Below are 72089 nucleotides of genomic sequence, written 5' to 3'. Positions count from 1 at the left end.
TTTGCTGTGGTTTCCATTTATTTTCTCTAGAATCTCATATTTATATATTTACTAGCTGGATACCTGTGCTTCATGACGAAACTATGTGATTGGGATATGCAGGAGAATTTCAGTTCAAAATCCATTGGCTCAGTGGTGGTAAGTGATTGAAACACATAAGGGAATATCGCTCCCACTGCCCTGAGTCCGGAAGCAGTTCCATAGGTGGAAGGCACAGACATTTTGCTGAGGTACCGGCGTTTAATACTGTAAGGAGCCCCAGATTGCTCCTGAGCGAAGGAGTGGAATGTCTGCCAGTTTGAACTGAGGTAATGGAATGTGAGGCAACCGGCAGTTGGAACAGAGTTCTTTTCAAGTGGGAAGAGGGAGTAGAACTCCTTAGCGTGGGTTAATTACTGTATAAAAAATACTAATGATCTGATGGTCATTTCAAAAAATTCTTTCTTAGCGAGCACCTAGAAGCTGAGGAGAGCATACATGCCAAATTTCAAGTTTGTAGGCTTTACGGTTCTGGAGATTTCATGATGAGTGAGTGGTACTTCCCACATCTATATCTATATCTATATCTATATCTATATCTATATCTATATCTATATCTATATCTATATCTATATCTATATCTATATCTATATCTATATCTATCTATCTATCTATCATCTATCATCTATCTATCTATCTATCTATCTATCTATCTATCTATCTATCTATCTATCTATCTATCTATCTAATTTATCTATCTATCTCTATCTATCTCTATCTATCTCTATCTATCTCTATCTATCTATCTATCTATCTATCTATCTATCTATCTATCTATCTATCTATCTATCTATCTATCTAGAGATAGAGATAGAGATAGAGATAGATATAGATATAGATATTGCATATAGAACCAATTCATTTTTTTCTAACTGTGATTTAATGATATCATTCACAGACACTCTCTCAATTAGGAGCAGAATAATTTTGAGAAGCGACTCAGTTTAGTGTAGCGATTAAGGCATTGGTTAGAAATGGAAAGACTGGAAGGGAGGAGAAAGAGAAGGAGAGATAGTAGGAAAGGAAGAGGAAGAGTGGAGGAGAGGTAAGGGAAGAAGAAAGAGGTAAGGAGAGGTGGGTGGAAGGAGAGAAAGAGAAGGAGAGGAGGGTGGAAGGGTGAGAAAGAGGAGAGAGGGTAGGAAGGGGAAGAGAGAGTAGGAGAGTAGGGAAGGAAGAAGGGGAAGGAGAGGAGGAAGGAAGGAAGTATAGAAGGAAGGGTGGGAGAAAATAAGAGAAAATAAGGTGGTGTTACAACAGGTGCTAGGGATGGTAAACAAAGCAATCCAAACTGTACCTTAGAATCTTTTAAATGGAATAACAATAGTATAAGAATGGCAAAGAAAAAGAATAACTATGTGAATGTATACCTATAATTGTATGTAAGAGAATAAATGACAGTAAGAATATAAAACACAATATAGGCAAACAATATTTGGTTATAAATAGCTAAATTAAATAAATATAGAACTGTACATAAAATGGATAACGAATAAGGAGACCATGAATGCAAGATAGAAATGTCTGGAAGGGAAAACACTAACTGCAAAGAAACGATACGGAACTGCTGTATGATATATGGAACTTCTTGTTCCTATGTTGTTTAAGTTATGTGTCTGTTTCTGTTGATGTGTTTATGTGTTTAAAATAAAAATTTATAAACAGAAAAAAGAAAGAAATGGAAAGACCGTGAACCTTAGTGTTACCTTGGATATGAAAATCTGGATGACCTTGAGCCAGTCACTTTCTCTCAGCTCAGGAAGGAGCAATACCAAACCACTTTTGAAAAATCTTGCCAAGAAAACTGCTTACTGCATGCATGGGAAGAAATACCAGGTCTTAAGGACTAGATTTAATAATTGAAAAAATAAACCGGAAAATATGATGGTTGTCCATATATTGTTAAGAAAACAACACAGACTTGTCTCCTAGGCACCAGGAATTTATCTGTTTACTTTTTAAACAGAAAGATGAGTTATCAATCTTTGACTTGTCTTTAACTACAACATTCTCATTCAGTTTGTGTATAGAAAATTAGATATAGAGCCTAATCACTACATCAAATTGAGTTTCTTCTCGAAAATTATGTATGCTCCTAATTAGAGAGGTCTGTGAATGATATCATTACATCACAGAAAAAAATGAATCAGTATCTATATAGGCAATGTAAATATGAGATTCAAAAGCTCTGTATTTAGAAAATGTATTGCTATTTAAATAGAAGTCTACATATTATAGTGCCTTCCTTATCTTATTTTTTTCTCCTCTTTAAATTTATATTGCATATTTGCTTTTAATTATCGTACAAAATCTCTTAGTAATCCACTTTATATTTTATATCTATAAATAAAAGACTTTCTGGGAAGTACCATAGATATATTACTGCCTTTTACTGGAAATCCAAAGCTGGTTATAGAATAAATCAGTTTCCGCCTACCTGGTTCACTCCAAAGTGCTGAACTGCAGTTCTCACCATCATCCCCTATGAAAGTGGTGGGTTTCAAATTTTTATAGAACCTCTTCTGTAGGTGTGGCTTGCTTTGTGGGAGTGGCTTGCCAGCCATGTGACTGGGTGGGCGTGGCCAACTTCTAAAATGTGGTGAACACTCACTTAACAATGCTCTGCTAGCAACCAAAATGTTGGCTCAGAAACTCTGGCACGCAAGTCTTAAAGCTGTCCAGTTACAAGACCCTTGCACCCCTAACCCTTTAGAAAAAAAAACCAGGGATGTTCAAACTTAACAGCTTTAAGACTTGTGGACTTCAACTCCCAGAATCCTCCTCTCGCTCTTCATCTTGATGATGTGCGGACGGGTGGGGGGAGGGAGCTGGAACCAGTTCTAAACGGCACTGTAGATTTGTGGAACCTCTTCTATAGAAGAGGTTAGAACTGGCAGGAACCCATCCCTGCCCTATGGCCATCCTACCCAGATCCACCCTACGCAGTGATATAGTTTTGTTACAGTTCATAAACATATCATACAGTTGGTGAACTTGCTGTGCATTGAAAAAAACGTGTCTCATGGATGCCATATGAAGAAGACATTTTGAGCTGATTTTTGTATGCTGTGAGAAAGGGCTGGAGTGGGAAGGTCCAACAAGGTTTTATTAATTCAGAAGCAGCAAATGTAGAGTTGATAAATTATTGATAGTCGAACCATGCATATTTTAGTAGTGATCAACCCCCTAAGTGTTCACTTGGGTATCACATACTTTTTGATGTGTAACTCCTTTTACTCTTGTGTTCAGCAAGGTCTTCTGCATATCAGCAGTCCAACTGCTACATGTCCACAGAGAACATTTCTCTGAGTTCAGCATTCCTTTTCCCTGTGAATGCTAAGGATGATTAAACACTGCATTTCCATAACGCTGCAGTATAAACAGCTATCTATAAGCAGATAATTAGATTAGTTGCCATGGGAGCAGAAAATACAATGTCAGAAATCTTTGATTTCTTTGAGTCTAGAAATGGGCTGCTGTCAAAGTACAGATTTCTTCTCCATTAGCTATATTTTTTTTCCTATTGCCTATCTTCTAGTTTTTCTTCAATTTTCATTCATATTTGGAAAACTCAAAAGCAGATAAAGCAAATCTAACACCTCCCCACCCCCCATATTGGGGAACTAGGCTGAAAACAACAAATTTTGCAATATTGTGGTCATCTTTCTAGATGGGAAATAAAATTGGAACAATGAATTATAGATTTTGAAGCCCCTCTCCGCGATACCGAATCTGGGCTCGCAGTCAATAAAGCTATCAAAATCAGCGGATAGGATGCTGATGGTTTCCACGGCAACAGTTTTTCTGCCTCATCACTCTAGCAACAGAGATCTGATCACTTTGGAAGTAAATTTGGGCATCTTCCGAGTTGATCACATAAAGCTGTCTCCCCAGGCTAAACCTGGTCCATTTTATCCTTTCTGTATCTTTTGGATTCTACTTCAGATGACGTTGGTAGGCTTTTGTTTTTTCAACCATATTACAAACTGCACATTTCGGCATATGGTGATTCGAATTTAGGTCAGTATTTCAATACTGCAGTAAGATAACAGTATTATGGGGATGGATTTTAAGAAGATTAAATTGCAAATGGATTTTCCTGTTCACTTCTAAAGTGATGACCATTTAATAAACCACATCCGTTCTTCTGGTTTTGCTTGTCTGACTTATTTTGAATATATTGGGTGCTTTCTTTGTTTTTTGCACTCATGCTGAGCTAGATTTTTCCTGGCCCTGCTTGTGAATCTTAATTTGTGGTTGAGACTAGCCAGTTTACAGATTTTGCATAGAATCTTCTACAGAGATAGCTGACTTAACAAAGATAATGTAGTTAGGCTTCTCCCTCTTGGAAGTTTACTTGAAGTGTATTATTTATAATTTTCCCCACCTTTATTCTTTATAAGTGACTCAATGCAGTGAACATACTATTCTGTCCTCTTCTTATGGAATGAGTTTGCAACATACATTGGTGTTGTGGCCCAGCAGGAGCTGTTGGAGCTGCCACCCGACTCCGACAGCGAGGGGCCCTATGAGTCGGCTCTAGAGGATGTGGAGGACCCTGGACAGGGTTCTGACTCCGAGCAGGGTGCAGAGAGGCTGGTTGGCCACCAGGAGGCGTCTGAGCCTTGGACCAGTGGGGAGGAAACAAGGGAGAGTGAGCTGGACGCCAGCAGTGAGTTGTTCCTGGATGCCCGGCACCGAAGAGCTAATAGGCGTCAGGAACAGTGCGCAGTTACAGGAGGTAATTGCACTCAGCTGGCGGTCATTAGGCTCCTCTCCAGACTATAAAAGGACTGCTTGTGCAATGCCCCTCTTGCAGAACTCAGGAACGAATGTTGGAGAACATTACCATGAGCTTGGCAGGCTGGATTGCTGCCAAGCCTTATCTGTGCTGGATTGCTGCCCAAGCTTGTCTGTGCCGGTTTGCTGCCAAGGACCTGTCTGTCTGTTAATTAAATGCCGTAACTTATCTTTGGCTCGGAGTGTGCTTTGGTGTGGAACGAGGGGGGGTCAGAACACATTGGTATCCTAATTAAAGAAATAAACTACATAATCATGGTTTGATGTAACATACATTTTAGCTAAACTTTTTTCCACAGCAAAATAAATGTTTAATATTTATATATAAAACTCAAGTTGGTTTTCTGTCGGAAATAGTTTCTTATGACACTGTATCTTCTTTGTATAAGTGGGCAGACCCATCCATTTGTCTATTAAGGGAAGACAATACAGAGCATTTAGCTTTTAAAGACTAGATTAAAGCCATTACCGGTATTTACGGTGCTCGAAGAGGATGGCCAGGATTGGCCACAGAGGAGGGGTCAAAATATCAGCAGGATAGCTGTGATTGAAGCTCCATCCTCTTTTTATATTTGACACATGAAAAAAATGGTGGGGTTTTAATCACGGTCGTTGCCACCATCTTGATTTCTCCCTGACACACACACACACACAGACACACTCACGTACATTGTCAATAATGGCCACTCCAGAAATTTGCTGTTTCTTGTTTTCTAAATTGCTCTGTGATGGGAGCAGTAACATCGTACGTATTTGATCTATTAACAGCACAAATTTGTACCTGTTTTTTTTTAAAAAGGAAACCTTTCATTTTCTGTCTCTTGTAAGAAAGGAAAGAAAGGAAGGAAAAAAGAAAGAGAGGACGGGAGGGGAGGGCAGAGGACAGGGAAAGGGAGAGGAGTCCCTGCAGATTTTACTCTATAGTTGTTGCTCATGGCCTTGAAAGGGGACGCGATGGCTCAGTGGCTAAGAGGCTGAGCTTGTTGATCAGAAAGGTCAGCAGTTCAGCGGTTCGAATTCCCAGCGCCATGTAACGGAGTGAGCTCCATTACTTGTCCAGTTTTTGCTAACCTGGCAGTTCAAAAGCACATTAAAAATGCAAGTAGAAAAAAAATAGGACCACTTTTGGTGGGAAAGTAACAGCATTCCGTGCGCCTTTGGCATTTAGTCATGCTGGCCACATGACCCCAGAGACGTCTTCGGACAGCACTGGCTCTCGGCTTTGAAATGGAGATGAGCACCGCTCATGAGAGTCGGGAACGACTAGCATGCATTTGCGAGGAGGACCTTTACCTGTACCAGGGCCTTGAATTATCCTGCCCGTCTTGTAAAAATAGGCCATATATATTTAGGAATATGGGGAAGGAAAGGAACTTCTGGGACACACACATAAGACCTCTCTCCTTCAATGCGGAATTAATATTCATTTTTAATGATATTAGCACAATAACTCACACGGTAGCATTGAATTTTGTACTTATTTAACAAAATACATTTATAGCAATTTACAAAGTTTTTTTTTTAAAACAGTGCATAACATTTTATTAGAACACAATACTTTATATAGAATTCTCGTTTAAAAATATTCTGTATTTTACCCAATTGTTTTTTCTTAGTAAAGCACAGCCTAACAAAGAAATTGGTGCCCCTTTCAGCAAGTAAGAAAAAAAGTCGAAGATGCCTCCTGTCAATTTGATTTGTTTCGAAATTAAGGTATCAAGTGGAATGTAAACAAGGATTTGTTTTACAAAAGGCTTCATAGATGATATACAAACAGAAGTTAGAATCTCAATGTATATTATTGTTGTGTTATTACACTTTTTGTTCTTGAATGTAATTACTGAGAAGCCGTTATTAAAAGAGTCGCCTTTGGCACTTCTGTGTAAAAAAGTATCTCCAGTATTGAAGTAAAGAATGTAATTTCAATGATTTTTGCAAGTGCTTTTAAAATTGTTGGCTGGTAAGTAGGAAAAGTTTAGATAGGAAAGTATCGCTGCCATTGAAAGAGTGCAGCGAAGTTTAGAGTCCAAGTAACAACTCACAATTATTTATATGTGGTTGGCTAACTAAAGCAAAGCAAGAAGGATAATTAAAAGTAAAGCAATCACCCCCTCCAAAAACATAAACATGCAACAGAAAAAAAAAAGAGATGTTATCTAGAATGGCTATTTGGAGTGCTGTATTATTGCAGTTGTTCAGATCACAATCAGGCATGAAATCTTATCTTCGCTACCGGTTCGGTAGGGAACCTTCTGCGCATGCGCAGAGCGTATGTGATGACATCAGGGTGGGCGGGCGGAGCCTCGCGCCGTCACCACTACCAGTTCGCCCGAACCGGTAGAATACCACCTCTGATTGCAATCCTATATTTATTCATTGAAGCACAAGTCCTGATGAGCTCAGTAAAACTGACAGTGGTATGCATGATGAGGACTTTATTAACACTTGTATATCATGTTTCTAGTCCAGCAATGAGTCGCCTTCTATGTACTGTTAAGTCTTTTTGAAGACTTTCCAGTTTAATAAACCAAAACCTAATCCCCTCTGCCTCCGAGTCAACAGTTCATCAGAATTGATTGGAGTAAAACACTTAGTCAAGAATCTGAGTAGCTTTTCCTCTGGAGAAAAAGTTCAATACTTTATATTTAACATTAAATGCTGTAAAATAGACAAGGTCAATCCTACAATCCAGCTATGATAAAAAAATGTAGCCTCGGAGCTCCAGCAAGCAGCTCCGGGGTTTCTTCAAACTACCCACCAAATTACACTTTTTAATATGAGAGGAGAAGAAATTCTACAACAGGTGGGAATAACCGTATAGGGTATATTAAGTTTGAATTGTTACCACGCATTGAAATCAAATTTAGTGCATTTGGTCCTACCTAGTTTGTGAGTGCAGCTCGTGGCATGACACTCTAGTTCAGTCTTTCTCAACCTTGGCAACTTGAAGATGTCTGGAATTCAACTCCCAGAATTCCCCAGCCAGTGAATGCTGGCTGAGGAATTCTGGGAGTTGAATTCCAGACATCTTCAAGTTGCCAAGGTTGAGAAACACTGCTCTAGTTAAAGGCTAGATGTGAGCCTCCTCTGAAAAAAACCAGCGATGGCAACCTTTTTGGCTCGTGCGCCATAAGCGGGGGGAGCACAGGGGGTTCATGCGCGAGCGTGCTGCACCCATAACGCAATGCACGACACACACACCCAGAGCACATGCACGCATGACAGGCGCTCCCCCCCCATTTTTGCATGCTTTTTTCGCCCTGCCCAGGCTCCAGAGGCTTTATAGGAACCTTGGGAGGATGAAACAGCCTCCCCCCTGGAGACTTCAGGAGCTTCCCTGAAACCTCCGGAGCACAAAAAACTGCCCCTGCAGGCAAACCGGAAATTCAGGAATGGGCTTCCGGTTTGCCCGTAGGTCCGGAGGGGGGGAAAGCTGTTTTTGTCCTCCCAAGGCTCCTATAAAGCCTCTGGAGCCTGGTCAGGGCGAAAAATGGCTTTAAAAAGGCTGAACTCAGCTGACAGGGCAATGCCTCGTGTGCCCTGACAAATGGCTCCGTGTGCCACCTGTTGCATCTGTTCCACAAGCTCGCTATCCCAGTGCTAGGGGGGGCCCTTATCAAATGTTCAACATAAACCAAGGAGATGTTGGTAGAAGAGTGTTGACATAAAAATATACATTGGCTGGATGCCTGCACACAGCAATCAGGATCTCGTGGTTTATTCCTGAGCTGGATTGGGATTAGGGTTCCGTGATGACCACTTTGGGGACCGGGAGAAATGGAATGTTTTCGAGATGCGTATCTCAAGACACGATTATCATCTGTTCTAAACGGTGTCATCGATAATGCCTACCTTTCCATCTAATCCAACGAGAGACGTTAACTTCTCAATGCTACGGTGGGCTTTGCGAGAAATAACTACTTGTAGCGTAACTCACAATAGATTTCAGAATGATTGTCTAAAAAGAACACTCTTGGTGTAGAAGATCCCATCTTTTGCAGGACTGCAGGCTAGGTTTCAGCATAGTCGCGCTAGATGAAAGAATCTTAGGTAAGTGAGCTGCTAAGGACCTTTGCCTTGAGAGAGTAACTGCTAAATGGTGGGAAACAGTTTGCACTGCTATTGGCTCTGTGAGCTTACAGAGATGTGGGAGGGGGATGCAAGATGATTTGCTGCCTTATGCTCCCAGTAGAAAAGGGATGTGCATTCAATGAATAGAGTATAATAAATAATCTGCCACCCTCTGCCATCATTTTTAAAAAGTAGCGGGAAAGTACAATGTTTGCGTTTTGCTTTTGAAGTGCTTTTAAACACCGTTTTAATAGAGAAAATAGCTCAACTGCATGATTCTGACCAAAATGTCCTTGCATTTATGTAGTGGTTTGTTGTTAACAAGAAAAATCAACAGATTTCGAAGTGGATAGATTGGATTCCGATTCCTTCCAGTAGGATAGAATGAGGCTAGATTGTCACTCAAAGCTCTTTGGAGGAGAATGGGAAACATAAATGAGAAACTATAGTTGATGTTGGCCCATTTAAGTTTCTAGAATGTAAGGATTTGGACTGGACTTTTCGAACGCTAGATGCCAGATACCTCTCAATTTTCTTTCCTGGCTGAGTGTTCTGATACAGAACTCCTGGATTAATGCACAGATAAGCCATTGCATATTAGTGGGTTTGCATTTCCTGAATATGCTGGAAGTTTATTAGCTTAAAAACAGGTTTAAGATGACTATTTTATGGGGAAATAACAATGTCTTTTCTAAGAACCTATTTAATTTGAAATGTCCACGTAGGATGAAAGAATTTATAGAGATGTGGCTTGTGAGGTCAAAAACGAACATAGGATGGACACATGGGAACCTACTCTGTGGGTGTTGGCCTCCTTTGTGGGAGTGGCTTGCCAGCCATGTGACCTGGTGGGAGTGGCTTGCCGGCAGTGTGTTCTTTCTTTATTTCTTTTCTTCTTTCTTTCTTTCTTTCTTTTCTTTTTCTTTCTTCTTTCCTTTCTTTCTCTCTCTCTCTTTCTTTCCTTTTGTCTCTCTGTACCTTTTTTCTTCATCCTCTCTTCACTCTTTTATTTCTTTTTCTTTTTTTGTTTATTTAGTTCTTCCTTTCTTCTTTACTCTTCTATGTCTGTGTGTGTGTGTCTGTGTGTGGCAGTGGTGGGTTTCAAATTTTTTGCAACCTCTTCTGTAGGTGTGGCCTGCTTTCGGGTCCACTGGTGGAACCTCTGCTAACCGGTTCAGTAGATTTGACGAACCGGTTCTACCGAATAGGTGCGAAACTGGTAGGACCCACTCTGGTTGGGTGGGACTTCAGCAGCATCTGCAGCTTCAAGATGTGTTCATCATAGGGAAAAAGAATTATATTCCCAATTGAAAAATTACGCTAGCCCGAATATGAGTAGTGGTAGCACAATGCAGTATCTTTATATTTGTTTGATGATTACTACTGGGCATGGCATTTTTAAAAAAACACTGATTGATGAACATGCTACAAGTAGTTGAAGGGTCATTTTCTATTCTATTCTGACTAAGACAAGGGTGTCAACCTGGTGGCTCGCAGACCAGAGGCCATCACGCACTGGCCACGCCTACCCCAGCTCCACAAACGCAAAACCCGTCATGATACATCACATGATGCAATCGAGTTTGACACCTGTGGACCAAGAGAACCATTTCTCTGTGTGAGTGCGAGGAATCGATTTTATCTGTGGTTGTCCCCAAATGACAAGACCAACCCACCTATTGGATAGGAGAGCTATCCAATATTGACTACCAGGTAGTCAGCTCCAAGTTAACTCAGCCGTTGCTTCCACTGACATCAGAACTATTAAATTCTTTTTTAGTATATTAGAACTCAGAGGGAGGCAGAGGTTCAACATTGATGCAGATGAAAGGGGGATAGTTGATCTAAGGTAATCTGGCTTTAAGCACTTTAGATAGCAAACTGTCATACGGGAGAGGATTCAGCAACTTAATTTCAGTCTCATTTCCACTGACTATTTTACCAGGCCATGGGAGATTAAGGTAAGCCTATTATGATTGCTTTGATCTTCCAATCATGCTCCTCATTAAATTCAGGTCACTTCTGGAAGCAGAAGTACAACCCAGTTTTTGGGGGAAAAGAATAACAGGGGTCCTTTGTCTTGTCTGTGATGTTACTATGTTTAAGGCCACGCCTGCTAAATTGATTAGGCAATCTGACTTGTAAGATTGTATTTGCACTGTTACAACACAGTGGCAGTGATCAGAGTGAAGTGCTAGCTAACCACCGATGAACTGAAAAAAGAAAACGTAAGCCATGAAGCAAACTGAGAACACTGTTCAAAATGAAGAATTCGAAGTAGTGCCGTAAGAGATACCTATCTTCCAAAAAAAAAAAAAAATCACAATATTTAAATAATCCCCAAGCTATCTGGTTAAAAAGCAGCATCTATTCTCTATAGCACCTGCAACGGAATAAAGTTTGGAGAAAAGCAAAACTAAACTAACTCAAGAGGAAAAAGAATTATTCAATTTTCATGGAATATCACCTATTGTTTCTGTTTTTTTGTTGTCGTTGGTTTTTTTTTTGGCTCAAGAAAAATCTTTCAAAGAACTACACAAAACTTTGCAATCATTTGAGATGAAAACTGCACTATAGCAAAGCTGTATTGATTCTTGATACTTTTCTATTCTAAATGAATGCAGTTAGCTGGTGTTTTCAGCTAGATACTCGGAAAGAACTCGCACATCAAAATGTATTGTGTTTTAGAGAGCTGCACAGGAGTTAGAAGTTTTCTAAAAATGTAAAGTTAGAATCAGCACCGTTTGGTATTAAATTTTGGGTGCAAAACCCGCAAAGATTTAGTAAAAACTCTGGTGCAGCTTTTGCTATTTATTTTTTTAAAAAATTGCTTCCCTTTGACCATGAAATAGATAAGTTGAAAAGTTGGCACATCTTCAGGAAATAAGCTGGTCTGGATTTAAGACCGCTCTTTTGGCTGACACAGATCCTACTGGAAAAACATTTGATTTCTGAAAACAAAAGCTTGCTCCCCTTCACTAGGTTCTTCATTGTGCTTTTTTTTCCCCCCGCGACATGAAATTCACAAATTCATGCACAATCACTACACATCAGCAACATCCATAAACAGTCAGGCTGATGGGTCAATAGTTTGGCACATCAAGAATATTTCGGCATCAGCTCTAAAATGAAGAGAGTGCAACGCTTGCACCCAACAGTATTGATTTTAGTGGTATCTGTTGTTTTTGGCCGAAGCACCAGCCCTCATTCTTTGTAAGCTCTTGTTGGAGATGTTCCTTTGTAGAAGATATTCCTGGTATTCTCCGGGCTGCTGCCTCTTTCGGGTATTAAAATGATGTTACCTTTTCTCCGGAAGTGTCGAGTCACGGCTAGAGGAAATGGACAGGGTCTCTGAGCCGATCTCGCTGCCTTCTACAGGGGTCACTCTGATTGTGGTGATCCCGTGATGGTGATGGTCGCTGCCCTCAATGTTGCTTCTTTCCGGTATCCCCAGTACTGTAACTGCTCTTTCAAAGATTCGCAGCTCTCGGAGGTCTCTGTTGAGGTCGTTGAGCTCATACGTTTGGCGTAGGCTTCCTTTTTCTGGGGCTTTCCATTTCCAGGAGCCGCTGCCTTCTCCTTCGGACGGCATTTGGATGATGGGGCGGCTATTCTCAGGATGGGCCTCTACCCTTACAATGCTGCTCGGTTCGTGATCTGTCAAGGTTTTGTAGCGGATCGATCCGTACAGGTGACTGTACCGCCATCAGAGCCCTTTGGGCTGCCCTGAAGGACTCCTTGTTGCTTTGACATGGCTATGGACCTGCATGATCCTTGGCTGGCTATTGCTTCTGCACCCAACGCTCTTCTCGGCAGCTTTTAACCACTTTGCTCGAGCAGAATTCGTTTTGGGAGACATATTCACATTTTCCTGGGTCTCTTCAGGATGTGCACGAGCTGGGAAGATCCTGGACGTGACTGAATGGAAACTCTGGGTCCCCCAGAGAGGCCAACACTGTTGCATCCTGGCATGCTACCAGCTGGATTTCAGGTACTGATTGCTTGGACCATGGTGATCTCCATTAACGCACCACTCTAGATGGCTCAGAGCTTGACCTCATTTCAATGGCCCTCGCGGCGACTGTCCAGAACGGTTTCAATCACCTGCAGGGACAGCTTCCGACTTTCGTTCTTGTTCTTCCATTGAGAGAGGATTTGTTTCGAGCGGGCGGAATCCATGGAGGCATGTAGGACACATTCCGTCGAGCTGATTCGTCAACCGCGGGTGTGTTGACTCTTGGCAAGGTGTTGCTGAATGTGACCATGTTTTCCTTTCCCATCGGACTTCGCGGCATTATAATCTCTACGTCGGCATTCGCTCTCTTAAGGTTCGTCAAGGAGCCAGTGTCTCTGTGGTTCCTGCTCAACATGTTCTCCACGTGATGAGTGGCGATCACATCATTTCAACTACGTTTTTCCCTGGTAAAATTCGATTGGGGTCTTGGCTAGGTCAGGCAAAGGTTTCAATGGCTCTCTATGTACGTTATGATTGAACGTGTGTCTTCCGCTTGGCAGAAAGTTCCCCACAGCATACAGGACCCTGGTATTTGAAGGGGGGGAAACAGAACCCTTTTATGAAAAGTAAATCTTTATAAACACTTCAGCAAAGGATAGTAAATTTCTCAAGTGTTGTAGGTATGGAATGAACTCTAAAAGTGCTAATATATCAGCTAATCCAGTGATGGCTAAACTTTTGTTGTCACGTGCTGAAAGCGCGCGGACCCATAATGCAATACATACATGACACCTCCACCTACACATTGCCCTGCACACGCACATGCGGCCGCCCGCAACCTGTTTTGGGCCTAGTAGGCTTCCTGCAGCCTCCTGGAGCAAAAATGGGCTGCGAGGGGTGCACTGCACCCCCCCGCCCTTCCCCCAACCCCCATGCATGTGTGTGTGTTTGATCCCCCTCATGCATGTGTGTGCATTTCACTGGGCTCTGCCCCCCATGTATGCGCAGCAGAGACCAAAAATCAGCGGCCAGCGGGAGGGGCAAACTCATGCTTGGTGGAGCTGAGCTGGGTGATGGCTTGCGTGCCTGTCATAGGTTTGCCACATCTAATTTGCTAATATATTTTTTCATAGTGGGAACACACATATTCCTAGCAATTATCTGGATCTGCCCATGTCTTAGGCACCCTGTTTCTGTCTTAAAATCCCTAAAGAACAGCTTCATCAGCAGCTGGAATAAGCGAAAGAACATAAAAAGACATCCATGCATATCTCCACTCCTTTATCACATTCTTTACTTAAGAAAAAGCTGTAATATCTCGGACCAATTTGAGAAGTGTTTAAACGGATAGGCCTTTTTGAGTTCTGCCAGCTTTTATGCAAGGGTTAATGCAGAGGAAGAAAACCAGAATCAAATTAGTCCAGCAATTTAGCAGGAGCACAGGGAATAAGCTGCCGTCAATAAGAGTAATCAGTGAGCATTTCATTGTTTCAAGGATATCTACATGGGCTCAATGGGAATCCTTGAAATCAAAAAAGTTTGACACTTTGCAGTGAGCCAACTTTCCATGCACTAATTGTTTAATCTAATAATTTCTGGGGAGAAAAAAACAGGAGGAAATAGCACTTGCCAGTTACTCTTGCTGTAAAATTATCTACTGATACAAAAAATAAATAAAAAGACCAATGGGAACTAGGTTATAGTAAGCACCATGATATCCCATCCATGCTTCCCAGAGCTCTACATGGGGCAGCTTGTCATGAAGAGGCACATGTAGTTTTGCTCCAGACTCACCATTTCATATTACAGAGGGAGATTGATTTGCTCAAGGTTGCCCATGTAGGCTTAGAGAGCCCTAAATACATTATGTTATCTTATGATAGATTATCGGTGCCTTTTCCATTTTTCAAGGACATCTGTTCATTTTTAGAAGCACATTGTAGAGAGCCAATTTGAATAATGTACACGAGACATCTAAAACCACATAAAACCTCTTAATTTATAAGACATGTAGGCAATTCTGAACCCTGGCATTCTACTCACCAAGTAGATGGCAATTCCACCGCCAATTAAAAACCACAATAAACATCCACTGGGTGGTTTTTGTACTGGGTGATGCGTGTCAGGCCACATATAATTCCGCAGATGATAAAAGCAAAGACTAGAAGTGGTTCAGAAGTTTAGAGGAGTCGGTTAGCGTAGAATTGAAGTACATCTTTAAAAGACAATACATTTTTTTAGAAATTTAGTGACATTTTCCCATGGAATGGTACTCTTTCTTTTTTTTTTTGAAGGAAGGTAACAAGGAAACCAACAAAAATCTGTTGGGTTGTTTTGAAAGAAGTAAAAAAAAAAAAAGTTGATATGTTGTGAGATAAGAGTCAAGGATTTTCTCCTTGCTATTTGGAATTGGGAGAAAAATGCAACGTGCCAACCATGACTTGGAGTGATTATAACAGGATGGGAATTGTAAGAATTGTCTTATTGCTGGTTTACAAATTTAATTAAACGAAGAGCAATAGCATTCCGCTTCATAGTGCTTTTACAGCCCCCTCTAAGCGGTTTACAGAGTCAGTATATTGCCCCCAACAATCTGGGTCCTCATTTTACCCATCTCGGAAGGATGGAAGGTTGAATCAACCTTGAGCTTGGTGAGATTCGATATGCCAAATTGTAGGCAGCCGGTGATTAGCGAAAGTAGCCTGCAGTACTGTACTCTAACCACTGCGCCACCACAGCTCATTTTCTTGAGTGAATGGGTTGGGAGAGGGTCAGTGGCTAACTTCCATCTAACTCTGCGGGACCAAATGAGGACAAGTCAATCTTCAAAATGACTTCTGACTCCTAGGAATTGGAGAGGTGAAAGAACCTCTTTGCCACAGAACTCCAAACTCCATCTGAGTAATTTCTGAAGGTGTGAACTGTCAGTATGAACCAGTGGTGGGATTCAGCCAGTTCGCACTTATTCGGGAGAACAGGTTGGTAACTTTCTAAGTAGTTCAGAGAACCAATTTTTGGAAAAAATCTTCTTTTGTTTTTTTCCACTTTACAGGGCTAATCCTGTATGGAAGGCAAGAAGGAAACATTCTAGTTTCTAGCCTAATCTTTATTGCCCTGATTACAGAAACTGCCTCTCCGGTTAACCCTTATTACATTGTAACAGCTAAGGCGAAGCGCCCATCGACCTGAGTGACCTTGAGTTGGCCAAGCACACCCAGCCACATGACCACTGAGCCCCACCTACCCAGATGGTCATTAGGACAGAAAACCGGTTGTTAAATTATTGAATCCCACCACTGGTATGAACCAGACAGGAAATTTATTTGGAGGTGTTATGGAAATTGCACAGGAAGAGTCAAGTACTAATGGAACCAGTTCAGAGCTGTTTATCCCACAAAGCCTTTGGAGAAAAGAAGGGCCATCCCCCACCCCATATTATAATAGGATAACTTCAATGATAATCTTGCCTCCCCCCACCACCCAACCTCCATCCCTCTGTGAATGCCATTAGAAATAATCAGATCCGCCTTTTCATTCACATCACTGCTTCCTACTAATGATGTTGGAGATGTCTGAGTATAGTCTAGAGGAGATGACACCTTAGCTTAATAGCAGCGAAGAGCCATAGTTGGGTGTCCTCCAAACATTTCAGAAATTAAATCCTCCTTGCTTTGTGAGAAAAGCTCTTGGCAGAGGAAAAACATGTGCAGTCCTATGCCATGCCCACTTATCAGGAAATGAGAATAGAGTGTGTCTCAAAAGGAATAGGAGCCATCTGCTTTCATGATGAATTTGCAGTGAGTTGGTTTGAAAAATTAGAAGACTGATATAAATATTGAAATACTGACTCATTTCTGATAATACTTGTTCTTTGATGACTACGGAGATTCTCAGTCCTCCAGGTCATGGTTGTCTCAAAGATGCTTTTTCAAAAGACATGGACTTTGGACTTTTGGACTTTGTTTTTCCTTGAAGTCATTTCACTTCTCATCCAAAGAAGCTTCTTTGGTTCTGTCAGAATGATGGAGAACGGAAGGATTTATATTCCTTGCAGTCATCTGGTGGTAGGATTCTCTTTGAATGTCCTTGAGGTCACCTGGAGATTCATCTGTACCCTCGAGGTCACCTGACTAGTGCAAATGGGTGTGGAATCTTCTTCTAACTGTTGAAAGGACTGTGTTGTAAAGGAGATAGGTGGCAATCGTATTCCCTCCCCCCCCAGTTGAGAGAACACGCCTCCCTCTGTTCGCTCCTCTCCCAACAGAGGGGAAGGGATACAACACCACCAGAGGTGTATTCTACTGGTTTGGAGCGGTTCGCCCGAACCAGTAGCAGTAATTTCAGGTGGCCTCGCCCACCTGCCCTGGCTCTATGGTATCCCATTTAGACCCTTTTTTCGCCCAAAGTGCATGCGCGGAAGGCTGTGCACATGTGCACGCTCACATTTGCGAACCGATAGGGAACGTAGTGCAGTGGTGGGATTAATTTTTTTTTACTACTGGTTCTGTGGGTGTACCTTGGTGGGCATGGCAGGGGAAGAATACTGTAAAATCTCTATTCCCTCCCCACTCCAGGGGAAGGTTACTGCCAAATCCCCATTTCCTCCCGATCCACTGACACTCGGGAGGCAGAGAATAGATGGGGGCATGGCCAACCAGAGGTGGTATTTACCGGTTCTCTGAACTACTCAAAATTTCCGCTACCGGTTCTCCAGTACTGGTCAGAACCTGCTGAATACCACTTCTGGTTAAGTGTATACCACCCCTGGACACCACGTATCTCCCATTTACAACACAGTCCTTTCAGCAGTTCCAAGAATGTTCCACATCCATTTGCACTATTCAGGTGATCCCCGAGGGCACAGATAAACCTCCAAGTGGCTGCTACTACTCTCAAAGAGAGTGTTGACAACCAGATGGCTTGCAAGGATTATAAAATCTTCCATTCTCCACCATTCTGTTAGAACCGAGGAAGCTTGTTCTTTGATGGCATACAATATATTTTCAATCATGAAAGTGTTCCTTTCATTTAATGCAGCTAAATCAACATCATTTAATGGTGATGTTGAAAGAACAAGAAAATGTTGTTCTTACCTAGATGTAAGTCCACTGAGCAAGTTGGATGTTACTTGGGAGTATACCAAGGGGTGGGTTTCAAAAGTTTTTGGAACCTACTCTGTGGGTGTGGCCTCCTTTGTGGGAGTGGCTTGCCAGCCATGTGACCTGGTGGGAGTGGCTTGCCGGCCATGTGTTTTCTTTATTTCTCTCTCTCTTTCCTTCCTTTTGTCTCTCTGTCCCTTTTTTCTTTTTTTCTTTCATCTCTCTCTCACTCTTTTCTTCTTTTTCTTTTTCTTTTTTTTATTCTTCCTTCCTTTCTTTCTCTTTCTCTCTCTCTCTGTGTCAGTCAGTCTGTCTCTCTCTGTCTCTCTCTCTCTCTCTCTGTTTGTGGCAGTGGTGGGTTTCAAACATTTTTGGAACCTCTTCTGTAGGTGTGGCCTGCTTTCTGGGTCCACTGGTGGAACCTCTTCTAACTGGTTTGGTAGATTTGACGAACCAGTTCTACCGAATAGGTACGAACTGGTAGGAACCCACCTCTGGAGTATACATATATGACATTTATATTATTATGACTTGGCCACAGTTCACGATGCTGCTTTTAAAAGTATTTCCTCATTCCAAAGGACAGAATATTTAATAAAAATGGTGTTTCTACCAATTCTCCTTGATCTCTATTTTTTATATTTCACTTCTTTGAAAAAATGAAGTTGGGGTGATTCTTCTTTATCATCAGGTTGTTCTATACAAGGGAAGCAATGACATTCTGATTCCCCCCCCCCCTTGCACACATTAATACGAAAAGCCTTAATTACTCACCGAAACATACACAGCTGCAAAGGCTGCCAGGGTGGCGTGTTGTGAAGGAAATGACTTTCTGCAAAAGGAAAGGACATTCAAATTAAATTCCTCACTAAAAGACATTCCTCCAAGCCGGATTTAAAAATAACTTAAAAAGCACCGGGTGGTCCAATTTGGTTACCGTGTTTAACCTACAGCTTGTATATTCTGAGAAATTATTATTACATTGTCAGTTTGAAAAAAAATGACCTTTTGGTATTTTGTAAAGCACGGCTGCTATAGCCCACATTAACAAACAGTAATAGACATTTTGACTGCATTGATTAAAATCCTGAATGAAGAAAATTTCCAATTATGGCAGAATGAATATTGCATACAGATTTGGGAATAGCTCATTTCTTGCCATTAATTTTCCCAGTGACTGGGATAAGCATTGCACCCATCAATTAAAACTCTTTAACCCACTGCCCCCAAATTGGCAGCAGAATTCTCCTCCTCTAGGATTTCTATCAGTGCTTACTTGATGATTTCCTAATAATCACCACCTAGTTTTTTAAAGATGTAAAGAAATGGGTATCTCGGAAAAGTATTCTGAATCTTGATCCATGGTGTTGATCCATGGTGAGGCTGGCAGTTAAGATGTTCAGCAACACAAAAGAAATCTAGAAAACCTTAATGCAGTGTTTCTTAAAGCGTGGTCCGAGGGCCCTGGAGTCCCTTACCAGAGTCTTTCATGGGTCCACGAAATCAAAATTATTTGCCAGACATTGGAAATATTTGCAAAGATTAAAACAATGTCACTGTTCTTACTGTTTTTAGTTCTTAAAAAATACAGGTTTATTTAATATGTTAATGTTTATGTTAACATCTAACATACATTTAATATGATCAATATTATTTATTTCATAGGTTTAATGTTATTACTTTGACATGATTCGACAAATAAATATTCTACTAATACATCAGCTCTAGGAAGAGTGCAGAGACTCTAGAAAGAGTGCAGAGAAGAGCAACAAAGATGATTAGGGGACTCGAGGATAAAACATATAAAGAACGGTTGCTGGAACTGGGTATGTCTAGTCTTATGAAAAGAAGGACTATGGGTGACATGATAGCAGTGTTCCAATAACTCAGGGTTTGCCACAATGAATAGGGAGTCAAGGTATTCTCCAAAGCACCTGAGAGTAGTACAAGAAGCAATGGGTGGAAACTAATCAAGGAGAGAAGCAACTTAGAACTAAGCAGAAATTTCTTGACAGAACAGTTCATCAGTGGAACAACTTCCCTCTAGAATTTGTAAATGCTCCAACACTGGAAGTTTTTAAGAAGATGTTGGATAGCCATTTGTCTGAAGTGGTGTAGGATTTCCTGCCTAAGCAGGGGGTTGGACTAGAAGGTCCAAGGTCCCTTCCAACTCTCTTATTCTAGTCTATTAATGTTAATTTTTAGTAACATTTAATAATAGATTTTTTTGGGGTCCACTATTATTTTAAAAAGTGGAAAGGGATCCTGTAAGCAGAAGCTCAAGAGACACTAAGGGTTGACTGAAAGGTACAAGCACTCAGGTGGTAGTTAGTAGGTGGGGAAAAGGTGTTTAACTAATTATTTCATTAAAAAAAATCTTGTGGAGTAATATTTCAAGATTTCTCTCTCTAAAAAGAATTGAAAAACTTAATCTTTGTAGTGAATATATGACCAAAAGGCAACATTTAGGAAATGCTTCTTCTTAAATTCAACATCTAGCTAACCATGGCTGATCTGCGATGCTGAACCTGGTTAGGACTTGGATAAGGATAAGGACCACTTGGGCTAACCTGAGGAATCCTGGTGGTGCAGTGGTTAGAATGCAGGCTAACTCTGTATTCCACTGCCAAGAGTTCAATCCTGACCAGCTCAAGTTTGACTCAGCCTTCCATCCTTCTGAGGTCGGTAAAATTAAGAACCAGATTGTTGGTGGTGTTATCTTGATTCTGTAAACTGCTTAGAGAGGGCTGTAAAGCACTGTGAAGCAGTATATAGGTTTAGGTGCTATTGCTAAGTGCTATTGCTAAACTGTAAGGTTGCCAAAAACATTTTGGAAAAAGGCTTTGTCAAACCATTTCTTTACTTTTGTCAAGACAATGATATGCCCATGAAGTAACTTAAAATCAAAGTCCACTTGAGGAGACTTAGATGCACTCAAGCAAAATCTATGATGTATCAAAGCTTATGCATGAAGACATTTGTACATAAAAATTCTCACTAGAGAAAACCCAATAACCTATTTTGAGATAGGTATTTTTTTAAAAAAGATTGAGGCATTCTCAAAAATAATTACTGCAAATCTGGGAAATTGAAATAAGATTTTTTAGGTTTTTTTTTCCTTTTTAAAGAACTGAGGTTAGACTGTCTTCTTTCAAAATTAGACTTTATACATTAATTTTCTCTGAAAAAAGAAAGCCATGGGCCTCATTTCAGCCTGCTGTCTGCAAATGCTATTACAGTATCTAAATATCTGTTTATAAATCAATTTTACGCATGATGATTACTCTTGGAATCAGTGTAGATAGTAAAATGGATGCTCAGAGAAGTATTATATCTCCCTTGCAAATTCTAAACATGTGTTTTTCTTAAAACATTACATTACACATTTGGGGAGAGAACACAGGAGCAAGAAAATATTGTTCAATTACTCTCTAGGCCTATTATTAGGGAAATCCTTCTCATTATTGCAACATTATTGGACAAAATTACCTTTTTTTTAAAAATACATGCCCTGCTAACTCACTGTCATTTTCAAGCAACTGAAATGTCCATTCGTTTAGTAATTATCCTTACTTATAAAGATAGTCCTTGACTTATAACCATTTGTTTAGTGACAAGGGCACTAAAAAAATCATCCTCATGGTCAAGTGATTTACATTTGGATGTTTGACAACTGGTACATAGTTATGGCAGTTTCAGTGTCCCAGGTCATGCGATCACCTTTTGTGACCTTCTGACAAGCAAAGTCAATGGAGAAGCCAGATTAATTTAACAACCGTGTTACTAATTTAACATCTGCAGTGATTCACTCTGGCAAGAAAAGTTGGTAAAATGGGGCAAAACACAGGTAACAAGTTTCTCACTTAGCAACATAAATTCTGGGGTCAATTGTGGTCGTAATAGCAATAACAATAGCAATAGCAGTTAGACTTATATACCGCTTCATAGGGCTTTCAGCCCTCTCTTAAGCAGTTTACAGAGTCAGCATATCGCTCCCAACAATCCGGGTCCTCATTTTACCCACCTCGGAAGGATGGAAGGCTGAGTCAACCCTGAGCCGGTGAGATTTGAACAGCCGAACTGCTGAACTGCAGTCAGCTGAAGTAGCCTGCAGTGCTGCATTTAACCACTGCGCCACCTCGGCTCTTAAGTGGAGGCCTACCTGTAGTTAAGCAATTTTTTGCTGTGAAAACCAAAAGCCTGAAGGAGAGCCATTGAGAATTACATAAATGTCTCTCTGTAGAATTCTGTCCTCCTTAATTTGTTTCTAAATATGCTATTTCTTGGATATGCTAATATATGGCAGAACATAGCCAAGGGTCCATATTAACACAGTAGAAGTAGAGGAAAAAAGGCCAGCTGCCTTTGGTTTATTCCAGTGTCACCTTCCTGTTGATCAGTCCAACAAAGGTAATTTGAGTCCAATAAAGGTAATTTACCTTCATCCCAGATAATTTTGATACTGATTGTAGCTGTTCTGACCCCCCTCGTCCCACACCAACACACTCCGAGTCAAAGATACTTTACGGAATTTATTCACAGACAGACAGGTCCTTGGCAGCAAACCGGCAGAGATAAGCCTTGGCAGCAATCCAACACAGATAAGCCGTGGCAGCAATCCAGCCTGCAAGGCTCACAATACTGTTCTCCAACATTCGTTAATGCATTGACTTCTACAAAAGATGTGTGTGCACAAGCAGTCCTTTTATAGTCTGGAGAGGAGCCTAATGACCACCAGCTGAGTGCAATTACCTCCTGTAACTGCGCAACTGTTCCTTACGCCTATTAGCTCTCCGGTGCCGGGCATCCAGAAACAATTCACTGCTGACCTCAGGATCACACTCTCTTGTCTCCTCCCCACTGGTCCAAGGCTCAGGCGCCTCCGGCCAACCAGTCTCTCTGTGCCCTGCTCGGAGTCGGAACCCTGTCCAGGGTCCTCCACATCCTCCAGAGCCGACTCATAGGGCCCCCTCGCTGTCGGAGTCTGGTGGCAGCTCCAACGGCTCCTGCTAGGCCACAACATGTAGCTATCAGGCATCACATCGTGCTACCTGGAGCTGGAGGGGGAATGATGGAATGGACACTTGGTCATTTCGCTTCCTGCTTTTGGCTAATAATTAAATTGGCAGCTACCATAATGCATTAGGGTTGCAGCTAAGGTAAGAGAAAGACAACTATTCATCACCTCTGCTGCAACACCAATGTCCTTGGGTTCTTCCCAACTTTTTCATCCTGAAAAAGCCATTCCAAAATTGACCGAACTATATTTTCCCCACATGATTTCAATCAAAACCTGTAACCTATAAAAAATAAAGACTCCAGCTTGATTCTTTTCTCTTCATCTCTTGCAGCCTCCTTTACTCTGTGTGTTACATTTTATTTTTGTATACAGAAAATTGGGAGGACAGGCCTTGCCGGCGATGGGTGGAAGCAACTTTAGAAGTCATTTTGATCAGAAGAACACTCTATGTAAATTACAAAGCAAAGGCTTGCCTTGTGGAAAAGCAAAATACGCAGACAAATGCTACAATCAGATGTGTATGCATGATGAACAAGTTATAACAAATACTGAATAACAAACTACTAAATATGTTTCTAACCTGCCGTCATTGATGACAATGGGATCAGATCCTGAGCAAATATCCTCCACAATATAAGAATTTTCTGAGCACGATACGTTGAGGGAAGTATAATTAGGTTTGCATACAGTCAGGAAATACGGTGTTTGATATCCAGTTGACAGCTGTATGATATCAGTGACGAGTGCGGTAGCACAAAGGCCAAAGATATGGACACCTAGAAACGGAACAAAAAAATGATTACACTTTGGTCAATGGAAAGCCAAATGGATCGCTAAACACCCAGTTGTAGGAAGACATGTAAATGACCCCACAGAAAAGGTGCTTTGGACTTCCACTTCAGCAATAGACAACCCTGAATAGGATTCACATCTCACATGGCCTCTTCTGGGGCTCTCTGTAGAAATGGGGCATAGTATCCTCCCTCAGTGTGACTGCGGGGTCCTAGGTCAAACTATAGATCACGCTGTGTGACCGGTTGTAAGCTGAGGGCATATAGTGGTCCTATATCAGATTTTTAAAATATAAACAATGCTGCGCTTTAATGGTTAGATGGTCTAGATCAGGAGTAGTCAACCTTTTTATATCTACTGCTCACTTTTGTATCTCTGTTAGTAGTAAAATTTTCTAACCGCCCACCGGTTCCACAGTAATGGTGATTTATAAAGTAGGGAAGTAACTTTACTTTATAAAATTTATAAAGCAGAGTTACAGCAAACCCCTACCGCCCACCATGAAAGCTGGAACGCCCACTATTGGGCGGTAGGAACCAGGTTGACTACCACTGGTGTAGATATTGATATCTGAACACAGATATTCTTGACATTTATATATTATTAGCTGATAGCCTGGTGTTGCCCAGGTATTTATTTATAGGGAGAAAATGTCCAGACCAAACGTAATTTCTCATGTTGTATTTTTCCCCTTACCAGAGGAAGTCCCCTTGTGGAGTACTGTGAAGTTGTTACCATGGTAACTCCATTGCGCTGTACAGTAGAAGCCACTTTACGGCACTGTAGCAGAAGCCATTTAAAGGCACGACAGACTGTATCTTAACAGAACCAATACCCCAAGGAGTGTTAGAGGTGTCTTACCCCCACAATATTTTCCTCCAGAGAGTAAGTCATCTGTGTACCAAGTTTGGTTAAAATTGCTCAAGGCATTCCAGAGTTATGCTGGAACACATACACGCACACTCACACACACACTGAGAGGTTTTAAGGATGTCTTACCCACACAATATTTGTTTCCAGAGAGTAAGTTATCTGTGTACCAAGTTTGGTGGAAATTGCTCGAGATGTTCCAGAGTTATGCTGGAACATATACACACAAACACACACACATCTGCTTTTATATATATAGATTGGGTTCTACTAATCTAGTTGAAATGCTAATTTATATTTCTAGTCCATGTATGATGTGCCACATGATATAATGCTATGACCAATAACTTTTGGTGAAACAGACATACTGTTTATTCTAATTTGGAACGCTAGCTGGTGACCTCAGGGCTGGTCTGCACACAGAGTAAAATGTCAGCTGATATTGTAATGTTGTAGTACTGTAGTTATTCCTCTATATAGCTGTATTATAATTCTGAACCAGTGAGCGCTTTTTTTTTTTTGCCAATCCACATGGTGAGTACTTCAACCCATTCAGTCCAGCGAGCGTGTGGATTGGGGCGAGGCAGCCACCTTGGATTGCATATATGCAGTGAAGGTAAAGCTTCATCCCGGTCCAGAGGTGGGTTCCTACAAGTTCGCACCTATTCGGTAGAACCAGTTCGTCAAATCTACCGAACTGGTTAGAAGAGGTTCCACCAGTGGACCTGGAAAGCAGCCACACCTATAGAAGAGGTTCCAAAATTTTTTGAAACCCACCACTGGTCCTTGGATATGATTATTCTATACTATCATGCTCATATTTGTAAAACTCAGTGCCTCTGTGAAAGGTAAGGATGACTACTGAGTTTGTGGTGCAATCAGAACATTGCGTGTGTTGAAGTTGTTTTAACGCAAACCAAAGATGCCTTTTAAAAAACAAGTTTACATCATATTCTTATGCATGCCAGTGCTGTGTGTGAGGTAATTTAAGGTGGTTCTGACAAGTGTCGTCGGCATCTTCATATCCGGTCACATGGGCGGCAAGCCACTCCCATCTGGTCACATGGGTGTCAAGCCACTCCCACAAAGGAGGCCACACCCACAGAGTAGGTTCGAACAATTTTTGAAACCCACCACTGTCCCGGTCCCTATAGAACCCTGAAACCCCATCAGAAAAACTCACCAACAAATCGGACAGCTCTCCTAAGGAAAGAGTTGAAATTGCAGCCGCCTGCGTTGATATTGGCCTCGGCTCCAATTCCATTCCGGCGTTTGGAAAGGCAGCAGTAGAGAATGCTCTCGCCTACCATAATCTGCAATGACAAAAGATGGTTGCAAGGTAACTGTGGCAACAGTTTGAGCAGGGTCCGGTTCAAATCAAAGCACTTAATGTAATTATTGTAGTGCAAATTTCATTCACCAAAGTATGGATGCTCACAGGTATAGCAATAGCAATAGGACTTAGACTTACATACCACTTCGCAGTGCTTTTACAGCCCTCTCTAAGGAGTTTACAGAGTCAGCATATTGCTCCCAACAATTTGCGTCCTCATGTTACTGATCTCGGAAGAATGGAAGGCTGAGTCAACCTTGAACCTGGTGAGATTCAATCTGCCAAACTGCTGGCAGCTAGTGATCAGCAGAAGTAGCCTGTAGTACTGCGCCACCACGGTATATATTTATGTATTTATATACATGTGTATATATTTGTTATGTAGGTGTTTGGGTAGATAAATACTTTCTTTTGAGAGCAGGCAACAGAATTTCATTTTTAACGTGGGCCAGTGTGCTCACATTTTTTTAAAAAAATGACAATAAAGTTATCCTATCTTATTACATCCCAGATAACTCTTAATTCAATTTTCTCAGCGAGGGCAGGGAACATACTGCATGTTTACACGATCTTGTTTGCGAGAGGAATGATCAGATCTGTTGGCTGAAACAACAGTTGATCTAAGATCTCTTCCAGCTCTCTGACATTGCTTGTGGAGAATTGGATTGAAAGCAGAGAATGAATATGTTCATATGTACAAAGAAAACAAAGGGGTATACACTGCTGTTGTAGCCCAGCAGGAGCCGTTGGAACTGCCACCAGACTCCGACAGCGAGGGGAGGAGACAAGGGAGAGTGGTCTGGATGCCAGCAGTGAGTTGTTCCTGGATGCCCAGCACCGAAGAGCTAATAGGCGTCAGGAACAGTTGCGCAAGTACAGGAGGTAATTACACTCAGCTGGTGGTCATTTAGGCTCCTCTCCAGACTATAATAAGGACTGCTTGTGCACAAGCCCCTCTTGCAGAAGTCAACGCATTGACTATAAAAGGACTGCTTGTGCACACACCCCTTTTGCAGAAGTCAATGCGGAAAGTAATGTTAGAGAACATTATTGTGAGCTTGGCAGGCTGGATTGCTGCCAAGCCTTATCTGTGCTGGATTGCTGCCCAAGCTTGTCTGCGCCGGTTTGCTGCCAAGGATCTGTCTGTCTGTTAATTAAATGCCGTAATTTATCTTTGGCTCAGAGTGTGCTTTAGTGTGGGACGAGGGGGGTCAGAACACACTGCTATCACTGTGACACACTATGTTAGTTTAAAAATTGACCTCTGAAGTAGTTAACTTTGGGAGAAATGCTCAGGGCTGCTAAATAAACTTTGAAGATTTGAACCTAGCTTTGCCATTCTGAAAATATTCCTTCTCTTGCTTAGTGCTTTCTAGGTGTTATGGACTGAACTGCTAATGTTTTGAGAGGTCAGTGCTCATCACAGCGGTCAAGGCTGGGCTGAAATTACCTGTTTCAGTTTGTATTAGCTTTACTGACTCATGAAAATACTTCCCTGGGTTGGCAATTTTCAACATCAGCTCTGACTGTCATTAAGACATATTTTAGTAGTGCTTCTACACCAGTATTTTCGGCTTCATTTCCATTCACTTCTATCACATTTGAGTAGCTAAACAGATTTGACTGGTTTTTGGCAATTTTGTCCCCTTGAGCATGATATTGGCAGAGGTCCCCATAATTTTGTGAGTAGCTAAGAAGCAACTACTACTTCCTCTTGTAGAGAGCAACTTTGAGATCTCAAAGTTAAGATTATCCACAGCTCACATCAGAAGTTGATTAGATGGCTGGAGGAGGCTTTTTTTTTTTTTTTTACTAATTAAGATATTTCCAGAATGGCTGGAACAGGGGTGTCAAACTCGATTTCATTGAGGGCCGCATCAGGGTTGTGTTTGACCTGAGGGACTGGAGTGGGCATGAACAGGGTGGATGTGTCCAGCTGAACGTCACTCACGTCAGGGGCTCCTGCCAGCAAAAAACGGGCTCCTGAGTTCTGTTTCTGGCTGCAACGGCCTCCTGCAACCCTCTGCAAGTGAAAATGGAGCGCATGAGGGCCGTGCGCAGCCCTACTGTGTGACGTACCCGTGGTTCGCTCATGAGGCCAATGTTGAGAAAAGACACGGACACGAGCTTTCTCGGGATGAGGCGACCCAGATTGGGGTCTGGGACCCCCTTTTATTGAGATAGGACAAAGGCAGGAGGAGCAATCAGCATGTGATTTAAGACAGCCTGTCAAACTACAATTGCTAATCTACTGCTCAGGGAACTTCTGTCTATATATGGTCAAATCCTGGGCGTCGTTGGGTAAGGCACATCTAGAGTGAACTATCAGGATATTATGTTATGAACTATCAGGATGTTATGGAGTTTGTTTTTTTCCTGTGTGGTTCAGCGTGGCTGCGCATGCCCTGTTATGCACTGGGCCATGGGTGACCGCCACACCTACACAAGGAGTTATATGACAACACTACTGAGCTGTTTTTGCTGGCAGAGGCACTGCAGGCCAGTCCTTCACTTTTTCCAAGTCGGCCCCATGGGCCAGATCTGAGACCCGGTGGACTGGATCGGGCCCCTGGGCCTTGAGTTTGATACCCCTGGGCTAGAGCAATAATTTTGGAGAGGATTTAATGGCGGGGACAGTTGTGTGATACTCCTAGGGAATCAAACTAGCTTGAAAACTGTATTGCTGTCCTCAAAATTACGTCAAAATTCAGTGGCAAATTAAGGAGGAAATGCGTGGTTTGCTTCTCTGAAAACTTCTCTTCTCATTCTTATTTTAAGCAATTACAAATGTACTTCCAAAATTGGCTAATTTTCCACCAGATTTGACAGCACAATCACAGGGAACAATACCAAGTTCTTAGGCCCCAGGCATCCTATCTTGTAGAACAACAAAAGTAGCTAGAGATAGGTGAATCTAACAGAACAGGGTCCGTGGTAACTGTTCAATGTAGCTGAACTTCTTAAGATTATTAACAGCTTGCCCTAGCTTGACTGATGTTGTGGCCATCTCCCTATTTTGCTGAAGTCGGAATGCAATTTAATTTGGTTCTCCTGCAGTTTTGTTGCTATTTATTTATTTAATTTATGTGCTGCCCATCTCATTATCCAAAGCATATCTTTTGCTCACGGTTATCCAACAGATCTTACAATAGTTGACAGAGGTGGCTGTTCCTCTTTCAATTCTCCCCAACAGGTATGTTAGTTAGAACCGCAGACTTAATTGCACATTACAGAGCAAGAAGCATGAATGAACCAACTCTCAATTATTTAATATTGGCTTCCTTTTTTGTTGGAAAGAAAGCAAGAAGAAATGGAATTCTAGTTAGTAAGAATCACAGTATTCTCCAAGTGTTTTAGGTAAAAAGTCATGCAAAGAATATTTTCGACGTTTCTTTTTAAAGCATTAATTAAAAATTATGGAGGCCATTTTTAGAAAACTTCTGATGCACTAGATCTCAGTGTAATTGAGAGTGCAGTAGTTCGACATTATTGCTCAACCTTCAGCTGTACTACCTACCTTAATGGATCTCCCTTATTTTCCCCTACAGCAAAATAAGGATGGTGAAGATAGTATAATTCCACCATAAGGGGGACTTAAGGGATTTAGTAAGCTAAGCGCTATTGTCCAAATCAGCTTCCAATAACATAATGAGCCTCAGTATAACCATTATGGTGCTGGGACTTTGATCAAGAATAACTAGTGGGATTGAAAATTTCTATTTTTATAGAATTCTCAATTGCTTTCAATTGTTATATATGAAGATCTCCCTTGGAAGGAGCATAAGTCAAGCCATGCGGCTGTTGATTGGGGTTTAGATACTGAATGATTTTCCATCACACTATTAACCAATTTTCCAGCTTTGTATAACAGTGAACTGTAAGCTACCGTATTTGTCGGAATATAAGATGCACCGGAGTATAAAACGCACCAAGATTCTGAAGAGGCAATTTTTAAAAAAAAGTTTTTGCACTCTGCAGACCTCCCAAAAACAGATATTTTTTTTTGAGAAAATGGGCCCTTTTTTTCAAAAAAGGGTATGCATAGCCTTTAAGAGGCTTATAGAGTGTTCCTAGGGTCTGGGGGAGGGAGCAAAAAACAGTCCGTTTTTCAGTCATTTTTCCCTCCCCAGCCTCCAGGAGCACTCTGGAAGCCTCCTAAAGGCTATGCACAGCCATTTTTGCAAAGGGGGTGGGGTTTTGGGGGCCAATAATGCTGTATTCAGTGTATAAGATGCACCCAGATTTTCAGCCGCTTTTTTGAGGGAAAAAGATGCGTCTTATATTCCCAAAAATACGGTAAGCTGAATGGGCTGGGTTTATGCTTGATTTAGGGTTAATGAGCTGGCCTAGAAACCAGGAGACTGTGAGTTCTAGTTCTGCTTTAGGCATGAAAGCCAGCTAGTGACTTTAGACCAGTCACTCTCTCTCTCAGCCCAGCTCACCTCACAAGGTTGTTGTGGAGAAAATAGGAGGAAGAAGGAGTGTGAGGTAGGTACTCACATTTGCCACTTTAAGATACTTATAAAGTAACAAAGGTTGGATTTTTTTAAAAAAATCTAATAAATAAATAAATAAGTATGCCAAGCCACACTAACCAAGTTTGAAACTAAACAAGTGAGACATGGATGACTAAGCAGAGAAACATTTAAACTGATCCAGTAAACTGTACAACCTAGTCTAAATTATTCTGGCAACTAATACTTCTCTTTGATCTATATGTTCCTGTTCTGACCCCCCCCTCTTCCCACACTGACACACTCCGAGTCAAAGATACTTTCCGGAATTTATTTAACAGACAGACAGGTCCTTGGCAGTAAGCCGGCACAGATAAGCCATGGCAGCAATCCAACACAGATAAGTCTTGGCAGCAATCCAGCTTGCCAAGCTCACAATTCTATTCTCCAAGATTAGTTCCTGCGTTGACTTCTGCAAGAGGGGCGTGTGCACAAGCAGTCTTTTTATAGTCTGGAGAGGAGCCTAATGACCACCAGCTGAGTGCAATTACCTCCTGTACTTGCGCAACTGTTCCTGATGCCTATTAGCTCTCCGGTGCTGGGCATCCAGGAACAATTCACTGCTGGCATCCGGATCACACTTCCTTGTCTCTTCCCCACTGGTCCAAGGCTCAGGCTCCTCCAGCCTCTCTGCGCCCTGCTTGGAGTCGGAACCCTGTCCAGGGTCCTCCACATCCTCCAAAGCCGACTCATAGGGCCCCTTGCTGTCCGAGTCTGGTGGCAGCTCCAACGGCTCCTGCTGGGCTACAACAGTTTCAATCCAATATTCTTTAAGTTCAAGGAGATATACTAAAAACCTGGTATGCAACCCAGTTCTGAACTCGAGTTCAGCTTTGATCACATGAACCAGCATTCAAAAGAACTAATAATGTTCAACTACCCGTCCAGCTGCTGAAGAGAACGTGCTCTCCCTCAAAAGTTTCTTTCCTATCCCAGGGGAAAACACTCCTTAACAGGTTAGCTTTTCAGACTCAGCTGCCCAAATCTGTCACCACTGGATCTTTTGACTATAGGTGAGCAAAACCCATCATGGGGCTCTCTGCAAATAAATCATTGGATCAATTTTTGAAGATGGGAATTGCAGATCTGAGGATCAGGTATTCTGCTGACACTTTTCTGACCCCCGGCAAAACATAAAACGAATAAGGACAAGTGGGAAATTCTCTAACTCACCATAATGGCAGGGGCAGCAAAAGCCAAACTGAGCAACATCAAGATAGGAACAGCCTCTTGGGAAGGTTCAATGTATGGCATACTCAAACTTCTGTCATAACAGTTGAATCCGGCATGTACTGGCTTGAAGATATCCGTGAGTTCAAGGAAATAGAGACTGACAACAGAGGAAGCCAGTATGGGCAGCTAAGAAAGAAACACGAAAGTTACTTTTTTAAAAACCATGTACATATTTAAGGTCTATCTCTTTAAAAAAAAACAACAACAACAATTTTTACTTGTTTTTGAACAAGGAAAAACAAACATAAAAATAAAAAACCCATCTTCCATTACAAATTGTAGAAAGTGTGTCAGTTGGTTACAGTATTTCTATGCATCTCTTCCATAGTCACCACCTGCTTTTCATATCAAATCACATATTTTAAATTCACCTATATTCATGTATGTCGCAATTATTATATAGCAATAGCAATAGCAGTTAGACTTATATACCGCTTCATAGGGCTTTCAGCCCTCTCTAAGCGGTTTACAGAGTCAGCATATCTCCCCCAACAACAATCCGGGTCCTCATTTTACCCACCTCGGAAGGATGGAAGGCTGAGTCAACCTTGAGCCGGTGAGATCTCGACCTTAATTTGACTATAATTGTTTTTACATCCTTTTATATATAATATTCAAAATCTAGAATAGGATTATATGATAACATTCCATTAAATCATCCTAAGATCATCCAATCACAATACATCTTTATAACATATTCTAGATAAAACTTTTAAACCTCCTCTCATAATCTCCATGTGTTGTTTACATAAAATTTCATATTATCAAACTAATATATCTATATCTATCGTTATCATTATTAATCATTATTTAACTATAGCTATTGTTGCTTCATTTTACTACTAGTAAATTAAATTTAGCTTAATTTTTTATTATACATTTTCATTGCATCAACCTGTATCTTTCCAGTAAGGTCTATCTTGAAGATGTGTATATTAATAGTAAACTCAGACTTTAAGAAGGCTTTAAGATAGATGCAACCTTATGCAAGAAAACATTTGGTTACACAGTTGGACTTCCCTTAGCTGTTCTTCCTCATGTCACTTCTCGAGTAGACTCGAAATGTACTATTCAGTATTGCAAGAGCAAGAGCACTTAGAGTAATATATCGCTTCACAGTGCTTTACGGCCCTTTCTAAGTGGTTACAGAGTCAGCATATTGCCCCCAACAATCTGGCTCCTCATTTTACCGACCTCGTAAGGATGGAAGGCCTAAGCCAAACTTGAAGCTGGTGAGAATCGAACTGCTGGCAGTTGGCAGTATTAGTCTGCAATATTGCATTCTAACCACCAAGAGGAAGAGAAAATCTCTTTCACCAGTAATTTAGGCCCAGTGGCAGACAAATTATCCACCCCATGATCGTACATCAATGTTTTTCAACTTTGCTTGCTTTAAGCTTTAATCTGCTGAGGATGAGAAACACTGGCAGAGATAGTATGAATGTTAAAAAAAAGGAGAAATCAATATGGTCCTAAGAACAACAAGTGTTGCAGAGTGGAAGTGGGACAGGGGACTCGGGGCAAATTAATCGAGAAATTCTTGTGTATGATCAATAACTACAAATAAAAAAGCTTTGGGACCAAAATAAACAAATTAGAGAGCAAGTATAGAACAGAATATCTAGGAAGCTTTTGTTTTAAGTCTTCTCTGTATCAAATTATTTGCATTGATACCCCTGGATGTGATTCAGGAAATAATGCACTGATAACCCTAGATATGATTCAGTAAAAAGTAAGCATTCTTAAATTTAAATTCCTCCATTGTGGATTAAAGTGATTTAAGTGCAGCTTAATTGTCTGTCATAACTTCATTAAAATAATGTAAATTCATAATTCTTAAGTGGGGCTAGTCACATTATTGTATTAATTTGGCATTTGATTAAGTTTGCTCATCTCTTCTAAAGAAATGCAATTTGAGCTACAACAAAACCAAAAGATTTCAATATATAATGCGGTACGAATAGTAAAACGATGATTAAACTCTACACTGAGCACCAACATTAACTATTGCATATTTATAAGCAGCTCTCCTGCACTTAGCATCATTGTATGTCAACTTTGGAATCCATATTAACACTGGAAGCTTCCGCACTGCCACATTCTTGTGCTTGGAAAATTAGGAAGGGGGGTTTAGTAGAGGGAATGTACTTAGACATAATAGCATTCTTCTTTTCGGTCAAGGTCATGTTATTAATGCATCTGGAGGAGGAGTGATTGAGTGATGTCTTGAGTTGGGATGGATTGTGATTGGACCATGTGATGGACTGATGGGTGCAGGGGCTGGGTTTGGGTTTTTGAATTACTGAGGGAGAATCCATAACTCTCAGATTCAGGTTTTCCCAGAGGTGCCAGTACAGCTATTCAAATAAAAGGGAACGTTGACAAAATGCCTGATTTGGAGTTTTTAATTGGAGTTAGGTTTTTCTGGAACGCTGACAGTATGGGTGGGTAGTTACCATAACTCTTGGGCTCTATAGCAATCCAGATAAAGGCAAATATACCAGTGGTGGGTTCTGGATCCCATCGCAACTGGTACGCTGCGATGGGGGCCAGGCATCCTTGTTGAGCATGCGCACGCCACCACCCAGCGACACTCAGCTGCTTGGTAGACGTTGCGCAGGCGCCGCACGCTGTGCGTGTGTGTGCAATTGGCCCATTTGCATGAAAAAGTGGTGAGGAATGCAGGCGGGCGGGTGGGCCAAACAAGTCATCGTTCCGGTACAGTGGCCGCTGCTCCCAGCTACCACTGGTATACCCATACCAGGCCATACCACCATTGAAATATATATGTCCCAGGATAATGTTGCAGGATCCAATCTGAGTCAGTCACCAGGACCAGAGATTTAGTCTTCCAAGCTTCAGACTCATGCTGGAGCCCATCCTCATAGAACTTCGCTCCCACCAGAATGTGATTCCCCCAGATTGGATCCTGCAATCTAGTGAATCTTGTAGTTGCCCTTTCTCACAAGGCCTCTTCTCTACTTGACAGCACTCTACATAAAGATATTTCTGTCCAAGTCTGATTAAAATATTAGATAAACATACAGGGTGGAAGAATGGGGTCCTTGAAGCCACCTAGTCACACCTGGGCAATAGGAAAACCAGGTACACTCATAATCTACTTAAGAGTCTTCCCCACTCAGGTGAGGGATAAATATTTCTATTTAAAATTTAGTCACTCTAAATTTGCGTCTGTACATATTAATTGGCAAGTGCAAATTTTATGCAAATGCAGGGGTAGAATTCAGCTGGTTCGGACCGGTTCAGGCAAACTGATAGTTCTGGCGATCAGTTGGCCCTGTCCACCCGGCCCTGCTCTATTCCTATATTTTCTTTGTTTGAAGCCCAGCTGATCGGCGCGGCAGAGCGGATTGCCGCGTCTCAGCTATTTTTCTCACCAGGGCTGCAGGAAAAGGTAAGATTTAGTGCTGATTTCAAATGCACTGTGTGTGCGCGCAGTGTGCGTTTGGTGCGTGTGCGTGCATGCACAAAGCGACCCGGTGTTTACACCGGTTGAATTCCACCACTATGCAAATATCTATCTTTGTTGCTGAGGCACAAGTTGCAAATTTATCTTATAGCAATAGCAATAGCAAGCAAAGTCAATGGAGAAGCCAGATTAACTTAACAACCGTGTTACTAATTTAACATCTGCAGTGATTCACTCTGGCAAGAAAAGTTGGTAAAATGGGGCAAAATGCAGGTAACAAGTTTCTCACTTAGCAACATAAATTCTGGGGTCAATTGTGGTCGTAATAGCAATAGCAATAGCAGTTAGACTTATATACCGCTTCATAGGGCTTTCAGCCCTCTCTAAGTGGTTTACAGAGTCAGCATATCACCCCCACAGTCTGGATCCTCATTTCACCCACCTCGGAAGGATGGAAGGCTGAGTCAACCTTGAGCCGGTGAGATTTGAACTGCTGAACTGCAGATAGCATTCAGCTGAAGTGGCCTGCAGTACTGCACCCTAACCACCCTAACCACTGTGCCACCTCGGCTCTTCCTCTTGTACAGTATACTTTGGAAGGCAGAACATAAAAAAATTAGATCAGCATTTTTTTTCCCTACTGGAAAATTCTGAATATTAAAAATGTTTAAGTTATTCCCAAAATACTCATTCATTCATGATACAAAAAAAAAATCCTTCTACCAATGTTGGACAAGTTAATTCACAAATTAGAAATAAAACAAATAAAAAACCTTAAATCTTCTGACTGCAGAGAGCAATGGTCGCATTTATTTGATTTTTGCAATCATGATAGCATCAATGTGAGGTTACTGTTATTTTATCCTCAGTTCATATGGCAAAGATACACTGAGCAATTCTCTAAAATGGAATAAAATTTGAGCGCCAGCAAGAGTCCAGAAATATTTTGATCTCATCAAAAGAATCATAAGAAGTTGATTAGCAATTTTTCCAACTAACAAAAGGTGCAGGTTTTTCTGAGCTACATGGATGAGCTTCATCCTTCCATCCATCCATGCATTCATCCATCCATTGCTGATCAAGGCTGGCATCTGGGTTTGAAGCCAAAAATAAACTAATCCAGCAAAATTGGTGTAAAAAAAGAGGAGTGTTTTCAAATTCCACCTGGTATGCAAAAGCATGCAGCCATACCAGGGGTGTCAAACTGGTGACCCGGAGGCCGGACATACAGGCCACACCCACCCCAGCTCCGCGAAAGGAAAAACGTCACGATATGTCACATGATGGCAACGTGATGCAGTGAGTGTGACATCCATGGTTTAGATCATCTGAGAGTTCTAATCTATATTATTCATATATTCTAAGCTACTGGTTATGATAAATTAATAACATGCATTAAAGTTATCCAAATGTTTATCCCTCTTCTCCCAAAAGTCTATTCATCTTGCTGAAAGGCAAGTGCCTGCATACACATATGAAATTCTTTATTAGCATAAGTATTCATGTATCTAAAGTGCCACATCTGTGCTAGTTTGGGGGTATCTGCATATAGAGTTTCTAATACATGCATTTCGAATTAATTTTTGACTCATGTTATAAGCACATTGTCCTTGTAAAATTCTCATTTTGGACTTCTTGAATGCTCACTCATCCAGAGATTCAAAACATCTGACAGCCATTCATCAAAATTCATCTTAAAAAGAGGATAAAGTTTACTCCTCAGTTATTCTTGTTAGGTATAATTACAGATTGTACAGTTATAGAGACTAATTTGATTCTGAATTTAACAATGGCAGCAAGATTGTTGGTGGCGCAGTATTGGAAGGAGGAAGAATTGCCTACTATTCAAGAATGGGCGTTAAAAGTAACAAATTTACTAGGCTGGAATACTGCAACGTGCTCTACATGGGGCTGCCCTTGAAGAGCATCCGGCGACTTCAGCTAGTCCAGAATGCGGCCGCGCGAGTGATTGTGGGTGCACCTCGGTTCGCCCACATAACACCTATCCTCCGCGAGCTGCGCTGGCTACCTGTTGATCTCCGGGTGCGCTTCAAGGTGCTACTTACCACCCATAAAGCCCTTCATGGTAGTGGATCTGGGTACTTGAGAGACCGCCTCCTGCCAATTACCTCCTCGCGACCTATCAGATCTCACAGATTGGGCCTCCTCCGAGTTCCATCTGCCAGTCAGTGTCGACTGGCAACTGCGCGGAGGAGAGCCTTTTCAGTAGTAGCTCCAACCCTTTGGAACGATCTCCCCGTGGAGATTCGTACCCTCACCACCCTCCAGACCTTCCGCACAGCCCTCAAGATCTGGCTATCCCGTCAGGCCTGGGGTTAAAGATTATAATCCGTCCCCGCCCGAATGATGAATGTTGCTCTATTTTTTTAATTATGTATTGTTCTATACGTCATTGTATGTATCCCCTCCTACATAAGTTGTAAGCCGCCCTGAGTCCCCTCAGGGAAAAGGGCGGCCTATAAATAAACTTATACTATACTACTATACTATAAATTTAGCAGAGATGGCTAAAATATCAGCATACCTCAAGGACTATTCAGATGAGAAATACAAGCTGGAATGGAGAAGATGGATTGATTATATTCAAAATAAATATGGGACTAAGAAATTTCAGATAGCTTATGAATGAATGAACAAGGAATGTTACAACTTATCTAAAGTTAGCTTTACAAAAGGGGAGTTAAAGTACAAACGAGGGACGATGCTAAAATTAATTGGTTTATTTTAGTGTATGGTTGCTAAATGTTTATACGCTGTATTTGCTCTGGGAGGTTGGGGGGGAGGGTGGGAGGGGATGTGGGATCGGGGGGAGAGGGAGGGAAGGGGAAAGGTATATAATTGTAAAACTCATTAAAACTTTTAATAAAAAAAATGGATGTTTTGTAACATTTATTCCAGTTTTCTTTTATTCATGGTTACTCACAATTATAACTCAAAGAAGTTTGATGGGACATTTTTTCAAATAAATTACCTATGTCCTTAATAAATGATTCCAAGTGGATATGGAGGCTAAAATATAGTGAGACTTTAGCCATTATTGGGGTAGGTGGCATCTCAAAAAAAGATAGAAGGGCAGTCAAAGTTGGTTAATATTTGGATGAAAGTCAACTAAGTCTAAGGCTGGTGGCAAATTGATAAGGAAATTGAAAACATTAAGTCAGGGCTGATAAGGAAACATATTTTTTTTAAAAAAGGGAAATGTCAAGTCACTTCCATATTGTTGCCAGGAAAACTACAGGAATATGTCTATGAAGACTCTACGAACCAAGCTCTACTTGAAGGACAGTTTATCTTCATTGCCACATTCAAAGCCCTTGTGGCTTTGATGATGGTTGGTGATGGAGAGGATTATATGCTTACTGTATTCTCCTGTGCCCTGCTTGGAGACTCCATGTAGGGGTATAACTTCTGTCTATCTGCCCAGAGACTGAGTTTGAAACTGCTTGGACACGCCTCCTTGGCTTGACTGGATTCAGTTTCCTAAATCAGTCTAGCCCAAAGAGACACATCCTTACTTCTCTCTCGGTCACTAGTCAGAGTTTCAGAATTTATTCCATGCTTGAAGTCTCCAACAACACCTGAGAACGTCTAAAGCAGGGGTGTCCAAACTTGGAAACTTTAAGACTTGTGGACTTCAGTTTTAAAGTTCCCAAGTTTGGACACCCCTGGTCTAAACCATCTGGATCAATCAGCGGTACGAGTGGAGCTCCTTAGCAGCCGTCAGATAGCCCGGCGGTCGCCTCACAGTAAGTTCCCAAGTTTGGACACCCCTGGTCTAAAGCATCTAGATCAATCAGCGGTACGAGTGGAGCTCCTTAGCAGCCGTCAGATAGCCCGGCGGTCACCTCACAGTAAGTTCCCAAGTTTGGACACCCCTGGTCTAAAGTATCTGGATCAATCAGCAGTACGAGTGGAGCTCCTTAGCAGCCGTCAGATAGCCCGGCGGTCACCTCACAGTAAGTTCCTAAGTTTGGACACGCCTGGTCTAAAGTATCTGGATCAATCAGCAGTATGAATGGAGCTCCTTAGCAGCCATCAGATAGCCCGGCGGTCGCCTCACAGTAAGTTCCCAAGTTTGGACACCCCTGGTCTAAAGCATCTGGATCAACCAGCGGTACGAGTGGAGCTCCTTAGCAGCCGTCAGATAGCCCGGCGGTCGCCTCACAGTAAGGCTTGGCCAGGCAGTCAGTTTCAAACTGCTCGCCAACAGTTGTATCCTGGGGAAGTTAGATCGTTTCCCAACCACAACGCTTATACATTGAGTGCTCTAAGCGGTTCCTTGAAAAGATTAGCGGCCACAGCGGGACAGGGAGACTCCCATGGCAGGTTGTTACCGATGGTGATTATATACCCTATTAATACATTTTTGGAACAACTACTACGGATATCAATTCACAAAGTCTTACTATTTAATCAAAATGCAGTGATTTTAGGGGACGTTCCTAATAGTTGGTGAAGGCAAAACCTTATGGCTAATAACAAAATGTATCATACTGAATACTGGAAAATAGAGCAGATGCACATTGTTTTGCTATGGAAACAAGCAATAGTAGATCCACAGCTAAGCGAAAAATAGGAAGAAACATAATTTTTCTAATGAATTTTGAGAGTTATTTGATTATATCCTTCCTTTTGTATAATTCAAGGTGGTATATGTAATATTCCAGATACTTGAAGGATCATATGTGAACATGAAATGGCTCCATTCCGATAACTGATACTCTTTACCCACTGCTAACAATCTTCTTTCGGGCCTTTCATAGAGTTTTTCCTGTCCTGCTACCTGGAAGTATTATTCAGAAGCTTGGGGCGCTGAAATTGAGATGTTCTGACAACCAAGCCCAAGATCCCCACCCTCCCTCCGATCCCATTAAGGATCTAGAGCAGGGATAGGGAATGATGGCCTTTTGTGACTTGAAGACTTTAACTCCCAGAATTCCTGAGTCAGCCATGCTGGCTCAGGAATTCTGGGAGTTGAAGTCCCACAAGTCATAAAGAGGCTATTGTTCCCCAATTCTGCTCTAGAGCATTGTTTCTCAATTTTGGCAGTTTTCAGATGTGTAGAATTCAATTTCTAGAACTGAAATAGTGTAAAATGTATTTTTGGTGACTGCATGATTAAAATGATTGGTACCATTAGCAGCTTCCTTAAACCACAAACTATTATTCACTCATCCATCCATGAATCAATCCATCAGTGGTGGGATCCTGCCAGTTTAACAACTGGTTCGGAGATTGTGTGTTTTGCACACCTGAATTTACCTTCCACATTACTTCTTGGGGAGTAACACAGCTGAGGTGCGGCAATCTACTCTGCCACGCCAATCAGCTGAGTGGATATAGGTAAGTAAAGCGCAAGGGCGGGCGGACAGGCCAACTTGATCATCGGAGTGAACCAGTTCGCTCTCAGCTGATCGTCGGAGCTACTGCTCCGCCCAAACCGGCTGAATCCCACCCCTGCTTTCCATGTACTCTTCCCTGTCACCATCTCTTCGGGACAGTTTAGGTCCAAAAGGACCATCCAGCGGCAAAAGTATTGACTGCGATCAAGAAGCTCCATCCATCAACCTTTTTCCTGAGTATAAATGGTGAAGCATCATTACAATAAACTATGAGAAGGCAGATGCATCTCAGCTTAAATAATGTCACATGCCCTGGGGTGAATTTAAGAATTCTATACAAGAGACCAGTTCAGGCCTTGTTAGACTATTCGTCTCTTCCCTGTAACCTGCTGCAGGGAAAGAGGGAAGAGGAATGCCAAAAAGAGAAATCTCTCAAGACTGTAATTTAGCTGTACGACACATGGAACAAAAAAGCAATTTCACATTCATGGAACAGTGTATCTGTTTCCCTTTTTGGAAATGTCACTGTCTTGGCAATTGTGGGAGAATATTGCTCAGCACCTTCCTATCCAATGCTACTGTGTGCGACATCTAGCAAACAGGAAGAAAATCTTATGCAGAAAGGAAGAAATGTTTTCACTAAACTGCCTTTAATTTTAAAATAGCTTTTTAAAAAGAACTTTGCAAATTCATATCTTTAATAAGATACCATGGTGAGGAGACAGGAACTGACATCGCAATGACATGATGTGCGATCTCGGAGCTTCTTGATCGCAGTCAATACTTTTGCCGCTGGACGGTCCTTTTGGACCTAAACTGTCCCAAAGAGACGGTGACAGGGAAGAGTACGTCTTGCTGATCTCAGGGACATCGCAAAGTCCCTGATTGATCCTAGAGAATATCTTCTTGCCGGCGACAGAAGCGCAGCCAAAAGCTGCTGAAGTTGGGACAACTCTGGAACGGGAGGAAAATGGAAAGAGAAAGTGTGTCCATTTGGTGAGGAAATCTTATTGTTATAAAAGAGACTGCCCCGATTGCTTCACTTAAGAATTTTGTTTCTTTTAAGTCTGGAATATAAAGAAGATATAAAAGGAATACAAAGAGGATTGTAATATCAGAGGGAAAGGAAGTAACACTGCCACTTGGAGGCTGGAGGCTTGAGTCCTGGAAACATTGCCCTTTCTTTTTTTGCTTTGATCATTTTGACTTTGCACTTCAAGGTTCTTCAGCTTGTTTATAGAGACTGATAAGGAGAAGAAGAGACTGGACTGCCATCTGTCAGAAATGGTGTAGGGTCTCCTGCTTGGGCAGGGGGTTGGACTAGATGACCTACCATATTTTTTTGGAGTATAGGACATACCTTTCCCCCCCCAAAACAGAGGGTGAAAATCTGGGTGCGTCTTATACATTGAATACAGCATTTTTGGCCTCCTGAAACCCTGCCCCTTCACAAAAATGGACATGCAGAGGGTTTGGGAGGCCTGCAAAGTGTTCCTGGGACCGTTTTTTGCTCATTTTCACCCTCGCAGCCCCCAGGAGCACTCTACAAGCCTCCCAAAGCCTATACATGCCCTGTTTTTGGCAAAAAAAAACCAGGCCCATTTTTCCAAAAAATGCAAAAATGCCCCCCCCCCCAGCCCCCAAGAGCACTTTGAGCAGGCCCCTCAAACTCTCTACATGACCCATTTTTCACAAAAAAAAAGGGGTGTGCAGAGGGTTTGGGAGGCTGGCAGTGAAAAAAAAAACTTTTTTTAAAAAAATCACCTCTTCAAAATCTTGGTGCGCCTTATACTCCAGTATGGCTTATACTCCAAAAAATACAGTATAAGGTCCCTTCCAGCTGTTACTCTGTTACAGTTTGAATATCTTATTGTAAGCCTAGCTATTCTAGTCATGTTCAGTATGGATGGAACAGAAACTGCAGCCAACTGGCAAAGAGAAATCAACTTACTTAATCAAGGTGCCAATAAAAACTCCATGCCTTTTTGGCATGGCTGTTTGAGCAACAAACCCATGGGAAAATAATGGAATTATATCTTAATTAGTGACAGGGCATCCAATTTTTTGACCAGGTCTTTCTTGGAGTCTTTGTATTCATCTGTTTGATGCCCACCTCTACTTGGTTCGGGAAGCGTTGAGCTTTGACAGCAACAATAACAACAGAAATAAAACAAGAAACAAGTGTTTTTGCTTTCCAAGAACAGCTGGTACCCAGTAGTATATGTAATATGAACTCCGGGCGTTATCACGTCTTATGAAAAATATATGCCTATTAATGAGAATCTGATGAACACATCTGTGGTAGAATCATAATGGATGCTTTGCTGAAATACCGTAATCAGAGAGATGGAACCTCAACCATGTAGATATAGGACCAGCTTTTTAACCTATTTATACAAATAACCTAATTTGCTTTAATTACAAAATATGAAAAAAATAGACTTTGAATTAGAATTCCACGTCAATTATGCTTGGCAATTATAAGAGGGTGAAATTGGGTATGCAAGCAAGCACATGTATATTTAATCCTCTGTTCCTACTGTCATATTAAAAATTATAATTTCCAGGGCAATTTGGGGAAATGCTCTGGAGGCCTTACGATGCCTTAAAGTTTCCAAAGTTAGCAATAGCAATAGCAGTTAGATTTATATACCGCTTCATAGGGCTTTCAGCCCTCTCTAAGCAGTTTACAGAGTCAGCATATCGCCCCCACAGTCTGGGTCCTCATTTTACCCACCTCGGAAGGATGGAAGGCTGAGTCAACCCTGAGCTGGTGAGATTTGAACCGCTGAACTGCAGCTAACAGTCAGCTGAAGTACTGCACTCTAACCACTGCGCCACCTCGGCTCTTCAAGTTTCTCTCCTGGCTGCTGAACCATTGATAGGGGCTTTCCAAAGTAACAATGGAAAACGCATCCTAGCTTGAATAAGCCAATCCTGAATTTCTCCACAAAAAGAAGAGATTCTTAACTTTAGAAAAAGTGTGTTTGCTGGATACACACGAGCTCACAATAAATACAAATATAACGTAAACCGCTCCAAACTCGATTGCAGAAAATACCACTTCAGCAACAGAGTGGTCAATGCCTGGAATGCACTACCTGACTCTGTGGTTTCATCTCCAACCCCCATAACTTTAACCTTAGAGTGTCTACTGTTGACCTCACCCCATTCCTAAGGTCTGTAAGGGGCGTGCATAAGCGCATCATCGTGCCTACCGTCCCTGTCCTACCGTCCCCACTTATTCGTATCCATTTCCTGTATTCATAATCATGTTTATACTTATATCTGTTATCGATTAGATTTCTTTTACAACCCCCGGTATGCCCAAATATGGGAGGAAGATCACCACTTCCACTCTTTGTCCTTCGGCTCGTCACAAGAGACCATCCAGGCAGAAACCCAATATTTTTACTGTTGCCTTTTTGTTACATTTTGTTGTATTTGTGCTGATAAATAAATAAAGGGAGACTAGTATAGATCTATTTCAAGCTATTTAGCTCTCATCAGCTAGCCATACCCTTATTGGGATTTGAACCTGGGCTATATTACATACTAGGCAGATTTCTTAGCCATTAGGCCACAGGCTCTTATCTGTTATCAGCGAAGCCAGGATGAAAGGTATCTATTAGATTTCTTTTACAACCCCCGGTATGCCCAAATATGGGAGGAAGATTATATCTGTTATCTTATACATGCATGACAAAATAAATAAATTAAAAAATTACATTAACAGTAGTGAGAGTGAGACATCAATCACAAATAAAAACAAAAATTCTAGACTTCTAAGCTTCAGTGTCTTTCCTTCTTACTTTCAAGCATGTTTATTGGGGAAATATTAATTAAAAAACCCCTAAGATGTGACCCTATGAGTGAAACTTCATCATTTTTTTTCCTGCACTGCAAGTGGATATGAAAAACAGGGAGAGTTTAGCTCACGTGACCATAGCTTAATTTTTTGACTCCCCCATCCCCAAGGATGCTTTTCATCAACATGGCCCCATTAATCATTTTAACAGGACATAACTTTTTGTAAATAGAAACTTACTCCTCTCTCAAGGCTTAAAAAAAAGGACTGACTTTGATGAAGCATAAGAAAGGATGGCAAAGCTTTTATCAGACTGACATTGTACCTCCTAAAATAGAACATCTGTGTTACCTGGGCCCCATTGAATGGGATTTGGTGAGAAAAATTGCAGGGGAGAGATTTTAGCCCCCTCAGAGAGCGCCCGCAATCTGGGAGTCCTCCTGGATACGCGGCTTAGTTTAGAAGAACACCTGACGGCTGTGACCAGGGGGGCATTTTACCAGGTTTGCCTGGTACGTCAGTTGCGCCCCTTCCTGGATCGGGATGCTCTGTGCACAGTCACTCATGCCCACGTCCGTTCTCGCCTGGACTACTGTAACACTTTCTACATGGGGCTGCCCTTGAAGAGCACCCGGAGGCTTCAACTGGTCCAGAATGCGGCTGCGCGGGTTATCATGGGGGCACCTAGGTGCTCCCATGTTGCGCCCCTTTTAGGCGGCCTGCACTGGTTGCCGGTTGTCTTCCGGGTGCGATTCAAGGTACTAATTATGACCTTTAAAGCGCTCCATGGCTTAGGCCCAGGAAACCTGCGAGACCACCTACTGCCACCGGTAGCCTCCCACCGTCCAGTGCAATCCCACAGAGTTGGCCTCCTCAGGGTGCCGTAGGCCAGACAGTGTCAGCTAGCGACCCCCAGGGGGAGAACCTTCTCTGTGGGAGCGCCTTCCCTCTGGAAATGAGCTGCCCCCAGAGCTTCGTATAATCCCCGACCTCCAGTCCTTTTGACACACCGTAAAAAGTTGGCTTTTCCAGCAAGCCAGCCTGGCCTGAACAAAATAAAATAAATGATATATTATTGTTAATTTTAATCGAGTTTTTTAAAACGTTATTGTTAATCATAATTGGGTTTGTTTTTTGGATACTCTATCTAATTTTTAAAAAACTTTTGTAATATGTGTTTTTTTTTAATGTTGTACGCCGCCCTGAGTCCTTGGGAGAAGGGCGGCATATAAATCCAATAAACCAAACCAAACCAAACCAAGGGTAATTTCCTCCCTCCCAAACTCCCTATCCTAGGCCCTTTGAAAACATGTTGGAACAAAGTATAAATCAAGAATTTTCAAGAACTGCAGTTTGGCCTTCGTCTCCTTACAAGAGTTCATTTAACGACCGTTCAGTTACAATGGCATTGAAAAAAATGACTTACGACCATTTTTCACACTTACAGCCATTGCAACATCCCCATGGTCATGATCAAAATTCGGATGCTTAGCAACTGGTTCATATTTATGACGGTTGCAGTGTCTTGTGGGATTCCCTTCTGCAACCTTCTGAGAAGCAAGGTCAACGGGGAAGCCAGCTTCACTTAAGAACAGTGATTCTCAGCCTGTGGGTCGGGACCCCTTTGGGGGTCGAACGACTCTTTCACAGGGGTCGCCTAAGACCATCGGAAAACACAGATTTTCAAAAAAAATACGGAAAACATAAAATAATTTTACGGTTGGGGGTCACCACAACATGAGGAACTGTATTAAAGGGTCGCGGCATTAGGAAGGTTGTGACCCACTGCTTAAGAACCATCTTACTAACATATCACCTCAGGGGTAGGATTCAGCCGGTTCGGGCAAACCGGTAGCACTGACGATCAGCTGAGAGTGATCCGGTTCGCTCTGACGATCAGGTTGGCCTGCCCACGCGCTTTACTTACCTGTATAGCCTCAGCTGATTAGCGCAGCAGAGCGGATTGGTGCGCCTCAGCTGTGTTACTCGCCTAGAAGTAACTTGGAATGTAAGCTTTGGTAAAACTGCGCATGTGCACGCAGCGAAACACGGGATCACCATGTTAAACCAGCAGGATCCCACCACTGAATCACCTGCATTGATTTGCTTAACAACGGCGGCAAAAAAAGTCATAAAATGGGGCCAAAGTCACTTAACAAATGTTTCGTTTAGCAAGAGAAATTTGGGGCTCAATTATGGTCATAAATCAAGGACTACCTGTATGTGACCTCACTAGAAGAGGACCACCATTGTAGGGTTTCTTTGATTCCTTCCTGTTGTAGTTCTAATAGCATTATCTATAGACATAAATTGTCTGCTTTTCTCTCTTCTTCTTTAGAAGGCAACCACAAAACGCTATGTGTCTCTGAACATATTTATTTGCTATAGGGGCATATTAAACTTTTCATCATAAACCAAAAGATATCCACTCAGGCTATTCAATCAGTGCATTAAATTAGAATTTGAAGTACCCCTAAGGAGTAGTAAAATATTATGAGTCACACAGCATGTAGAAATGAAGTTCGCATAGGTTCTTTCTCCCCCTAGTGAAAGACCCCAGAAGAATAGCCTTTGGCCTATCATTCAAGCAGTGCAGCGTGTGTTCATACAACCTCTTTAACTAGGTCAAGGAAAGATCTAACAGCATGTGAAACTTAAGTTTATTTTAACTTTGATTTGTCTTTGCAGGCCATTTTCTTACTTTACGTGCAATATATTGGCGAAGACTGCAATTTTAGTGCTATGTCTAGATGTAGAAATGAGGCACGTTGTTATTTTCAGAGGTGCTTAAAATGTCTAGCAGAAACTATTCCTATTAAATAGAAATACTATGTGCAAAAATATATGTGTTTTCCAAAATAGCCTGAAGAGTTTTAAAATGCACAGGCAATGTGCTAGAGTTGTTAAGATACTGGACAAGGAGGACGGAGACAAATTTAATAAATTATAATAGTAACAACCCAGGCTATGTCAACCACTGATACTCATTGGGTTACTTTCTCCCAATCCACCTGGTCATGCAGGGGGGTGGGAGGGATGAAGGAGGAAGCACTGTTATATAGCCATGAGCTCCTATTACAACAGGTCGGATATAAATTTAATAAATAAAAACAACAACAGTTAAATGACTGCAATATTTCAGTTGAAGTTCTGACTTGGTGCTGAAAATTCTCTGTATCATATAATGCAAAATTTGGCAGTTAAAATGCTGGGCTGATCTTGGCAATGTGGGGTTTAATCCCTATCCTTCTGTTCTTTTTCTCTATAGCCTTGAACCTTCCTCTATCCTTTTAACCTTCCTCTACAACTTGTGAGAATCAAAACCCATCTGGAGAATGCAAATCAGATTTCGGTATTATACATTCATCAATGCTCCTTGTTTATTCTAATAGTGTGAGAGATGGTGCTTAACAAGAGAGAACTGGGGTGATGAACCACATTGAAGCGGTAGGCAAGGAGGAAGCACATTCAAGAAAGAGGGACAAGACAAGAGACAGCTGAAGATGGATAGAGGCAGAGGTAGAAAATAAAAATAGCCACCCAGGACCAATCTCTCTATCCGTTAAAGTAAATGTAGTAAAGCTTTAGTCTGGCAAGATTCTGTCTGTTGGATGTAAGCAAACAAAAAACTGTACATTAGCTGGAGTGTTCTGAGTGGTTCTTGGGCTAAACCTGAGAAATACACTGCAATGTAATAACGAAAGGACACCTTTACTGTTCACAAGATAATAAAACTTTCCAATCCCATGTTTCTTGATCCTGTAAGATATTGCCAATGCTTTTAAAATAAGAAAACCAGTGTGTGCGTGTGTTTGTGTTGATGTTGTATGTAGGCATATCACAACAGCTTATTGGCTCGGGAATTCTGGAAGCTGAAGTCTACACATCTTAAAGTTGCTAAGGTTGAGAAACACTGCTCTACATACATACATACATAACTGTTGTGGCCCAGGAGGAGCTGTTGGAGCTACCACCAGACTCCGACAGCGAGGGGCCCTATGAGTCGGCTTTGGAGGATGTGGAGGACCCTGGACAGGGTTCCGACTCTGAGCAGGGCACAGAGAGGCTAGTTGGCCACCAGGAGACGCCTGAGCCTTGGACCAGTGGGGAGGAGACAAGGGAGTATGATCCGGACGTCAGCAGTGGGGAGGAGCCAAGGGAGTTGTTCCTAGATGCCTGGCACCGGAGAGCTAATAGGCGTAAAGAACAGTTATGCAGTTACAGGAGGTAATTGCACTCAGCTGGTGGTAATTAGGCATCTCTCCAGACTATAAAAGGAATGCTTGTGCACACGCCCCTTTTGCAGAAGTCAACATATTAACTAATGTTGGAGAACTGTGGTGTTAGCTTGGCAGGCTGGATTGCTGCCAAGGCTTGTCTGTGCTGGATTGCTGCCAAGGACCTGCCTGTGCTGGATTGCTGCCAAGGACCTGCCTGTGCTGGATTGCTGCCAAGGACCTGCCTGTCTGTGAATAAATTCCGTAAAGTATCTTTGGCTCGGAGTGCTTTGGTGTGGGCCGAGGCGGGGTCACAACACATAGCCTACAGTATATTCACATATTAGATGTCCACATATTATTCATGAACTAGACCTCTCAGTGGCAGACACTGCAAGAGCCGAATGGTGAAGCACAAAAGGACATCTTCAAAATAGTATCTAGGGGACACAGAGAACTGACGAACCTTTCACATTTTTCTGTAAATTTTACCAGAGACCATTCCTCTCTACCAGTACTCAATAGGCAAGGGAGAGCAGTTACAAACCTATTCATTTCACAACATGCCATGCAGAGCAAGGCGTCTGCTTTATTTATATGACTGATCCATTTTCAAGAGTTGCAATTTTTCCTCTCCCTCTGTCAGTACAGCTACACAGTTAAAGTGATACCCAGAGACTAATGTTGCAGTTGCAAGCTCAGATGGTTTTCAAATAGCATTAGATAAGTTCACAGAGGATAAACCTAACAGTAGCTATGAGTTACGGTACCCATATGTTATCTTCCAGGATCAGCAGCTGGGGAACAGCAGCAGTAGAGGGCTAATAGCCCTATGTTTTCTGGGTCTTCTTGCAGGCACGCAGTTGATTTTTGTGGAGAACTCAGCTGCTAATTGAATGCAGAAGGCCACTTCCAAGGTTCTTACAGATGAGTAACAGCTGTCTAGTCCTTGAAATTTCTTGAAACTATAATTATGGGATGGATTTCAGTGTACTTGTGCATGTAAAGATATCTAAAAGAATTCTTAAGAATTCAACCAAGCTATAAATTACTAGAATGTTTGGAGAATTTAGTTATTTATTTATGTAATTTCTACCCTGGTCCCCCCCTCTGACTAGGTTACAAATGGTTAGAAGCACAAAACTCCCAGAACACAACCAGCATCCAAAACAAAATAAATGAAGCCAAATGGATAGTCTTTTCAATTTTAAGTGGGCTCATTACATAGTCTAATTGCCCAGAATCTCCAAACTTGGCAACGTTTAAGACTTGTGGACGTCAACTCCCAGAATTTCCCAAGCAGCATGTCTGGTTGAGGAATTCTGAGAGCTGAAGTCCACAAGTCATAAAGTTGCCAAGTTTGGAGACCCCTGGTCTGGCCTAATGCCTGGAAGAAAACCTAGTGAGGTTGAGATTAGAACCGCTGAACTGCAGATAACAGTCAGCTGAAGTGGCTTGCAGTACTGCACCCTAACCACTGCACCACCTTGGCTCAGTAAAATGATAACCAACACTTTGAATTACATCTGGAAGCTTATAATGGGCAGCCAATGCAGCATTATCATCACTGCCATGATAAATTGAATCAGGAAAATTATTTGGACTGCATTGTTTTAAAGACATCTGGTTTACTGAGCTATTATATTATGTTATGGTTAAGTGTGTTCATATTAATTGGCATTCATGAAGGGCAGTCTAAAACTAATTTCAATGAACAACAATAACGCCAATATATTTGGTACACAGGAAAGCCTTTGCAGAGGGCTAAAAATAACCCCTGCCCCAAATAAGTGGATCTGTCACTGTAACATTTTGAATCAAAGCAGAGGTGGGTTGCTGCCGGTTCGGCCGAACCGGTAGTGCCCCGGAGCAGCTGAGAGCAAACTGGTATGGTGGCTCTTTTGGGCCCCCCGCCCGCGCTCTATCGTGACCTGACAATTGCGCAATAGACATATGCGCGCTGACAAAATAGCACAGATTAAAATGTGACGTCAAAATCGCGCCGACAAATTCGCGATGATAAAATTGCGACGACAAAAGCGCAATGACAAGCACAATAAAATTGAATTTTTTTCAGGGTTAGAGTTAGGGTTAGGGTTATAATGTACATATACGCGTCCCACCATGTTAAAGGCCCAGCACACTCACTGGGCTGTCTATAGTTTCTTGATAACACAATTTTGTCGGTGCGCATTTGTCAGCGCACTATAGTCAAAAATCAATTAGCGATTTTGATGGCGCTCATTTGTCCGTCGCGTTTTTGTCGGTGAACCGCGTTCTATACCTGTTTTTATGGCAAAAGGCAAATTGCGCATGTGCGGTGCCTGCGTAAGCCCCAACGATCAGGTGGTTTTCGTAGGGGCAGTGGATTGAGCATGCACGCGCATGAACAGAACATGCTTGCGATCAGCAAACCAGTAGTGAATATAAGTAAACTTACCACTGAATCAAACGTATGTAATCTACGGCCACAATCCATCCTCAGGCTTGCTTTATTTAATTTCTCCACTGCTTAGGCCATATCTTCCTGATAAATTTATTAAAACTATTTGGGATGTTAAATTTGCAATGTAAAAGATGATGGCACCAAAGCTTAATTTTAATTTCAGAGAATTCCTGCTTTCACTGGAGCCTACTTTAAAATTTGTGAAGTAAGTTATTAATATATTTGGATGAGGGAGAAAGTTGCTCAAACTCTAGAAATTCTCGGGCACAGTGGAACTTTGAGGGCGCCAATAGGACTCTGTAAGCAATACTGTGATGGTGATTAGTTTGATTTCCTAGGCAGTGTGTTTCCCCTGACACACAATTTAAGGTGTTTAAATTGTGTTCTGTCCATTCCCTTCTCTCTCTGGAACTGGATTCTGGCTAGTATATCTGTGATGGTGAACCTATGGCATGTGTGCCAAAGGTAGCATGCAGAGCCCTCTCTGCGGGCATGCGAGCAGTGCCCCAGCTAAGCTCCACCGCGCATGTACGTGGACCTCCTGCCAGCTAGTTTTCGGGTCTCTGCTGCACATGTGCAGGGGAGGCAGGGTGCATGAGGGGTACTTATGGATATCTGCGGGACCGCCTCCTGCCATATACCTCCCAACGACCCATAAGATCTCACAGGCTGGGCCTCCTTCGGGTACCGTCGACGGGGCAATGCCGGTTGGCGACTACTCGGAGGAGGTCTTTCTCTGTAGCTGCCCCGGCCCTCTGTAATGATCTACCCGCAGAGATCCGGACCCTTCCCACTCTCTCGGCCTTCCGGAAAGCCATTAAAACCTGGCTGTTCCGGCAGGCCTGGGGCTGCTGACCCCAAAATACGGTCCAGCCCCATTTAGAACGGAGTGCATGGTGTGTTTTTTAAATCTATCTTTTCTTTCCTTCTATTTTATTTTTTCTTGATTTATTCTGTACTGTAAGCCGCCTGGAGTCCTATGGGATTGGGCAGCATATAACTGTTATTAAACTTAAACTTAAAACATATGCACATGCACGGGAGGGCAGGGGAGGATGGGGGGGGTCGCACATGCATGCGGTGGAAGGGGATGTGTGCAGGCCCGGGGGCATGCAGGGGCATCACACACGCATGCACAGGGGGTGGAGTGCACATGGGTGGGGGTGTCGTGTGCATGTGTGCTTTGCATTATGGTCATGTGCAACTGCACATGCTTTTGGCACACAGCGACAAAAAGGCTAGCCATCACTGTAGTATATAGTATTAGGCTTGCTGGAAAAAGGTTTCTCTAGATTTCTTGCTTTGCTCTGAAATAATTTCCTGAAATAATTCATTTGATTACACGCACACATGTACACGTACACACACACACACATTTTACCTTCTGTGATACTGCTACCACCGCTGCATGTTCAAATTGAAGAATCAAGATACCAATTTGCTTCCAAGCATATAGTTCAGATGCTTGCTTTGATTCATCAGCATCTCACTTCCAAGAAACTTGGAATGTTTTTTTTTCCTTGACTCATAGCAACAGAAACAATGGAGCTAATTCTTCAGTTGTAGATGAGAAAGGTATTTCTATTCCCAGATCGCCAGGCTGTGCAACCTGGATACTTTATTTGAATGTTTAACTTGGCTGAATTAGAGATGACGCAGCTCCCTTGGTTCCTCCCCAGATCCCATCCCTCTGCCATAACTCTTTTTTTTCCTTCTCTCTTGTGCCACGCACAAAAGCTGACAAAAGCAGATGAAATGGGTACGAGCAGGTGAGAAAATCTCTTGGCACCTCAACTGCCAGTACAAAAGTAATTATAAATAAAGGTCAAATCCCTAATTTGCAAACTAGCAATCTTCAATTATAGTCCGAGTTGAACTCCACTTAAAAGTGGGTCTAGCTGATTTCAGGACATCAGATCAAATAATCGTGCCATCCTTTTTTTTTTTTTTTTTTTTTGATATCTTCCTCCTGGAAAGGTAGATACGGCCAAGTTCCTTCTCAGTCCCCATTTTCATCTATCCCACTACATATGAATGTGAGTCTTGGAATAAGACATGTTTCATATAACAACTAGATAGAATATAAACAGTGGTGGGATTCAGCCGGTTCGGACTGGTTCAGGTGTACCGGATGCTAATTTTACATCTGGTTCGCCGAACTGGTAGTCGGAAGGACTGGCTGGCCCTTCCCACCCCGCTTCTCCCCTCCTAGGAGTCTCTACATGGCCCATTCATCATGCAGGTTAAGTGCAGGGTCCACATCGAGGCTCTGGGAGGGCGAAAAAATGGGCCTCCCAGAGGTCCAGAAACTGGCCCATTTCCAGCCTCTGGAGGGCCTCTGGAGCCTGGGGGAGGCTGTTTTCGCCCTCCCGGAGTCTCGGGAAAAGCCTTTGAAGCCTGGCCACACCCACCCCGCAACTGGGCAGAAAACCGGTTGCTAAAAATTTTCAATCCCGCCCCTACGTATAAGGTTGAGTGGAATGAATTGCCCCTCTAATGGTTGGTGATATTCATCTTGAATCAAGAATTCACACACAGCCAGCCTATAAGTAGTTCCAATTTGATGCTTATAGGATGAGAGAGAACTGAAGCTCCAATCGCCTCCACTTTCTTAATTCCAGAAGTCTCTTGTCTTAACTTGAGAGAATCCATTCCACTAAATGCACACACTGAAGAAGAGAGAACTCTAGGCACATGCTACTGGGGATTTTCAAAGTTTTCTCAGACAGTAGAATCTCTGATCAATAGATAAAACTCTAGTAAAGGAAAATTATTAGACTGAGTAAAATAAATAAATTATTTTTTTCTGGTAGTACTCGACTTACGGCAAAAGTTGAGCCCCAAACTTTTGTTGCTAAGTGAGACATTTCTTAAGTGAGTTTTTGTTGTCATATAACTTTTCTCCACATTGGCCTCATGGACAAACCACGGGTACATCGCATTTGGTAGCAGAGGATGGTTACTTCACATTTGGAGACCCCGACGTGATTACCTGTGTCGCCAGCCCTTCACTCACCCCCAACTGGTCAAAGTCTCGCAACCAGGGCCGGCCATCAGCAAATGGAGCACCCTCCCAAATCGTGAGTAATGGGCTCGGGCTTCTCGAAGGCTCAGACTGCGCACCTGCAAATGTGATGTACCCGTGGTTCGTCCATGAGGCCAATGTGGAGAAAAGACACGGACACGAGCTTTCTCGGGATGGAGCGACCCAGAATGGAGTCTGGTAGCCCCTTTTATTGGGATAGGACAAAGGCAGGAGGAGCAATCAGCATGTGATTAAAGACAGCCTGTCAAAGTACAATTGCTAATCTACTGCTCAGGGAAGTTCTGTCTATATATGGTCAAATCCTGGGCGTCATTGGTAAGGCACATCTAGAGTGAACTATCAGGATGTTATGTTACGAACTATCAGGATATTATGTTATGAACTATCAGGATGTTATGGAGTACTATCAGGATGTTATGTTCTTTAGGAGTTTGTCTTTTCCTGTGTGGTTCAGCGTGGCTGCGCATGCCCTGTTATGCACTGGGCCATGGGTGACCCACCTACACAAAGAGTGTTATATGACAACAAGTTTTACCCCATTTTACAACATTTCTTGCTTCAGTTGTTATTTAACCCAGTTGTTAAGTGAATCTGCCTTCCCCATTGACTTTGCTTGTCAGATTGTGATTGTGAAAAACGGTCATACATCACTTTTTTTCACCGCCATTGTAACTTTGAACAGTCACTAAATGAAACGTTGTAAGTCAAGGACTACCTGCATTACTATTATTACGCTTATTGTGTCACAGAAAACCACCAATCTCTCATGGAACTATAGTTTGCACAAAATATATATAGCACATTTTGCTACAGCTCACACCTTTGTTTCCACAGGCCTAAACAAGATAAATGAAGCTGTTCACTTTCACTCAAACCGAGTGTACAATTTATAATTCCAGAATTGAAACCTGTTCTGACCCCCCTCGTTCCACACCCAAGCACACTCTGAGTCAAAGATAAGTTATGGCATTTAATTAACAGACAGACAGGTCCTTGGCAGCAAACTGGCACAGACAAGCTTGGGCAGCAATAAACACAGATAAGGCTTGGCAGCAATCCAGCCTGCCAAGCTTCTAACAATGTTCTCCGACATTCGATCCTGTGTTGACTTCTGCAAAAAGGGGTGCCCAAGTAGCCTTTTTATAGTCTGGAGAGGAGCCTAATGACCACCAACTGAGTGCAATTACCTCCTGTAACTGCGCAACTGTTCCTTACGCCTATTAGTTCTTCTACTAGCCAGGCATCCAGGAACAACTCACTACTGGCATCCGGCTCACTCTCCCTTGTCTCCTCCTCACTGGTCCAAGGCTCAGGTGCCTCCTGGTGGCCAACCAGCCTCTCTGCGCCCTGCTCGGAGTCAGAACCTTGTGCAGGTTCCTCCACATCCTCCAGAGCCGACTCATAGGGCCCCTCGCTGTCGGAGTCTGGTGGCAGCTCCAACAGCTCCTGCTGGGCCACAAGAAATACCCTTCTCTGTGTGTTGTAGGACAACTCCAATGACCATCATCTGGCTTGATCAATGGCCACCACGGTGCTTTCCTTTTGTGGCACATGAAATGGGGGGGGGAATCTGTCACACTGAGCTTTTGAAGTGGCATCATTTGAATGAGAGTTTAAGTTGGCTTAAGGAGAAAATTACTGTTCAAGAGGAAAGGAGAAAAGATATAGATCAGTGATGGAAAACCTTTTCAGCACTGAGTCCCCAAACTGGAAAGTGTGTGCATGTGTGTGGACTGCAGCACCAAAAACCCGAATACCAATTGGCCGGCGTTCACATGCCTGTTTTTTGCACCATTTTTTGGGATGTTTTTGCCTGAAAATAACCAGCTTTTTGGCTATATTTGGGGGGGGCGCGTTTTCGGGGCGTTTTCCAGCACCCGCAAAGACCAGCTATGCCTGTGTGCACCGGAAACCAGAAGTGCAGCTGGAAACGGCATGCGTGCCCACAGAGAGTGCTTTGCGTGCCCCCTCTGGCACGCGTGCCATAGGTTCACCATCACAGATATAAATAAAGCTGGAACATGAATTGAAGTGATGAAAAAAATCTATCATTTTCCTATAGCCAAATATAATAAAATTACTAGTACAGGATTTTGAGTATGTCAACCAGGGGCCCATGACTTAACTAGAATTTGAAAAAAAAGGAACATTATTCAATATGCTCTTCTAAAAGCCTAAAAAAATTTGGGGGTGAGCTCCCCATTAAATTCTAGGAGCAGAATCTAATGTCAATTCTAAGTAAATAGACACATTTACCTCCAAGAAAAAGAAGACACTGTTGTTCAATCTTATGAAAATGATCTGCTGGTATCAGTGGTGGGTTTCAACATTTTTTAGAACCTCTTCTGTAGGTGTGGCCTGCTTTGTGGGAGTGGCTGGCCAGCCATGTGACTGGGTGGGAGTGGCTTTCCAGCCAAGTGGCTGGGTGGGCGTGGCCAACTTGTAAAATGAGGTGAAACTCACTTAACAATGCTCTTGCTTAGCAACCAAAACGTTGGCTCAGAACCTCTGGCATTGAAGTGTGCAAGTCTTAAAGCTGTCAAGTTACAAGACCCTTGAACCCCTAACCCTTTAGGAAAAAACCCCAGGGGTGTTCAAACTTGACAGCTTTAAGACTTGTGGACTTCAACTCCCAGAATTCCTCCTCTTGCTCTTCATCTTGATGATGTGCGGACGGGCAGGGGGAGGGAGCTGGAACCGGTTCTAAATGGCACTGTAGATTTGTGGAACCTCTTCTATAGAAGAGGTTAGAACTGGCAGGAACCCACCCCTGGCTGGTATGCTAGAGTAGCCAGTGGTACTTATCATAGACTTTGCATTCTTATGGAATGCCAAAATTCATGGGAATACTATTTGAACGCCACTAATTTCCTGAACACATCAGCCACAGTCAGACAATTAGGAAACTTGGGGGTGGGTATGTTTCTAGAAAACTTATTCAAACATCTTCTCACATTCATCCAAATTATAGACTTATCCAAAAGAAAGCAACCCACACAGACTGTTTGTATTTTGGATGGATCAATGAAACCTCCCAATAGGTTTTAGAATTTTGGATTAAAGTGTTTAGGAGGTTGGTGATCACAGACACACAAATACATTGAACATCTCTGCTTCTCTAGCAACCATCACAATGGTTAAACATTGTGCAGAATTAAAAGGTTGTGTTTTATGACCAGTTGTCCTAACGCTACGATCCTCTCTTGCTTTTTCCCTTGCATTTTTTTTTGGGGGGGGGGACTTTTGCTGCCAGGTGAGTGATGATACAAATAATTAATTTCTTTTTTCTATGATTTCCTCAGTATGTATGATTAAACAGAGGCAGGACTGAGAGCAGAGGCTGTTGCTATCTTTCAGTAAAAGACATGTATCCAAAGATGTACAACAGAGAAGGATCTCAAAACGTTTTCCACATAAGGAAGATATTTCGATATTCCATGGTAGACAGCTCAAATATCCAGATATCAGTGGTGGGTTGCAGGAGGTATGCCCCAGTATGGGCGTACCGGAGCCTGCCCGGAGCATCGGGTACCGTTCTGGTGCTCCGGACGGCCCGCCAACCCTCCTTATTGTGTTTTAAAGCTTTCGGTGCTTCCGCACATGCGCATGGTACGTACAGCACCTGCGCAACGCCCCACCGAGCAGCTGGAGCATCGCAGAGGCTTGCAGAAATGTCATTTGCAGCTACAGTGCATGCGCGCCGTGCACATTCATGTGGGTGATGCCAGGGTGGAACGTACCGGTTGGAACGGAATCCGGAACCCACCACTGCCAGAAATGCTACCCAGCATCTACATCTTGACACCAAAACATTTCTTAAGTTTTTCTATGCTCACAATAGTTTCATTCCCATCTTTAAAAAACGGTTCCTTCATTGTCCAAGTAAAGTCTGACTGGATATGCAAAATGTATGTTTGTTACAGTTCTTCGACATAAGATTTGAAAGCAAATTAATTTAAATAAAATGGGTGTTTCTCTCTATTGTTAATTGAAGGTTATCCGAATGGGGCTATAAAACTACGGATGATCCTTGGAGGGGAGACAACATGGAGAATTTCTCCTGGCTGGCCTCCAACTCTGGATTTGTACAAAAGCCTTTAGAGAATCCTGCCAAGCAAAGAAAGAAGCATGTGGAGGGGGATGGATATGTGGTAGCAACACAATTAGGTTGCAAAGTAAGAATAGGATATCTTTGGGGATTGGTGGACACATGTAGAATGTTGAATATCTGTTATAGGCACTTTTAAAAGTGGCCACCATTGAAGTGGGTGGCTGGGAGGAGGGATTTGTGCATTTATAAACCGGTTGTCACAGTAGCTGTGACCAACCACAAAATGCCCATTCATCAAATGTCAAAGTGCTGATATTTCTGCTTGTCATTTTTCTAGCTGCTAGGTCAGACCTGCAAATCTTATTTTTCCCTGGGCGACATCTGACTCTTTGGCTCTCCCTGTCCAGCCCGTGTGAGATCAACTGGAAATTAGAAATCAAACATAAATAAGTATATGGCACGCATGCAATACAATTGTATTGCTTTTATTTTGAAGGTGATTGCTATTTTATTTTTCAGTTTAAGTACGTGAGGCCTATGCTTGCTTACACACCTTCACAGTATGATTGGTTTGGCCCTCCACAAAAATCAAATTTTCTCATCTGGCCCCTTGGAAAAAATTAATTGCCTGCACTGGAATAATATAACACCTTTGTCTCTTTTCTTCAATGCTGGTGGGTTATACCTCCAAGCAAATCCCTGTAGGTTATAACCCTGCACCAGAGGTGGGTTCCTACCAGTTAGCACCTATTCGGTAGAACCGGTTTGTCAAATCTACCGAACCGGTTAGAAGAGGTTCCACCAGTGGACCCGGAAAGCAGGCCACACCTACAGAAGAGGTTCCAAACTTTTTTGAAACCCACCGCTGGTCCTTGGATATGATTATTCTACACTATCATGCTCATATTTATAAAACTCAGGGCCTCTGTGAAAGGTAAGGATGACTACTGCGTTTGTGGTGCAATCAGAACATTGTGTGTGTTGAAGTTGTTTTAACGCAAACCAAAGTTGCCTTTTAAAAAACAAGTTTGCATCATATTCTTATGCATGCCAGTGCTGTGTGTGAGGTAATTTAAGGGGGTTCTGACAAGTGTCGTCGGCATCTTCATATCCGGTCACATGGGCGGCAAGCCACTCCCATCCGGTCACATGGGTGGCAAACCACTCCCACAAAGGAGGCCACACCCACAGAGTAGGTTCGAACAATTTTTGAAACCCATCACTGCCCTGCACCATTTAGAGTTCTAAGGATGTTGCAAGCTTCTGAGATTAAAAAAATGGTACTAGAGACTAATTCCAATATGGAAACTGTCCATTTCATTTTAATTAAGGAAATCTAAAAAACAAAGTAATCCTTAAGAAAAGCAATAAAATGCCAGTTGGACATGAAACGTATGGTTGCTAAGAAAGAATTCCTGGGTACATTGATTCCACAGATACCATATTTACAGCAGTGCTCTAGAACAGTGTTTCCCAACCTTGGCAACTTGAAGATGTCCGGACTTCAACTCCCAGAATTCCCCAGCCAGCGAATGCTGGCTGGGGAATTCTGGGAGTTGAAGTCCAGACATCTTCAAGTTGCCAAGGTTGGGAAACACTGCTCTAGAATGAAGTCTGCTTTGCTTTAAGGATATTCAGAATTTCTCCATGAGTTCAGGACAACGCAGAATTGAGTAGCTTATTTTATTTATCGGTCTATCAAATTTCTACACTGCTCCTCTAAGGTGATTTACAAACCTAGGTGACTCCAGGTGGTTTACAAACAAGATAATCAAAAAGCATTATGAAAAAGTTAGCTTTACTCCATCTTTGGCGATGACTTATTAGGATTTTGAATTTACAGTGGCTGTGAAAAGGAAAGACTCATGGAGACTATTTTTCCAAACAGTATAGAACTTTAGTCATTTGTTGAGATGGGAAGCTAATATAAATTGATTAAATCAATAAACTCTAGTTGACTCCTCACAACTAGTAGGTTTTTTTTTAAAAAAAAACCAGGAGTGATAAATGCCTGGAATCAAAATTTAGTTTACCAAAATCCAAATAAAAAGTCCTTGTGAAAAATGCTCCCCCCCCACTGATATTTGAGCCCCTTAAAGATTATAAACAATCCACGTAATGTATTAAACATGAAGGATTTGCAGGTTGGGGGGTGGTTTGTTTCTACATGAAAAAATGTTGTCTTCTAATGATGTATCATGGGTATTTGTCACTAGAGAAATTGTGTAGAATGTGTAAAGGTATTTTGAATCCTTGCTGGAAAGGTGAACAACATGAAGGGACATTTTATCATGCAAAAATGACAAAAAATACATATATATCAACTAAGAAGGTTTTCAAGGTTAAAGAACAAATGAAACCAGAGTGTTTTCTGTTGGGACTAATGGATAGGTAACTAGAAAAAAGTCATGGAACTAGTTTTTTTAATATATGATAACATCAATGAGGCTATTATACGCTCGAAACTTGCCTGCGATGGAGGAATGGTGGGTGAAGATGATGGAACTTGCAGAGATGGCTAAATTAACTTATTTGATCAGAGAGAAAAAAACAATATCTACATTTATGGCTGACTGGAACCTCTTACAGATTTTTTTTCACCATGGAAAAATAGGAACTTATAATTGTATAATAGAAAAAGTGAACATTTTATAATCTTAGAGTAAAAGACAGTTTTGTATTTGTACTTATTACATTTAATAATATGTTTGCTACAAAGGAAATTGGAAGCTTCTTTTTTTTCATACTTTTTTCCCACTTTTTTTTGCCTTTCCCCCCTTCTTTTATTTACTATTTATTAGTTTGTGTTAGTTTTTATGTCCTTTGTAAAACTTACTATTAAAAATTATAAACAAAAAAAAATGTTGACTTCTCTGTATTCATTATTTTGAGGATTCTTGCGTTCTTGTCACTCTTAATTGTGCATTGTGCTAGCTACAGCACACTTAAAAAAAAAAAATTGTTTTGCAACTTTCCAGTCTCCAAAATTTCCTAGTTGGCTGCCTTGTTGAGCTAGTTGCCTTTTGTGAAACAACAGCTAGCAAATGTGTTTCTTTTTCTCTTTATATTGTGCAATAGAGTGAAAATTTAATATTTGCTTTCCATGTATACAATGTAGTGCATTACAATGTGTGTTAAATGAAGTCAAAAGGCATTTAAGACAAATTTTAGTTCAGCTGGAGTGCCACATCCCTCAATGGACATTATTTTGAAAGACAATGTTAAACAAGTCAACTCAGATTTTCCTGCTTTCTTCCCTAAAGAAGCAAAATACAGAAAATGACTTCCCAGTGCTGTGAACTTCTGTTCTGCTGTTTAGGAGAACACAGAACTATTATAGGCACTTTTACACATTGTTGAATTCCCATGTGTCCATCATATCACTTAGTTCCCGTCAAGTGTCAGGACACAGAGACCTTGATTTTTACACTCATGTTGCATGAAGTCTTAAAAAATATCCTAAAACCAAGAAAGAACTGCACTTAGTGTATCTAAGTTCTGCTTATTTGAGTGTTTTTTTCTCTCTGAATGCATCTGAAGGGTCGAAATCCCTCAACACTGCAATTTTAAGTTATAATGTGAGATTCTGACCATTAAACTGAAGCTCCAGACATAGACATTCACAAAGAACCAACCTTTCCAGAGAACTTTCCTTAAAGTTCCTTTCAAGTAGCTGTTTCCAGATGTTCCCCTCAGCCTTGGTAGTGCATGATAGTCATAATATAGAAATATGTTCTTCTCAAGAAAGTAAAAACAGACTTTGGATGAGTGTGGAATACAGGAAGATTCTTCATTATTCAGTTTCTATTTCTTGTTTGTAAGGAATCAAAGAGAGATTGAGGAGAAGGAATGGAAATACATTCCTCTCAATTTCCCCTTTGAAAACATCAAGAATCTATGAAATTTCTATATGGATGCATGGATGAACAGATAGATATACTAAGACAAACATACATCTGTACTTACAAGTAGGGTGGACTTTGTGACTTTTCAGAACATTCATAAAAAGTAACACAGCTATTTAGATTTATTTTCAAAGCACCCTTTTCACTTGCATCACTTTCCAACACCTCTCCATCCTTCCTTTTCAGCACTGCTATTACTACGGTCCTTGTTTCAAACTCACAAACATACAAATCACTCCCTGGTTCAGATATTGATGGTCACTGATGAGAGTATTGGTCAAACTGTAACAGAGAAACAGAGTTGGAAGGGACCATGTAGGTCATTTCGTCCAACCCCCTGCCCAAGCTGGAGACCTTACACCATTTCTGACTAAATGGCAGTCCAATCTCTTCTTGAAAGCCTCCAATGATGAAGCTCCCACAATCTCAGAAGGCAAGCTGTTGCATTGGTTGATTGCTCTCCTTGTCAGAAAAATTAACCTTATTTCTAGGTTGAATCTCTCCTTGATCAGCTTCCATCCATTAATCCTTGTCTCTGTGAAACCGCTATTGACTATCACCGAAAATATCTTCTTGCAAGAATACCCAAACCTGCACTATTGATGGGACTCACACAGGGACAGCAGATAAGTCAATGCTTGCGGGGAAACTTTTTCCTAAGTTGCTCTGTGAGTTACTTTGAAAAGGAAGGCACCGGTTGAGTGGCTTCCATGTGTCAATCCATGTGTCACCTCTTGCTGAGCTCTTTCAATAAACAGGGATAGAGAGGGTGGGAGAGAGGATTGGAGGGAGGAGGAGAACGAAGGGAGGGAATGTATTGGGAGAGAGGAGTGATAGAGGGGGAGGGGAAGTAGGGAAGTAGAGGGGAATGTTGGAAGGAAGAACGAAAGTTGGAGGGGGGCGAAAGAGGGTGTATGGTGGGTCAAGGTGGTATATTGGGTTTGTATTTTGGGGGGGTATTGTCGACAAGAGGGAGGGCTGTGTTTATTGTTCAATGTTATATGCCCCGGTTATGCACAGTATACATGTGATTGTACGAAATGAAATGGAAATAAAAACATATTTACAAGAATGTGGGATGAAAATAAAAAAAAAAATAAAAAAAATAAACAGGGATATCTGAATTCCTAGTCTGCCTGCACTGCAAGGGCCTGTACATTACATCACCGGAAGAGCCCGAAGAGAATCCTTGTGCAGCAGAAATAAGGTATCACTCACACACACATGCACACACGCAAGTCCCAGTAGACCTTTGGCAAAATAAATTAGAAAATTACACCTTATTTGGTTGGCTTGCTATGATGAAGCTATGCATGTAGCTTTGACCAACTACAGAAAGCGCAACCAGCCTCTCAGCACATCCCAAATATCGGAAGCATCCCCAAATATCCTAGGCCTAAGTCAAAAAGGGCCCCCCAACCCTGGTTGTTTATGTATCTGCATCATTTACTTTCAATTATGCCACCTCCAATTCATTTGACGTCCCATCCTTTTTTATTTCCCTTCTTCTTTTTGGTTAATCATATATGCTTGGCATAAGCACAACACAACCCCCCCACTTTTTTTTTGTCTGACAGCCACATTGGGGGATGATACCCCGCGCACGTGATCCTGATCTCATCGCGCTGCCCCCCCCTTTCCGTTTGCAAACCCCCCCCCCCCCTCAATGAAGGAGGTGGAGTTTCCAAGGCAGGTGGACGAGGACGGGCCAAGCTTCCAAATCTCCGCGGGGAGATTTCGGGAAGATGGGTCTCCCCCTCCCTTCCCTCTGAATCCAAGACCAGGTGCTGGAGACAATCGCTCAGACGATGCCCGCTGGGCACGTCGGACAAGACACAGACACCCCTCTCCCTCGCCGTTTCCAACCTGCGCCTACCCATCTTGACATCCCCATCACCACCACCAGTTCAACCTCGCCGCGGTTGCGCTAAGGCGCGCTTCGTGCGCCTCCGAGGCGCAGCCCCCGCTAGTGGGCTCCGACGGACGGTTGCTCTTTTGGGGCCGGGGGTTTCGGCATCCCCAGCGCGATCGGAGGCCCCCGGCAGTCTCCCACCTCCCCTCCCCTCCCCTCGAGCCGCGCCAGCAGCCTTACCTCCACGAAATAAAAGCAAGGCAACAGGGTGACGCTTTCCTTGGTGGTGGTGGAGGCGGCGGCGGCTTTGCTTTTGGGCCTCTCCTTCGCGGACATGCTGATCACGGGGCCGAGGTGGGGAGCCGGGGCGGGCGCGGGCGGCGGCGGCAGCGCGTTAGCCAGAGAGGCCGGGACGCTGCCGGGAAGCCTCCCCGCTCGGCTGCCCCAGACCCGCGCGGTGATGTCACATTCCCCCGGGGCCACCTCTCGCCGGGGAAGGAGCGCGCAGCCCAGCACTTCTTCCTCTCTCGGCGGCAGCAGCAGCAACAAGCCCCCTTGCTCGCCGCCGCCGCCGCCGCCGCCAGCGCTGCACGGCCGGCTTCCTCTGCCGCTCTCGGCCACCAGCCGCCGGCTCTCCTCCTTCTCCAAAGCGGCGGCGATCAGAGCCTCCTCTTGCCCGCCGCCGCCGCCGCGGTCCAAGCCGGGATAGACTCCTGGCTTACATCGAGCCGCGGTGGTAGCTCTGGCAAGCCGGCTTTTTCGTGCAATATTCATAGAGCTGACGTCAAGGAACCTGCTCCATGAGAAATTGGGGAAGGGGCTCCGGCTGTCTACATGATGATAAAGCTGGAAGAAGGAGAAAGGGAAGGAGAAGAGGAGTAGGGGGAGAGGGAGAGGGAAGAGGAGGAGGCTGGCGAGCAAGAGAGGAAGCGGGCGGGGGGAGAGCGATGCAGCCCCCTTAACCCCTTCCCTCTTTCGTCTGAACGCATTATTGGGTGAAGATTTACGGAACGTCAGGGAAGGGAGGGGGGCGAGAAATGGGGAGGGGGGTAATCAGCACAGCGAGGGAGGGAGGGGAAGGGGGCGTGGCGAAAAGCTTTTTTTTCACAGGTGGCGTTTTTTTGGGGGGGGGGGAGAAGGGAGCCGTGGATGTCGGCAATATCACTGGCAGATGCGATCGTTTGCCTTTCGAGACACAGCCCTCTGATTGGGCATGGCGGGGCCCGTTCGCCCAATGAGGTACATCTCATTCCTTCCAGAAATAAATAAATAAATATATTGCCTTTGTGCTGATATATATATATATATATGGAGGGGGGTGTTGGTTGTTGAGGACAGTGGTCTCCAATCTTGGCAACTTTTAAGACCTGTGGACTTCAACTCCCAGAGTTCCTCAGCCAGCTTTGCTTAGCAGTGGGGGGGGGGTGTTGGTTGTTGAGGTCAGTGGTCTCCAACCTTGGCAACTTTAAGACGTGTGGACTTCAACTCCCAGAATTTCTTAGTCAGCTTTGCTTAGCAGGGGGGGGGGGGTTGATTGTTGAGGACAGTGGTCTCCAACCTTGGCAACTTTAAGACCTGTGGACTTCAACTCCCAGAATTCCTCACCCAGCTTTGCTTAGCAGGGGGGGTTGGGGGTTGGTTGTTGAAGACAGTAGTCTCCAACCTTGGCAACTTTAAGACCTGTGGACTTCAACTCCCAGAATTCCTCAGCCAGCTTTGCTTAGCAGGGGGGGTTGGGGGTTGGTTGTTGAAGACAGTAGTCTCCAACCTTGGCAACTTTAAGACCTGTGGACTTCAACTCCCAGAATTCCTCAGCCAGCTTTTCCTAGCAGGGTGGGGGGGGGTTGGTTGTTGAGGACAGTGGTCTCCAACCTTGGCAACTTTAAGACCTGTGGACTTCAACTCCCAGAATTCCTCAGCCAGCTTTGCTTAGCAGGGGGGGGGGGGTTGGTTGTTGAGGACAGTGGTCTCCAACCTTGGCAACTTTAAGACCTGTGGACTTCAACTCCCAGAATTCCTCAGCCAGCTTTGCTTAGCAGTGGGGGGGGGGTTGGTTGTTGAGGTCAGTGGTCTCCAACCTTGGCAACTTTAAGACCTGTGGACTTCAACTCCCAGAGTTCCTCACCCAGCTTTGCTTAGCAGGGGGGGTTGGGGGTTGGTTGTTGAGGACAGTGGTCTCCAACCTTGGCAACTTTAAGACCTGTGGACTTCAACTCCCAGGATTCCTCAGCCAGCTTAGCTTAGCAGTGGGGGGAGGGGTTAGTTGTTGAGGTCAGTGGTCTCCAACCTTGGCAACTTTAAGACCTGTGGACTTCAACTCCCAGAGTTCCTCATGCAGCTTTGCTGTCTGAGGAACTCTGGGAGTTGAAGTCCACAGGTCTTAAAGTTGCCAAGGTTGGAGACCACTGGTTGAAGAGATGATGTGTAACTTTGGGCTATTGAAAGGACCTGCTCTCGGGATAGTTTTGGGTCATTAATGGTCACTTTCCCTCCTGGTCGCTCTGAGGAGAATTTGGTTTCTAATTTAGAAACCTGGCACTTTTGACAAATTAGCCAATAGATACATAGACCTTAACATCCATAGCAGTGGTGGGTTTCAAATAATTTAACAACAGGTTCTCTGACCTAATGACCAGGTGGGTAGGCGGGGTTTAGTGGGCATGTGACCGTGTGGGCATGGCCAACTCAACATTACTTTGGTCGATGGGCGCTTCACCTTAGCTGTGACAATGTAATAAGGGTTAACTGGAGAGGCAGTTTCTGTAAGCAGGTCAATAAAAATTAGGCTAGAAACAACACCTGAAAAGTTTCCTTCCTGCCTTCCTTACAGGATTAGTCCTGTAAAGTGGAAAAAAACAAAAGGAGATTTCTTCCAACAATCGGTTCTCTGAACTACTTAGAAAGTTACCAACCGGTTCTCCCGAATCGGTGCGAACTGGCTGAATCCCACCACTGATCCATAGACCAGTGTTTTTCAACCTTTTTTGTGCAAAGGCACACTTTTTTCATGAAAAAAATCACGAGGCACACCACCATTAGAAAATGTTAAAAAAATTTAACTCTGTGCCTATATTGACTATATATAAAGTGTTTTTCCCACGGCACACCTTACACTATGTCACGGCACACTAGTGTGCCACGGCACAGTGGTTGAAAAACACTGCCATAGACTATGCAAAAGAAACAGTCAGCCAGCCAAAAGGGGAACAAAAAGACCCAAGCACCTCTCCACCAGCAATCAGCACCCGGAAAAGCATAGATTATAACTCCAGGATTTAATACTAAACCAACTGACAAGTAATTAATACTCCAATCAAGAAACTGCCAAAGAAATCGATCGCAAAGAGCCCAACCAAGGAACCTCAAAGGCCTCTCCCACCAACACTGAAAGGGCAAGCAGTAACCAGTGATGGTTAACCTTCTTGGCACCGAGCACCAAAACTGGAGCACGCATGCCAGAAGCCAGAAGAGAGCAGCTGACGGTGCACATGCCTGCAGTAGCCAGCTGCTCTTCTGGGTTCCGGTGTGCACATGCGCGCCAGTTAGCTGGTGAGGCATGCATGCACATTGGACCAGCTGTCCGGCATGCATGCACGTACCAGAACCCAGAAGAGCAGCTGGTGATGGCGTGCATGCCCACAGAGAGGGCTCCGGGTGCCTCGGGATATTGCTATGTTGGTGAATGGCGCTCTGCCGGGCTGGAGGGAGGGGTTGTCCAGAGGGCTTATTATTGGGGGAGGGCATATATTTTTGCCCACGGGAAAAATATGGCATGGCCTTATTATCAGGACATGTCGTAGTTTCGGGAAAACATGGTAGTTAAGATACTAGATTGTGTAGAAATGGATAGATTGACATTGAAAATTAAGGAGAAAGTGGACATAGAATATTACCAAACATGGAATTTATTGTACCAATGGTTGGAAAAAAAGGAGTGGAGAGTAAGAATGTAATTTGTATTGTTAAGCAAATTAAATACCCAGACAACATGAAGTTTATAAAACACTAATAAATGTATTTAATAAAAAACCATTAAAAAAAAATAAAAAAAAATTGAGAGCAAACCGGACTCCTTACTCTAGCACTGATGATGTTACTTAGTGTGGGTAATGAAACATCTGCAAGAAAAGGACCTCTCAATTTGGAGCTTCTCAAAAGCCCTGGGCATCAGGTGGCACAAAAGGCAATAGGTACTATAACAAACAAGGATTCTGTCTCTCCATGTCCTGGCCCAGAATATCACAATGGCTAGTTTCACCTCCTTTGGCGCTTTTCAGCCCAGACCCTTTTCACAACGGTGCATCATATATAGTGCAGCTTGGATTGGCCCAGAGACTGGTTCAGAGAGGTGGGATTGGCGTAAGAACATGTAGGAATAGACAACAATTGGAGAGACAAGATAAAAGAGACTTCAGAATTCCTCCCAATTTCTGAAATGCAGTACTTTCCTAGCCACTTGAATACATTCAGAGCACATTTTCGGAATCCAGGAATTCAGCAATGCCTCTGCATGTGTGAAACAGCCCTTCATTCTGCAATCCTGTTTTGTTTTTGGGGAAGAAGCTGTTCAAATCTATTCCTAACTGTTAAAAGAAAGGGCTGGATGAAGGTCCATCTGGAAGACTTGAAACAAACATATAGACTCACCTTGTGTATTATTTAACATCCAACAGAAGAATGAGAGTCCTCAAGGGATGAGCTTCGCCCGCAACTAAAGAAACCCCAAGGAAAGCAGATAAGAATAACAGAAATGACTTCTAAGTTCTATTATTTACTCTGCTTGTTCTTTGTGTTATTCCTGTTGTATCACAGGGTCCGCAGTTTTGCCGCTTCGTCCAGTTGGCAACCTTGGAAAGGTTGCGCAAGATTATGGAGGGGTGGGGGGGAAGTCATTATTGCACTGATCTTGGAATAGCACATCTTTTAAAAAAATAATGAATTATTTAAATCTCACCTTTTGACATTCTTGATCTAAGCTGGTAAATTAAAAGGTTGACGTAATGATCTAAATTTTGGTCTGCAAGTTTTTAAAAAAGGAGACTCTTCAAATTCAAAGCATGATTCCAAAATTTTGATCATGACACACTTTCTGTTGCAGAAGAGCACTGTTGGAAAATGCTGGAAACAGAAAAAATACATACGCAGCCATGTTGCGTGTAAGGTGCTCACCTCCCAGATTTTCCTAAAGGAATAAATGGGTGCTTAATGATAAGCAAGGAAATAAACTCACACTAGAGTACAATTAAAACAAAGTTACTTGCAACAATGTACAAAATGTACATTATCAATCATTTAAACAATGATTTTGATTTGTCAACAGCATGGTAAGCCAAACACTGACCAGGTAGTTTGTTGTGTGAATGCATTCTTTGGGTGCTAGCTTGGATCATCTAAACATCTGCCTTATTTACAGAATTTCTATCAGGGGTCCAGTGCTAGTATCCTCCATCTATAATTCTTTCATTTTCCCCATCACTTTTCTTTCTAGAGTGAAATGTTTTAGCTTCTTGGATGCTATTTCTGAAAAATTATTAGAAGAATTTCATTCTGGAAACTTGTTTTAGGAAGAGTTTAACAGCTCTTTGGAGAGATATACTTCTGGTATTTCTGAATACAACAGCTAGCTGCATTTGATTTATGAGAAGAAATGATTGGAATTTGGATGGGATATAGTCTGAAAAGCCAAGAGGTATAGGCTGCTCTGAGAAGTGAAAAATAATTGGGATGCAGTGGCAAATCTCTTCCATATTCTGGCAGCTATCTGTCATATTTTTTCTGGGAAGACAATTTTATAATGTGTGGATGTAAAAACGAGTTTCGGTTCCTTCAATTCTGTTCACAATTTCCCGATACAAATTGTTTTACAATGTCTTACTGATCAGTACTTCCACAGTTCTCTTTAAATTCTGTGCTGAATTAAATCTGGTGGCATCTTTAAATGGGTCGTTGAACTTTCCACGAGATGACAGTGTAGATAAGCTGTCATCGATCCATTTTGTGCTAGCTTTTTTAGAAAGAAATTTCAGTGAATGACTTTAACCTTTTTAAAAGAATATTTTAATGCTTAAATTGACACTTATTTTAAAATCAGAATAGATTGTTCTTTCTTTAATCTTCCATTTTGATCGTTTAATGTTAATCTGAATTGTGCTTCAAAACTGTTCTCGCATTTGCTTATTCATGAAACCATCCCAGTCCAATCTGCTGTTAATTAATTTAATAAAATACAACAACTATAACAATAATAGCATTATCTATCCCAGGTCTTTGGTGAAACTCAACAGGTGGATAAAAAATGCCAAATCCAGTCTAACGGTCTGGCTAACTGTGCAATAAATCATAATAATAATAAAGGAAGAGAAAGAACTGGAGAAAAAATAACAGAAAATGCAAATAATTGCAATAGAAGCTCTTTACAGGCAAAAGAAAGAAAAGTTAATACCAATAGTAATAGGCACCTTGGATGAAATCCCAAAACGTCTGGAGCACTATTTGAAAACCACTGGCATTGACAAAATCACCACCAGACAATTGCAAAAATGCAACTTTATTTGGAACTGATTACATTCTGCAATAATATCCTTAATATCATCAAGCAACAACATGGTTTTATGCCCGGCCCTTGGGAAGGACTTAATAGGTGGTTAAAAGTACCAAATCCATTCTAAACATCTGGCTGACTGTGTGACCAACTATAAAAGCAAAGTAATCCCTATGGATTTTATTCCATTAATCGGTTGCTGACCATAAGGGTTGGTGCTCATCTCTGTTTCAAGGCCATTGGACCAGCACTGTCTGAAGACATTTCCATGGTCATGTGACCAGCATGATGTCACAAAGCACTGTTACCTTCCCACGGAAGTGCTGCCTATTTATCTACTCACATTTGCAAGTTTTTGAACTGTTAGTTTGGCAGGAGCTGTTTCGAGGATAGGAGCTCACCCCGTCATGTGGCATCTGGGTCTCAAACCTGGAGCACCTTAAGCACTGAGCCACTGGGCCACCTTTGCAACCAACTATATCAATACTTGAGAGACCGCCTGCTGCCAATTACCTCCACCAGACTGATTAGATCCCACAGACTAGGCCTCCTCCGAATTCCATCCGCTGGCCAGTGTTGACTGGCGACTACCCGGAGGAGAGCCTTCTCTGTGGCTGCTCCGACCCTCTGGAATGAACTCCCCGTGGAGATTCGCACCCTCACCACCCTCCAGGCCTTCCGCAAAGCCCTTAAAACCTGGCTGTTCCGACAGGCCTGGGGCTAAAGAACCGTGCCCCTATCTCGAATGGTATGATTGTTGCGCTTTTTAAATTATGTATTGTTTTGTGTTGTTGTCAAATTGTCTGTATCCCCTTTCCCTTGTTTGAGTTGTGAGCCGCCCTGAGTCCCCCTCGGGGGAAAAGGGCGGCATACAAATGAAATAAACAAACAAACAAACAAACAATGCAGTAATATATAAAAGATAAACAGAATGTAAGAATAATAAAACTAAAGATTATATTTGTGCCTCTAGAATCAATTACCAATCATTCCCCAGAAAAGCTGGGCTTTTAGAGCTTTCTGGGATAGCTCAGACTTAACCTCCCCTAATTTAAGGGGACCCAATTCTAAATAGACTTATACAGCACTGCCCTATTGTTTAAAGTTTTTGAAAGTGTAATCTGCCTTATGGACAAAGTATGAAAATGTATGTGGAAAGTCATATAAAATGAATGGGTAATATTAATTGTACCATGTCAACCTCCACATTAGGGCTAAAGGTTCTGTGGTCCAGAGGTGGGTTCCTACCAGTTCGCACCTATTCGGTAGAACCGGTTCGTCAAATCTACCAAACCGATTAGAAGAGGTTCCACCAGTGGACCCGGAAAGCAGGCCACACCTACAGAAGAGGTTCCAAAATTTTTTGAAATCCACCACTGGTCCTTGGATATGATTATTCTGCACTGTCATGCTCATATTTATAAAACTCAGTGGCTCTGTGAAAGGTAAGGATGACTACTGCGTTTGTGGTGCAATCAGAACATTGCGTGTGTTGAAGTTGTTTTAACGCAAACCAAAGATGCCTTTTAAAAAACAAGTTTCCATCATATTCTTATGCATGCCAGTGCTGTGTGTGAGGTAATTTAAGGTGGTTCTGACAAGTGTCGTCGGCATCTTCATATCCGGTCACAGGGGCGGCAAGCCACTCCCATCACATCACATGGGCGGCAAGCCACTCCCACAAAGGAGGCCACACCCACAGAGTAG

General features: G+C 42.5%; 1 protein-coding gene across 1 annotated transcript; it reads right to left on the bottom strand.

The window, feature by feature from the left end:
• Window positions 1-12111: 12111 nt before the first annotated feature.
• PLPPR4 (phospholipid phosphatase related 4) lies at window positions 12112-64177 on the bottom strand. Its single transcript, XM_032218998.1, is given in 19 exon segments — window positions 12112-12219; window positions 12221-12594; window positions 12597-12666; window positions 12668-12795; window positions 12798-12892; window positions 12894-12937; window positions 12939-12987; window positions 12989-13097; window positions 13100-13318; window positions 13321-13353; window positions 13356-13476; window positions 14906-14934; window positions 14937-15035; window positions 15038-15077; window positions 18736-18793; window positions 23562-23757; window positions 25827-25956; window positions 31664-31849; window positions 64082-64177. Coding segments are annotated over 19 exon segments (2184 nt in total).
• Between the last annotated feature and the right edge of the window lie 7912 nt (window positions 64178-72089).

Source organism: Thamnophis elegans, chromosome 5, assembly GCF_009769535.1.
Source record: "Thamnophis elegans isolate rThaEle1 chromosome 5, rThaEle1.pri, whole genome shotgun sequence".
Taxonomy (NCBI): Eukaryota; Metazoa; Chordata; class Lepidosauria; order Squamata; family Colubridae; genus Thamnophis; species Thamnophis elegans.
The sequence above is the reverse complement of the archived record's forward strand: the minus strand, read 5'-3'. Positions and strand labels throughout refer to the sequence as shown.